A 60,948-nucleotide genomic window follows, 5' to 3' on the forward strand; every position below is an offset into this window, starting at 1 on the left:
AAAACATACTGTATAATCTGTCACTATTACTTGAGCTTCTATTGAAAAAGGGGACATACACACTTACACATATGCAAAAATGTTTCACTTTTTACTGTATTGAGGTTTTTTGAACAAGTGATTTGTTTCCCAGTATGGCTTGTGCTGATCATAATTTTTCATATTGATTTAAAAATATCTTTGGCTTTCCTAATACAAGAAAATAAAATCTGCTTTGCTCAGCATGATGAAGCTCAGATTCAATTAAATTTCTCAATGGTTCCCCTTTAAGGGAAGATTTTTTTAGGCTTGTTAATTATATTGTGTTTAATGTTATAGGTTAAGTTCTAAATATATACAGGGTATAAAAAACTGAACACTATGAAGAGAAATATTTAGTAAAAAAAAAAAAGTAATTGACATCCCTTTAACATTTTAAATGCTGGTAAACTTTTTTCACTATCTACAATGCTAATTGCCACAACATACACAATGTGGCAGATCAAATGGAAATCCAGAAAAGCAGAATCTACAGCACTTTATATTAATTCTCTGTTTGTGTTTTAAAGTTGTAAAGGACCAGTAAAACCAAAAATGAAATTAATTTAAGTTTATATCCTATGTATGTTAAAAACTTTAGTTTTAAGTGGTTTTTCAGGTTTTATTTTATTAAGCCAGCAGATGAGGAATGGCTGCCTACATTAAAGGGGGAAGATTGCTTAAATGACTAAAAAACAATAGTGGGGGTGCAATGTCAGAAGTAAATAACAGTATTGTTGTTTTTTTCTTGCTTTTTGTGCAATCTAATATAATATCTCTTCTACCGCAGTTTTTCAGTTTTCATATACTGCAGTGTTTGGGGCCTATACAGCATTTATCTTCATAAGAACTGGTGAGTTTTTTGCTATTCATACATTATAGTAGCACTGAATTCGTCCCTAGGCTCCTGTTATAGGCATAATGCTTCCAGGTTTATTTATGATTTTGTATGAATGGCAAACCTATATTCCATTTCAAGCAATAAATTCCAGTGTGAGTTGCCCATTTATTGTATATATTACTACAGGTATGGGATCTATTATTTGGACACCTATTAGGGCAGTGACCCTTCACATAGCGTCACTTATTCTGTGCCAATTGGCCTGCAGGCCGAATGGACTATATTGTATCAGCTGTACATTACCCCACTCAGCCTCAGTCGAATGAATAACACCAATAAACCCTGCTGCCCCAAATATGGAGAGCAAAAATCTTATTTAACTGATTATGTCCATTGGGAGGCCAAGTTTTAGAAGACAGTGTTGAATTATATACAAGATAAGGTAGACGCCCAAAATTCTCACCTGATACATGTTTATTGGGAGTGATTGACAAGGTTGTGAAAACCAACCCACAGAGAGATCTCTGGAAGATTCCTTTTATCTAGCCAGGAAGTCTATAGTTCAATGATCTCCAACCAGTGTGTCACGAGCAACATGTTGCTCACCACGCCCTTTGATGTTGCTCCCAGTGACCTCAAAGTAGGCGCCCATTTTTAAATTCCTTGCTTGGAGGCAAGTTTTGGAAGCACAGAGACACATTTTTACTCCAAGCAGGCTAGCAATCCACATGGGGCTACTAAATAGCCAACCATGGCCCTTATTTGGCATCCCCAAAGAACTTTTTTAATGCTTGTGTGGCTCACCAAGACTTTTTACATCCTTAATTTGGTTTTAGAGCTTCCTTCTCAATATTCACTATATATAATATCCTATTTTTACTATTCATTTTATATATTGAATATACTAAGTGGTAAGGTGTTGAAGGTATCTCACATAGTGACACTGAAAACTAGGGTTGCACTGAATCCAGAATTCGGTTAGGTATTCAGGCTTTTTCAGCAGGATTCGGCTGAATCGAATAAAAAAAAAATCACATGACTTTTTGTCATGTTAATTCGGAAGCGGAAATTTTTTTGCAGAACGCGGCAACATATTAAACCCTTCCATGTGCTAATTAGCATATGCTAATTAGGATTTGGTTCGGTATTCACCCAAATCCCTTACGGTGGATTCGGGGGTTTGGCCAAACACAAAAAACTGGGTTCATTGCATCCCTACTGAAAACACTCTGTGCATGGTTGCTACAATTGTCTGAGAAGCACCAGTACCGGCACTTTTAGGTATTTATCATTCAACGGAAGGAAGGCATATTCATCTACTTTTGCGCAGTGGCAAAAAGCATGGTAGGTAAAATACCCACCCCCTCTTTCTGACAGCGCTGAATTGTTTTTAAGCATAGTTATATGGATAATGTTGGAGGGGAGCTAAACCTGGTGAGAAGTTATGGAAATGAAAACATTTAAACATTTGTACATTAAATAATTTTTCTGTTTTTATTCAGTATGTTTGCAGTGTCATGTTTTTGCATTGTACTCATAGTTAATGCATGTAATGTAACTGAATGTAACTTGATACGATATGTGCATTTGATGATGCATCATATTTTTATCTTCCATGAAACAAAACTGTCCTGCCTATCCTACACTTAATGGCAGTGATGGAATATGTCATCCTTGACTTGTTTTTTTTTACTGATTTAAAAAGTGGGTGACAACTGTTAGATGCTTTAGCATGTTAATCTTTGTCTCTACATAACTCCCCTGGGGAATTGCATTCTCTCTCCTAATGATTTTATTTTATTTTTTTCTTATAGGGCACCTTATAGGTCCTGTTCTGTGCCATTCCTTCTGCAACTACATTGGTTTCCCAGCTATATTTGGTGCTTTAGAACACCCTCAACGTTATACTATAATTCTTTTCTATTTTCTTGGTGTAGTGCTATTCATACTGCTGTTATATCCTATGACTGAGCCTACATTATATGGAGACATACCCATCTGTAAATTGCTGGATGCACAGTCCACAGAATACAGATCCCTTTGCTCTTGACAGCACCAGCAAAATTATCATTGCCTGCTCTAAACGTGAAAAAAAGAGTTTATCATCCAGTCTACCAGATGTGCTGCAAAATGCTATTGTGTAAGTCTAAAAGAGTTCATGTTCCTCTCTGGACCACTGAAACTTCACCTTTCACAATAAGGGATTGAGAAGAATGACTTGGTATAGGTCTGGGCTTGCTGAGCATCTTCAAGATCTTTAAGATCAGTATCCTCATGAATGTAAATAAGAGCATTTTTTTCTGGTCAGTATCTTGAGAGATCATTTATAACATGGTACTTTTACTAAAATTCTTCTAGGTGGTTGGTTCTCATACTGAGCTTTCATATTCAGCCGTGTTTTAAATACTATTTTTCTTTTGGCACCAAGTTGCATATATTTTTGGATGCAAAAATTATTCCATAGTTGTATATTTTTCTATTCTTGGTGTGGACCCAAAATTAAATTATTTTCATCCTAGCTGGAAATAATGAATATTTTCTTGCATAGTTTCATTTTGTAACAATGAACAGCTTTTTTTTTTTCTTTGGAGTATTTTGGAAGAATATTTATATGAAGAGTTTAGATTAAAAATACTATAAACTTTTATGCAAGGCAGACAAGCTGTTATCCAATATGGGTCGCCAAGGAGGAAATAATACTGCCTTTCTTGGGAGGATAAACTTTTAGTTTTTTGTTTTTTTTTACCTTGTTAACATTGTAGGAATGTTATTGTTGTTAAGCTATTTTTTTAACCATGCAATCGACCCTTCTCAAGCTAAATGAACAGATTGCACAGGAACTGGTGAGAAGTATGGTCCTTCATAATCTGCTTTCTCTTTTAGCCAACTTTATCTGTTATCTGCCAAAAGTTTATTTTTTTTATCTATCTGAACAGGCCATACAAAGCAGTTATCACTTAATTGAGTTAAACTGACCAACCAAATTATACCATGCAGCCAGCTTTGATTTTTAGGGCTCTGGCACACGGGGAGATTAGTCGCCCGCGACAAATCTCCCTGTTCGCAGGCGACTAAACTCCCCGAAAAGCAAAAATGTAAATCGCCGGTAGGATGGCATACGCAGCGGCGCGAATTCCCTGAAATCGTGGAAGTTGCCTCGAGAGGAAACTAATCTCCCCGTGTGCCAGAGCCCTTAGGCTAGAACATGTGCTGTGGCTGATTAGTTAACTAGCATAATGCAATTGTCCTCTTTTGTAAACTGAAAAAGAAGTATGTTTTTACAAATGGAAATGTTGTGTTTATTTTACTTTCCTTTTTTGAAATTGCAGCTAAAATACTCTGATTTTTAAGACTGTAAAATATATCTTGCCCCATAATTAGTGTAACGGATTAAAAATACAGTTTTGTTTATTTAATGTTTTCTTAGATCCCTCATCCTGACTTTTAATATTCATTTATTGGGGAATGCAAACAAATTGGATACCCCCAGTGAATACACTTGTCCTTTAATCTCATTCTATTTCACTTTCCGGTAAATACAGTAAATACATTTTCATCCCAAAAATTAGCCTAACTATTTAATCAAGTCAGAGCTTTCCTAAAGGGGTCATTCACATGGACTAGGTTAATATGGTCTGGGTTGAGCTAGTATAATTGATTTACTTATAAACTTGATTTTAGCCCAAGTAAGTAACTGAGTATGCAAAGCAGTAAGCTCTAAAGCAGGGAATATGTTGAGCAAACTGAAAATCTCTAAAGTATTATTGATTTTTTAAAGTTAAGGTAAAATTCGCAATTGATTTGGTGACTTTTATAGTTGAAAGTATGATTGAAATACAGATTTGTTCCATCCTTTGTAAAAGTAAATTATTTGTTCCACTGCAAAACCAGACTTTATTAGTGTATAATATACGTATTTAAAAGCACTATGATATTTAATTTTTCTCACAATAGCTTGGGGGACACAGGGACAGTGGGGTATAGCTCCACCTGCAGGAGGCAGGACACTAGGGAAGTAAAAATAAAAAAGCTTCTCCCTCTCTGGCTATACCTCACGGCGCAGCCAACTAGAGTCAGTTTTTTTTCGTAGTGTCAGGAGGTAGGACCAGGCTTAGTCTGCCTGCATGTAGGATGAATAGTCCAGGATTAGCCTCGGACACCTGGGGGCTGATCTGAAACCTCAATGTGTAGGTCCTCTACAGACTCCCTCCCCCACCGCTGGATCCACCTTGGGGCCACTAAGTCGCCTTAGCGCGGGCCACTTAGCACCTTCCTGACCTCTTTGAGGGACAGATGGCTAGCCAAGGGAGCGCTCAGCCCGTGTTCCGGGCCGCTTGGTGAGTAGCTGCGCCCAGTCCCTCCTCTCCTCTGCCAGGATCGGAGCAGCGCTGGGGGGGATTCCCTGCCCCCCCCCCTTAACCGACCGACCGGGTACCGCTGACCCGAAGCGCCAGAGGCCCCTACTTCCTTTTTCAAAATGGGTGCGCACAAGCCCTGCTTTCCCTCTCACGCACAATAAGATAATATTGTGCAATCTGAATGGGATAACCCTGAGAGGCGCTCCCAGGCCAACAAGCATTTCCAACGTCTCTATCTCTTCCTACAGGAAACTGTGGACACTTGGTCCTCCCCCCTAGTCGTGGATGCCCCGGTGTCACGTCTTTCCAAAAACATGGCCCTCCCTGTCCCTGATGCATCCTCCTTTAAAGATGCTATGGACAAAAAATTGGAGGGGTTCCTGCGCTCTGCCTTCTCGGCCTCTGGGACAGTACTGCGCTCCACCTTCGCGGCTGCCTGGGTTAGCAGGGCGATCCAGTCCTGGTCTCAAACACTTCTGGACAGCATTCTTTCTGGGGTCCCTCAACAAGAACTGGTCTCTATGGCGTCCCAGATCAAAGAGGCTTTATCTGCGAAGCAACTCTTGATGCCGCCCAACTAACCTGCAGGGCTTCTGCCCTTACAGTGGCCACTTGCCGATCACTCTGGCTTAAGCTTTGGTCTGCGGTCCTTTCTTCCAAAAAATCTCTAACTTCCCTCCCCTTCAAGGGCAAGTTACCATTCGGCCCGGATTTGGACAAAATCAAAAGTCAGGCCACAGGTGGGAAGAGTACCCTCCTCCCACAGAGCAAGTCCCGGCCTTCCTTTCACAGGGGGCGATTTTTTCATGGCTCCGGGTACAGATCTTCCAAGCCATCTTCCCGTGGGAAATTCACCAACAAGCCCCGCTCCGCCTGGCAATCTCACAAACCCACACACAAACAGACGGACAAGTCTGCCACTGCATGACTATCCACCCATCCATCAACTGCACGCACCTGTGGGGGGGAGGTTGCAGCTCTTCCGCGCACAGTGGCAAGCTCATGCCCAGGACTCCTGGGTCTGCAAAGTCATAACCCGAGGCTACCACCTCGAGTTCACAGACCACCCCCCTCACCGCAATCCAAGATCTGCGGGCCGCCACAGTCATAACCCCAGTACCCCCAGCAGAGAGGTTTCAGGGATACTATTCCAATCTGTTCCTTGTCCCCAAGAAGGACGGGTCCTTCCGACCAATCCTCGACCTCAAAGGTCTAAACAAATTAATCCGCCCAACCAAATTCAAAATGGAATCACTGCAATCAGTCATCGCCGCCATGGGCCCACAGGAATTCCTCATGGCACTGGACGTAAAAGATGCTTACCTTCACGTACCTATCTCGCCACCAGAGATACTTGCGTTTTACCTAACACAATCTCCACTTCCAATTCACAGCACTACCGTTCGGCCTCTCCTCCGCCCCACGTGTCTTCACGAAGATCATGGCAGTCACTGCAGCAGTCATCAGGTCCAAGGGGGTCTCGATCCCCCCCTACCTGGACGACTTGCTTATCAAAGCTCCGTCCTTCCAGACAGCGTAGAAACACCTCCGACTCTCCATGAGCATCCTGCAGGACTTCGGCTGGAAGCTAAATCTTGCCAAATCTTCCCTCCATCCGAACCAGGTAATGACCTTACTGGGACTAACATTCGATACCAGAACTCAAAAACTCTTCCTTACCCAAGAGAAGGTGCATCACATCCAGTCCTTGATTCGGCTGTTTCTTTCACTACCTCGTCCATCCCTTCGATTCTGCATGCAGGTGCTCGGATCGATGGTGTCCTCCATTGAGGCCGTGCCGTTCACCCAATTCCACCTTCGGATCCTGCAGTGAAACTTTCGGTATGGCACAGCAACAGGAGCCTCTCCCAACAGACCCTGCTCTCCCCAAAGACCAGGGCATCTGTGGCATCTGCCTCAGGATCCGGACCTCCTCTCCCAGGGTCCCTTCCACCACCCAAACCTAACGCCTCTGCATTTGACGGCATGGCTACTGAATCCCTGATCCTTTGGAGAAAGGGGTTTTCGGAAACCCATAATCAAAACTCTTCTGGTGGCGCGGAAACCTGTCTCCTCTCAAGCCTATCACAGGGTTTGGAGAATCTACCGGGACTGGTGTTCTCAGGAACAAGTTCCCTTCCTTGTTTTTTCTGTCCCAACTATTTTGAACTTCCTTCAAGCCGGCCTTGACAAAGGAGTATCCCTAGGCTCCCTCAATGCACAAGTTTCTGCGCTTTCGGCCCTCTTCCAGGAGCGCCTTGCCCTCCTCCCAGACATCAGGACATTCATGCAAGGCGCCACACACATCAGACCTCCCTTCCGGTATCCTTGCTCCCCCTGGGACCTCAACCTGGTCCTGAAGGCACTGCAGGAGCCCCCCTTCGAGCCTCTCTGCTCCATTCCCATTGTCTGGCTCACTCAGAAGGTGGTATTCCTCCTGCCGATTTCATCAGCTTTACGCGTCTCCGAGCTGAGCGCACTCTCTTGCAAATCACCCTTCCTCATCTTCCACCTGGACAAGGCAGTATTGCGTACCGTGCCATCCTTCCTCCCCAAGGTGGTGACCAAGTTTCACATTAACCAGGAGCTGACCATTCCCTCCTTCTGTTCTAATCCTGTCACCGAATGAAGTTGCTCTCCACTCATTGGATGCAGTACGTGCTCTCAAATGCTGTGTCCACCGTACGGAGGAAATCCGCAAGTCTGATGCCCTCCTGGTCATTCCCACGGGCACCTGTCTCGGGCAACCTGCCTCTAAGACCACCATCTCTCGGTGGCTCAGAGAAACAATTCGGAGAGCATACATATCCAGGGGAAGCAAGGCCCCCCAACTGATAAAAGCTCATTCCACCAGATCAGTCAGCACATCCTGGGCGTTCATAAATCAGGCCTCAGCTGAGCAGCTGTGCAAAGCTGCCACTTGGTCCTCCATTCACTCCTTCGTGAAGTTCTACAAATTTGACGCCTTTGCTGCATCTGACGCACACTTTGGACGCAAGGTGCTGCAAGCAGCGGCAGTCTAATTCCGACTCTGCTTCCTGTCCACCACTCATTGAATTCAGGGGACTGTTTTTGTATGTCCCCACTGTCCCTGTGTCCCCCAAGCTATTGTGAGAGAAATGGAGATCTTGGGTTACTCACCGTTAAATCTCTTTCTCCTCAATGGCTTGGGGGACACAGGGCTTCCCTCCCCCGGAAGCGGAATCCTCATTGCGCCTTCTGCCACATGTTATTGTTATAGTTGGTTATATTCTGGTTACCTCCTTTGTTAGACAAAACTGACTCTAGTTGGCTGCGCCGTGGGGTATAGCCAGAGAGGGAGGAGCTTTTTTATTTTTACTTCCCTAGTGTCCTGCCTCCTGCAGGTGAAGGTATACTCCACTGTCCCTGTGTCCCCCAAGCCATTGAGAAGAAAGAGATTTAAAGGAACAGTAACACCAAAAAATGAAAGTGTATAAAAATAATTAATATATTATGTACTATTGCTCTGCACTGGTAAAAGTTGTGTGTTTGCTTCATAAACACTACTACAGTTTATATAAATACCCTGCTGTGTAGCCATGGGGGCAGCCATTTAAATTGAAAAAAGGAGAAAAGGCACAGGTTACTAAGCAGATAACAGATAAGTAGCATAGATTCCCATTGTATTCTACACAGTTTATCTGTTATCTTCTTATATAACCTGTGCCTTTTCTCCTTTTTTCAATTTAAATGGCTGCCCCCATGGCTACACAACAGCTATTTCTATTAACTACAGTAGTCTTTCTGAAGCAAACACACAACTTTTACCAGTGCAGGGCAACAGTACATTATATTTTAATTATTTTAAAACATTTACATTTTTTTGTGTTACTGTTCCTTTAACGGTGAGTAACACAATCTCCTTTTTGGTGAGGTTCTTTTGGTGACTTTTACTTTAGGTTGAATGTTTTAGGTTCTTTTTGGTGACTTTTACTTTAGGTTGAATGTTAAATGGGAAGGCAACTTTTAGTATGTTGTAGATGGGCCTATTTTATACAACCTGCATATGCACCTGGATTCCTACTTTACCTTTATGTCTATTTAGAGTCCTTTCCTACTCATATTCCAAACTGCGTTGTGATTTAATTTAAAGCACTAAAAGTTGTAAAACAAATTATGTAAATAACTTTAAAACTATAGAAAATAACTTCAAGCCTGTGAGCAAATATTCCTTAGGATATCCGATTGATCAGCCCACGGACTGAATAGACAGATACTGTATGACTATCCATATATGTAAATGGCAGATTTCTACTTTATTACACGTTCAGCCTGACAGCTCAAGTGATCAGAACCTGCATAGTTAAGTTGGGTTGATAAAAGACCAAACTCCATCCAGTTCAACCCTTCCAAGTGAACCCACAAACCTATACTGACTTATCTATAAACTCACATACATAAACTATAAATACCAACATCGATACTAATTTTAGATTTTACTACTACAATAGCCTTGAAGCCAGTAACAGAATCTACCATTTCAACATCACTAGGAAGGGCATTCCCCAACCTCACCGCCCTCACCGTGAAAAACCACCTACGCTGCTTCAAATGAAAGTTCCGTTCCCTTAAGGGAATCTTTAGCTGCACTTCTGCAGGAAGTGAAGAGGGGCAACTTTCCAATATATGTTAACATTTTTAAACCTATTTAAGGTTGTATGTAAATATAATTAAAAACATTTTTTTTCTTTCCTTTCTGCACTCCTGGTTTTGGTTCTAAAAACAATGTTACAAAAGTCTAAACTGCAAAATAGAAAAGGACAGATGCTGCTTTCAGAAACCTTTACAGTTACAAATACATGTAAAACCAGTAAAATTTTGTAATGTATATTAGAAAGTTGCTTATAATTAGTTTCATTGCAAAATTTAATTTACTGTTTCTTTAAGGTGTCCATGTTGTGGTCAATGCTGTTCGGTATCTGACTCACCAGCCCACAGATTTATACATTATAAGTTCCCATTTATTGTATGGCCACTTTTTCATTGTTTTGTTTGTTCAGACAAAAGCTGCAACTCTTCTTTACTTCATCTGATTGCCACACACACACACACACACACTAGCTGACAGGGTGCATCATCAGATGAGTTTCCAAAATGTCTGACCAATGAACCATGGACAACTTTTAGGAACAGTGTTTATTGTCTGCTGTCAAAGTTAAAGGGATACTGTCATGATTTTTATGGGGTACTTTTTATTTCTAAATTACACTGTTTACATAGCAAATAATTCACTCTACCATTTAAAATTTTATTCTCAGGACAACAAATGTATTTTTTGTTAGTTGCAATATTGGTGTGTAGGCGCAATCTCAGTGCATGGTGTCTGAGTATGATCTTTTAGAAGGAGCCAGCGATACACATTAGAACTACTTTCAGATCACCTCCTCCCATCTCCTGCTCCCATGTAACTGGTGCTATTCTAATATCTACTGGGAGCTGCTAGCTTGCTCCCTTCCCATTGTTCTGCTGATTGGCTTCTGGGAGGGGGTGATATCACTCCAACTTGCAGCTCAGCAGTAAAGTGTGACTGAAGTTTATCAGAGCACAGGTCACATGGCTGTGGCACCCTGGAAATGTAGAATATGGCTGGCCCCGTGTGAAATTTCAAAATTAATTAGAAATAAAAAAGTGTTTTTGAAAAACAGATTTCAATGCAGGATTCTGCTGAAGAAGTTCTATTAACTGATGCATTTTGAAGAAAAAACATGTTGTCCCATGGCAGCATTCCTGTGTTAGACAAAGCTACATGTATCCAAGGTTAGACAGCTTGGCAGAAGATACCCCCAGGGCATTATTTATCTGTACTTGTACAGGTTAAACTTCTCTTCTGGCCAACTGTCTGTGCTTCAGTGACTTCCCTGTGCACTAGTAAGCAGTTTTAGCTTTCAAATAAATAGTATTTAATCCTGCTGTGTATTTTGGGGAAAGTGTGTATATATAGAAAGAAATAAGTATAATTGCATAGAACCACTAAGTGCCTTTCTAATACAAGCACAAAGTGTGACTGTAAATCCTATGAGATACACCTGGAGTATTGATTGCTGTGTTGTAATGGTCAAAAAAACCCTTTCTCACCAGTTACAGCTTTCCATTGAAAACCCATCTGCCATTGACAGGTGGATCCTACACAGGGCTGCCATTAGCATCTGTCATATGCAGGCCATTCTCAGGAGGTAAATAGACATTTTACCTCATTGGTTCATTGATCAGTTTTCTCTACCTGGTTCACTAATGTGGGGATGTCAGACCTTAGAGCAAGTATAGTTAACGCATAATTTAAAAGCGCTTTACTTTGTTTTACCTGTTTCTTGGACAGCTTAAAAAGAGAGGAGTTAGGCCCATGCACAGAGCATCGCGTATATTTTCGGCAAGGGGAAGAACGCTTGCCGAAAATATTTCCATACGCTCCTACCTGTGCCTGCACCCGAATGAATGAAATACGCTCAGGTGCAGGCACATGTAGCCGATATCCGCTGAAAATACAAAGTCTTGCGTTTTTTGGCGGATATTGGCTATATGTGCCTGCACCTGAGCGTATTTCTTTCATTTGGGTGCAGGCACAAGGTAGGGGAAGTGAACAGTAGCGGACCGTATTCTTGGCAAGCATTTTTCAGCTTGCTGAGAATACGCTCGGCCTTAAAGAATAAGTAAACCTTTTTTTTTTCCTATCAGTAAAATTACTCTAAACAGCCTCCAGAATTACCTACCTTTGTCCCAGCATTCTGTCTGACCTGGTTCCTCAGAAGTTAATCCTTTCGTTTGCTTCCTTGTGCAGAGTGAAGCCCCATCCCCACTTCCTGTTTAGTTCTCTCTTCAATTTGACTACTCTAGTCCACCTGGAGAGCCTTCTGCGCATGCCTAGAGGCAGCAGGAGCCAGTCTGTGCATTAGCATGGTTTTTTTTTTGATGAGAAGCAAAGAAAAGGATTCACTTCTGACTGAGGAACCAGGTTAGACAGAATGCTGGGACAAAGGTAGGTAATTCTGGAGGCTGTTTAGAGTAATTTTACTGATAGGAAAAAAAAAGGTTTACTTATTCTTTAATTGTAAACTTTCAATCAGATCTTAAGGAGCCTCTCAATAAATCTTCCGAAGAAGCCACATAACCACTGTTTGTTATGCTTGGGTTCCCAAATGTTACTGGACTGAATCCTTGTATTCTACAGTGAACTTAAATCATACACTATATTATATTTATATGTTTTTGCTTGTGTTTTGCATGGGTAGGTAGAAGAGGTGGAAAGTTATGGAAACAGGATTTGTTGCTTCTGCTTTTTTTATTTGTGCTTATAGATCAGCCTTTAGTGCTTATTCAAACCATTGTTTTGAAAATGACTGCAGTCAGGTCACTTATTACTGTGTGTTGTGTATGACTGCATTGAATGGTACAATCTCAAACCCATTAACTCTTCTATAAAGTTGCATGTAAGGGAATGTGATCACAGGGAATTTGACAGACATATGGAACAAAAGTGCAGCAGTCATGGGAAACTTCAGATCAGAGTCTAAGGACAATTACATGTTTGTATTATATCAGGGTGGTCTGAGTGAACGCCTGTGGTACAGAGATAGCCTTACAGGGTATTTTTATAGGCCCATGCCTAGCTTTGGACACTGTAGACTGGTAGATATTACCAGGGCCGTGCAGTCATTTGACTGGTTGCATATAAAGTCACATGGCTGAGAGCACCAGGTAAAGTAAGGAAATGGCTACCGTATCTCAAATTTCAAAATTAAAAATAAAAAAAATTGTGCTTTTGAAATATGGATTTCTATGCAGAATTTCCCTGGAGCAGCTCTATTAACTGATGCTTTTTTAAAAAGGGATTCTGTGGCGGAATCCCTTTAAGGTATTGTGATGCAAGTTCCAAAAAAGGTCTTGATCTAGAAAACTCCAGACAGTCACATAAATTAGGAGCAATTTACAACGTTAGGGGGCATCTAGAAACTATACAATGCAACCCTTGGCAAAAGTCATTTACATTGCAGCACTCTGTAAGGGCTCTGGCACACGGGGAGATTAGTCGCCCGCGACAAATCTCCCTTGTCACGGGCGACTAATCTCCCCGAGTTGCCATGACCCGCCATCCCACCGGCGAACATGTAAGTCGCCGGCGACTTACATGTTCGCAGGTGGGATGGCGGGTCATGGCAACTCGGGGAGATTAGTCGCCCACGAACATGGAGTTTTGTCGTGGGCGACTAATCTCCCCGTGTGCCAGAGCCCTAATGCAACATAGAAATACATTAAACTTCTACATAATACTATACATATTAAAATAATTGCAAACGTGCATAATTAACCCTTAATAAACATTCCTTATTTGTTTGGAACTCAGTTTTTCTTTAGAGGCTTTAGGGGACCTGAAAAACTAACTCCATGGAGTTCTTATCAGGGGATAGTTAAACATGGCTAATGGCAGAAAAGGACAGAGTGGTTACAGACGGGCTGGTTAAAACATTTTTAAACAGTTATATATTTCACAGAACAATGTGCAGAATGTAATGAAAATGATAGAAAAGCTGAAATTTCTGCAATTATAGCACACGGCCTTTTTTTAAAAATATGGAATATTTAAAGTGAAAATCCATTCTGTATTTTAAATACATGGTTGTTGCATTAACTCTCAATAAAGGGTTGATAGACCCATTTTCAAGATATGTTTGTAAATTTATGAGTAAGAAGCTATTTTTCTTTGTATATTTTGCCAATTAAACATCTATTTTTGTCTGCTACCTCAAAAGCATTGTATGATTATTTTCTGTGTTTATTCAACAGGGCATAAGTATACGGCCATTTGTGCTACAGAACATGACTCACAGGGTGTGCGCAGTAACACTGGAAACACTGACACACAAGTTGTCGCTCGTGATTAAGACCAGCTAGCTTAAATTAACAAAATATTTGTACACTACAAATGTACAAACGAATCTCCTATTCCCAAGTCCAGTCACTCCCTGGATGATTTACTGTATATACTCGAGTATAAGCTGAAAAAGTCACCCTCGGCTTATACTCGAGTCGGGTGCCATGGGTCCCTCCAGACTAGCACCTTCTGTCATTTGTGTGCAAATTAGGCCAACCGCAACCAGACCCTCCAGTGCCCTGGCCCACTCCCAAATTCATCTACCATCCTCACCTGTCCCATTCTGCACTATACATTGCACTTTATATTCTATATAAACCATAGTTTTGAAGGATTTTAACTCTTTGTGTTTTAGCTTGGTTGCTGATTGAGCTAAGGGGGTAGTACTATTAAGGCATCATTGTTGATACCATATTGTTTTTGTTGACCGTCTCCACTTACAGAGCTAGTTTACTGTTTTTCTTTGTAAAAAATATTTAGAAACATATGCCCCACTGTACTTTTATTGGTATTTATTTTGATTACTGAAATTTAGCAGTGGCTGCTGCATTTCCCACCCTAGGCTTATACTCGAGTCAATAAGTTTCTCCAGTTTTCTTAGGTAAAATTAGGTACCTTGGCATATATTCAGATCGGCTTATACTCGAGTATATACGGTACTAAGATATTGTTTAGCAAATTTTAATTGCATTATAGTACAAGCCCTTTCTTGCATCCAAACCATTTTGATTGCCTCCAATCCACCTGTCCATTATATCACTATTCTTTCCCATGGTAGCTTTTACAGTTTAAGAAACTTTATCTGTGAAAACTCCTTTCCTCCACTCGCTGTGGTGGACTTCATCAATCACTTGTATTTTTTTAGGGAAAATGTTAATCAGAGATATTATACTTTAATCTTTAAGGGGTAGGCCACCTTAAAATTAACTTTTAAAGTGCTATTCTATAATTCAAATATTCAGCAGAGGGAAAGAGACTCTTTATATATACCTAAATACATCAGACTAATTCAAAAGAAATTTCCGTTAAGCGCTATCACACATTCATACACAGTGGAAGCAGGGTTTGATCCCAAACACCCTTGCCCCTCCTCTCCCTTCCACTCCCTGATAAGAAGGTTCTGCAGGCTGTAAACTTTACCTAAGAACCTCACCAACTCTGATCTTTTGCTGCAGATTTCATCCCACTCGCACAGGTACTATACTGTATCCTCATCCCACTCGCACAGGTACTATACTGTATCCTCATCCCACTCCCACAGGTACTATACTGTATCCTCATCCCACTCCCACAGGTACTATACTGTATCCTCATCCCACTCCCACAGGTACTATACTGTATCCTCATCCCACTCCCACAGGTACTATACTGTATCCTCATCCCACTCGCACAGGTACTATACTGTATCCTCATCCCACTCGCACAGGTACTATACTGTATCCTCATCCCACTCGCACAGGTACTATACTGTATCCTCATCCCACTCCCACAGGTACTATACTGTATCCTCATCCCACTCGCACAGGTACTATACTGTATCCTCATCCCACTCCCACAGGTACTATACTGTATTCTCATCCCACTCCCACAGGTACTATACTGTATCCTCATCCCACTCCCCCAGGTACTATACTGTATCGTCCCACTCCCCCAGGTACTATACTGTATCGTCCCACTCCCACAGGTACTACACTGTATCCTCCTCCCACTCCCCCAGGTACTATACTGTATCCTCATCCCACTCCCCCAGGTACTATACTGTATCGTCCCACTCCCCCAGGTACTACACTGTATCCTCCTCCCACTCCCCCAGGTACTATACTGTATCCTCATCCCACTCCCACAGGTACTATACTGTATCCTCATCCCACTCCCACAGGTACTATACTGTATCCTCCTCCCACTCCCCCAGGTACTATACTGTATCCTCATCCCACTCCCACAGGTACTATACTGTATCCTCCTCCCACTCCCCCAGGTACTATACTGTATCGTCCCACTCCCCCAGGTACTATACTGTATCCTCCTCCCACTCCCCCAGGCACTATACTGTATCCTCATCCCACTCCCCCAGGTACTATACTGTATCGTCCCACTCCCCCAGGTACTATACTGTATCCTCATCCCACTTCCACAGGTACTATACTGTATCCTCATCCCACTCCCACAGGTACTATACTGTATCCTCCTCCCACTCCCCCAGGTACTATACTGTATCCTCATCCCACTCCCACAGGTACTATACTGTATCCTCCTCCCACTCCCCCAGGTACTATACTGTATCGTCCCACTCCCCCAGGTACTATACTGTATCCTCATCCCACTCCCACAGGTACTATACTGTATCCTCATCCCACTCCCACAGGTACTATACTGTATCCTCATCCCACTCGCACAGGTACTATACTGTATCGTCCCACTCCCCCAGGTACTATACTGTATCATCCTCCCACAGGCACTATACTGTATCCTCATCCCACTCCCACAGGTACTATACTGTATCCTCATCCCACTCCCACAGGTACTATACTGTATCCTCATCCCACTCGCACAGGTACTATACTGTATCCTCATCCCACTCGCACAGGTACTATACTGTATCCTCATCCCACTCCCACAGGTACTATACTGTATCCTCATCCCACTTCCACAGGTACTATACTGTATCATCATCATCCCACTCCCACAGGTACTATACTGTATCATCCCCCCACTCCCTCAGCTACTATACTGTATCATCCCACTCCCACAAGTACTATACTGTATCCTCATCCCACTCACACAGGCACTATACTGTATCCTCATCCCACTCACACAGGCACTATACTGTATCCTCATCCCACTCACACTGGCACTATACTGTATCCTCATCCCACTCACACTGGCACTATACTGTATCATCATCCTATTCCTACAGGTACTATACTGTATCATCATCCTATTCCTACAGGTACTATACTGTATCATCATCCCATTCCTACAGGTACTATGCTGTATCATCCCATTCCTACAGGTACTATACTGTATCATCCCATTCCTACAGGTACTATACTGTATCGTCCTCCCAGTGTTATAGTGCGAGGGCCTGAATGTATGCCATCAGTACCCACTGCATCTCACTGCATATAATGTGCTGGTTTTGTAAATACAGACTGCATCTCAGTGTATATAATGTGCCTGGGATGTCCGTACTCATTGCCTTTCTTGCTATAAGTGAGGCAGTTTTATTTAAAAGTGGAGTCAAAGAAAGAAAAATAAAATAAAGGTTATAGCAGGACTGAAAGGTCTCAGAGAAGCCCACATTATGTGGACAAATCGAGTGTACAAGGCGATATGATGTATGAACTGGGAAAGAACAAGAGAGAAGTGACAGGGAGAGGCTAGCAGAGAAAATTACAATTTGCTCTACAATCTGCACTGGTTGATTTTTAGACAAATTCTGCCCATTATCTTAGCAGGGAAAAAACTCCAATGTTAGTGGAAAAAGACACCAACAAGCGGATGAACTGGGAAGGGGAAAGGAGACATAATACAGAAACGCTGCACTGACTTCTCTTTCAAAAGATACAGGATTTCTTGTCTGTTTGTTTTCCTGTGCCAGAGACACGCAGCTCTCTCCTGCTCCCCCCTCCCTCAAGAATGCTAAGAACTCTCTCCCCCCCCCTTAGGAATGTGGATCTGAGCCAATCAGCAGGAAGCTTCCTCATAGTCTTACAAACTGAGCATGTACACCGGTCTTGGTCTTGCTGCATGAGTGAGGCATTATGGGAACCTTCTTTACAGAGCTCAGTGCTTTTTCTTCCTGTTTGGCTTCTGATCTTCTGAACAGGTGAAATATGGGGAGACTTAAGGGCACTATTGAGACAGCTGAAGGTATGCCTGCAGCTTGAGATTAAGAAGTGAGGCATTATGGGAACCTTCTTTACAGAGCTCAGTGTTCTGATCATCTGAATGGGAGAAATATAGGGAGACTTAAAGGAACAGTAACACCAAAAAATAAAAGAACTTTAAAGTAATAAAAATATAATGCACTGTTGCCCTGCACTGGTAAAACTGGTGTGTTTGCTACAGTAACACTACTATAATTTATATAATAAGCTGCTGTGTAGCCACGGGGGCAGCCATTCAAGCTGGAAAAAAGGAGAAAAGGCACAGGTTACATAGCAAATAACAGATAAGTTCTGTAGAATACAATAGTGTTTTATCCGTTATCTGCTTTGTGCCTGTGCCTTTTCTCCTTTGAATGGCTTCCCCCATACTACACAGCAGCTTATTTATATAAATTATAGTAGACTTTCTGAAGTAAACACACAACTTTTACCAGTGCAGGGCAGCAGCACATTATATTTTAGTTACTTTTATACACTTTCATTTTTTGGAGTTACTGTTCCTTTAAGGGCACTATTGAAAGAACTGAAGGTATGCCTGCAGCTAGAGATTAACTCTTTATTAGCCTTTCCTTCTCCTTTAAATGGGTAGAGAGCAAATATCAATTGAGAAAATATAACCTTTATATTTAGGCAGAGTTACTGAGGGGCAACAAGCCCTACATGCCCTCAGTCCCTGGGAAATTTGCTACAGGTTCTCAAGATTTTGGGCACTAATAAGGCTGCTCAGCCAATATGCACAATGTTTTCTGCTAAATCACAGAGGTTAGTACTGTTCCAGAGAGGAGGAGCCGAAATACAATTAGTGCAGTGCTGTCAGTGCCATGTGTATATCTTACTAAATCTATGTATGTGCCAATGGTTGAACCTGTGCTTACATGAGTAAGTCTGTATGTCTGATTTATAAGCTCCACCAACACTACTTTCCCCCCTAGCAGGAATTAGGCTCCACATTTTCATTTTCTTAGAATCCTGGTGAGTGGATTGTGCTTTGACATGGTATCTAATTATAAAAAATCTTTTTTTCCACTGTTAGTAAAACTAGAAAGTTTTGATATTTCTAAATATGTATAGCGATTTTTTTAATACAGGTCATGTAACTCCAAGGTGATATATATTACAACAGGGGGTGCATTATTTATTATAATACATAAGTTCCAGTAACTCATGAGATTACATCACTGAGCGCTGATTATATCTGATTCATCACTAAGTACTGTTTATAAGGATATCATTTACAGGATATTTGCAGCTCTTGGCTCACACAGGAGTTCTGCGTTTCCTGCATGTTCACCTCCATCCAGTCAATGAATATATACTTTTAATGGGACACCATTAAATAGTTTGCCCTTGGCAGCTTCCACCACTGCAAAACACAACTGAAGTATCATTTACCCATCAGATATAGAAGACATTAGCATTGCTATGCCACTTTTACTAAGTGTACTTCAGCTACCAAAATAAATGTTAGTTCCCACTTTTTTGGGGAATCGCAATTACAATAACTACATTCATCATTTCCTTATTGTATTTATTTATACTTCTCCTTATCTATAGTTATATGGGGGCGTCAAACACTTCCGGATAACCGTATCGTTTGTCAAAACAAAATGTAATGGTGAGCAATTTGAATTCTTTTCCGCATTATTTCAGACAACAGAAAAAACCCAACAACATTTAGAACATAGTCTGAGCCAACCTCCGGATCTGTAGGAATCGGACCGTCGCATATAAGCGCGGTGAGAGGGTAGGGCGTATGACGTATTAAAGAATGCGACGGACAAATATTGTTACGTAACAACTGCGACGGTGGTGGCAGACATTTTGGGAAACGATACATACACGGCAACTAAAGTAAGAATAATAATTTGCACTGCTGAATGTTGACACAATGTAATAGGATGCGTAAAAGAAATTTTTCAGTTTGGTTGAATGCGTTGTATAGTTTAGGGAGTGAGAGGAGGCGGGAATATTTGCATTCGATCCACGGGGATTGCACAGGTACCCTTTCAACCAAAAACTCCTTGCTTCCAGTTACTTATCGCCTTCATGCTTTGTAAGCATGTCTTGTACGTACCTGCCTTTTTTATTCTAAGAGCTCGAATGATAACTCTGGCCCTGTTATGAATTCATCAGCCCTATGCTGAACATCATAATGCAGAATTTGCCATTTATCCTTGGATTCTCTCAAGAAAAACAAGGTTGTTATTAGATTTTAATGCTCAGGAAGGGTCTTGTTTAAAGGAGAAGGAAAGTTAAAATCTCTGGGGGATGGCACAGTATTGTAACAGAGCTTACCCCATTTATTGTGACCACCTAGATCAATGTTTCGGGGGCTACACCCTCCTTGTGCCTGGATGGGACGTATGTCCTGAACCCCCTCCCCAAAAAAACCATTGATCTAGGTGGGCACAATAAATGGGGTAAGCTCCCCAACGGCATATATCGTTGTGTGTGAGCGGCTCCCTTACAATACTATTTGCTGGAGACAGGGACCTGCCAGTCCTATGGAAGGCTTGCACCACCAGAGCAGTGGATGTGATATTTATACAGGTGTGTGGTGAAAATGATTGTGTTTGTATCCCGAGCGGCAAAATGTTAGGCACACCCCAGATATTAATGCCATCCCACCTGCTAGAATGTAAATCACCGGTGGGATGGCATAAGCGGTGCTGCGATTTGCCGAAGTTGCCTTGAGAGGAAACGTCCACGACTTCGGCAAATTGCGGTGCCGCGTATGCCATCCCATCGGCGATTTACATTCTAGCCGGTGGGATGGCATTTCGGGGAGATTAGTCGTCCATGACAAGGGAGATTTGTCTCGCGGCAACTAATCTCCCTGTCTGTCACAGCCCTTGGAGTAAAAAATAAAGAGCTTTTTGCTTTAAGTTTGGCATTTCATTCTGTTGCACATGTGCACCTGCCAAAGAAAGAAGAGAGTGGTGACATGATGCTTGCTTTTTTGTAACAATGTAGCAGAAGCCAACTGATAAACAGTTGAGAAGAGCTGAGTAGTTGCAATTGGAACAGACAAAGGCTACATTTTGTGAAATGATTTTTATGTTATAAAAGTAATAATTGCGTCTTGGAAAGTTCCTTAGAACATCAGTTTCTTTCATTAAGAAGATTTTTTTATTTTTGTGTTTATATCCCCTTTACAGTTGGAGATTGTATATTTTAATTTTAAGGAAGTGTTGTTTGATCACCAGAGGTGTGTGTTTTTTTTTTTTTAATATATAAATTACTAGGCATTTATTAAAAGTTATTCCTAATGAAAACACATTTTTTTGTATGAAGGTACTTACAGCATCAGTACCATATTCTCACGGGTGTTATTTATTTTCTAACTCTCTTTTGGGATTTTTGATCCCTTAACTAGCACCTACCTATCTGCCCTGTGTTGTCTGTCCACTAGCTATTTTCATCTTTTACACAGTTGCTTATGCTTGTACCTCACTGTCTTGTGTTTCCAGAACAAAATATTTATACAGAATATACCACTAAATAGCAAACCTCAAAGGTAATACGTCTGTTTTAGCTTTTATAATTAGCCAAGTCTGCATATTTTCTGGGCTGTATTTTGTTAAAGGTAAACTGCTGCATTACTACATTCATTCAGGGAGGATTGCATTATAATGTATATGACATTGTGTACAAGGCTGAGACTGAAAATGAAAATAGGCCCTGGCATTACAATTGAAATTGTACAAATTACTAACCGTGCCCCCACAGGCCTAGTAATTGTCTGTGGCATCTTACAGCAGCCACTCTGGCATTTGGCAGAATCTACAGATTGTCAGTCAGGGCCTACTGTCTACATAACTAATACATTACAGTGGCTCTTAACTGACATTGAAATAGACATTAAAGCTTATATCTATCCTGTACAAATGCTAGGCAAGGATTTACAACTTCCCTAACATGGGAAACAACATGCCTAGATGCCTAATATTGCACATTTCCTTTTACTAATATTCTTTATATATACATTATCATCTTAATGCCATCTCTGTGGGGCATCTTTATTGGCACTGCTTCCTAACTTAAATTATTTAAACTCTCAGGGCACAGGACCTTACATAAAGGTGCCTTTTAATCCACATTTTGGTGCCTCTCATAAATCCTCATTATCTACAGAAATTCATAACATCCAATATCATACGGTATCTTGGCAAAACTTTTTGTGGTTATTCAGATCTCTTAATTAATAATGCTTTTATCTCTAAATACGTGGTAAAAATTTTTTATTCTTGCTTCTATTAAAGCCTTTTTGTGAAACATTTTTTAATCTTGCCGCAATGTGTACTTTGTTGGTAATCAAATAATAAAATATTTCTTATAGAAAATGCAATAAAGGTTTGTCATAAATATATTCACACTTATTTAACCAAACACAGCAGTGGATTAAAATAAGACATACATGCAAGCATCTTGATGAGAAGCTCATATGTATATTCTCTTTGCAGCCATGGGGTCTTCTAAAAAACATAAAGAGAAAGATCGTGATGTTTCCACTGCAAGTGGAGGTGATGAACGTCACAGGGAGCACAAGAAGCATAAGCATAAAGAACGAGAGCGTGAGAGACGCAAGAGGTCAAGGGAAAGAGAAAGAGAACGGCCACGAGAAAGGGAAGGCAGGTCCAAGTCAAGCAAAGAATCTGAATCACGAAAGATAAAGAAGGAAAAACTAGATTCTGTGTATGAGCATAGTAAGCAAAATTTTCATTCTTACTTTTGATGTTTTTTTAGAACATTGCATTCTAATCAAAATAGTTTGTGCAACAATTGTAAAGTCCGTTCATAAATTAAAGGAAAGCCCACCTCTGCAGGAAAGGTTATTTTCAGTATTGGGCAACTGACCTTTTATCATCAGTAGCCATTCCTAAATCTTTTTCCAGTTACCTAAACTACATGGTCGTCTGGATTAAAAATAAGAACGCTGGAGATATGGAGGGTATTTTTATATGCACAATAATGCATAGCCTGTGAAAATGGTTACTTATAACTTTGAGTTATACTTATTCAAAAAGGTTATGCGATTAGCCCAGTTAAGTGTTTTTCTTTCTCCTCCTTTTCAGCTATTGCTCCCAAATCTGCTGCTGGAGATTCATCATTGAGTATTGAGGAGACCAAGTAAGTACACGTCAAGGAACAGCATATCTTTCTTTACTGCTGCAGTTTAAAGTAAATGTAAAGGCTCAGTAAGCCATATTAGAAAATTCATTTCTTAATTCATTGTTTCCTGTGGTACGCAGGACCACACACACAATACATACTCCTTTATTTTAAAAAAGTATACTTTTGACCTGCAGCATCAAGATTTTTTTGATTTTTTTTTTTTTTTTTTGTGGGACATACACAGCAAAATCTGCTCTCCGTAAGTTAGGCACACAACAAGACAAGTTTTCTAACAGCCCTCTTGTGGGGGGGATTCTGTGTTGGATCCTGGGGGCAAGCAGTTCCACTTGAGGCTGAAAAAAACCTCAACATCACTTTTTCGATATTTGCTTTTTTTATTATGTAGTGTGTCTAGATTGTGGCTTTCAAAACATCTTCTAGTGTCCCTGTCCAGAACTGTATTAGTGTCACATTTCTAAAAGGCACTCTGTGCCTAGCAAAAATGGCCCCTTTATTGGAGGTCCCTATAGATCCTATCACTTCTCCGTCCAGTGTGAAATGAAGAGTGGGCGTGTCCTAACGGTCCCTGCCAGAAGCACAGTAGGAGGGGGAGAGCCAATCACAGCCCTGCACTCACACAAGCAAAGACAGGCTTCAGTTCCCTATCCGGTCGCCTAGCTGCTGATTGGTTCCTATCCTACAGTGCAGTGTACGGAGGGCCGCCGGCTCCCCTGCACATCCAGAGAATTCAGCCAGCAGGAAGTGGAACAGATGGGCGGGGCTAGTGGGGTTTTGGGGGAATTTTTCAATAAATCAGTCTGAAACACAACTTTTTAAGCACAATCCTTCTATATCTAGAGGAGTATAATTCACTGGTACATTCATAATTTTTATAGGATATGTCTCCTTTAAGGTAGCTGTTGAGCCTGAAACCACCCATGCACTCAGCAAGTACAGGTGGTTCTTTTCACCAAAACACAAATTAGAATATTGTAATAACCACTTGTAATAGCAGTTTCCATTAGGAATATGTCAGCAGCAGCTAAAATGCCTTTTTGTTACGCCTGATAATACATAATTTTATATACAGACGCTGTGACAGGAATATAGAAGTGTTTTAGCCTCTGCTTATTTTTCCTCACAGCAGCAGTCAAACCCACCCCACCCCTAAGTTCTGTAGATCTTGCTATAAGCATACATGGGGGGGGGTCACATGGGTGCAGTGTGATTTCCCACAGGTGACAAACACAAGCATCTTACTTGTGCCATTTGAATCATGCAATTGTTTAAAAACACAGAAAAAAGGCATTTTATCTTTAATGATTCAAATTGTTTAGATTTAGGTTTCAGGGAAATGTGGAATATGGAATATAAATGTTAACAGTGTAGCATATTTTCCTATGTGCTTAGAGAAGTGCATTTGGTGTTGATTACATTGTTTTTTACTTGGCATGTTTACAATTTTTTTTTCTTTTGATAGTAAACTTCGTGCTAAACTTGGTCTAAAACCTCTGGAAGTAAATACAGTTAAAACTGGTGAGTTAATAGTACTTCATGTCAGCACAAGTGAAATGTACTTGTCTTACTGCAGACTGTTTAGTATTCTCCCCTGACAAAATTAAACACTTTTTACAGAAGCCAGTAGGACTCATCACCATCATTCTTCTTTGTATATATCACCAGCAAGTTACACAGCGCTTTACATTAATTTATAGCAATAATTTAACAAACCAGGGTTACACAAGAGCTTGCAATTTAAAGGACAGGGTGCATCTGCATGCACAGTCTTTCCGACTTCTGCAAAAAAAATATAAAGGTGTGCAAGGTTTGGGCAGATTTTGAGGCCGAAGCAGGGATATGCACTCGGCTAAAAGGGGTTGGGGAGAACACTGCTCTTGCAGACATCATTACTTTATAAATTAGTCTCCGCTGCAACATGCGTTAATAATGTAATGAACAAATCCTTTAACGGAGACCAGAGGCACAGCAACATAATCTTATTTGAATCAGTCTCAAGTTTTATGTGACTATAGGCTCTAAAATTATATTCTCTGGGGTGAATGTGCCCTGTTCTCAAAACATTAATTTTATGTGGATTTTTATTTTGTAAAAATCTATAACTTGTACAGATGGCATCAACACTGGCATTATTATTTTTGTTTAGCGCTAATTTACAAAGTTAACAAATGTCGGTATCTTACTTTACCATTTTTTATTTATATAATGCTTTTTTTCTTTATTGTGAAAATGTGCAAACATTTATTCTGTTTAACATGTGCAGAGAGCGGCACTAAAGAAGATCCTGTAGCTGCTTCTGTCATTAATCCTATTGCACTAAAACAGCAACAAGAACTTAGAGAGAAGTTAGCTGCTGCAAAAGAGAAGAGATTGCTGAATCAGAAATTAGGGTAAGAGGAGAGTGGTGCGGACCTAAAGTGATAAAAATAAGTCAAAACCTCAAAAGAATGGGTATGTGCTAGCTGTGGTAAAATACATGTTGGGAATGCTTTTCTGCCTCTCTGAATGCATTGTAGTGATCATACTGCCAAGTTTGCTTCAGGCTCCTGTTCAGGTTTTCATTTGGCTACAGGGCGTGTGGGTACATAACCAGCTATCAGTGCAACTGTAAATCATATTTTGGGGACTGTGGGAAATGTAACAGTACATTATACAGAGCAGTTCATACTCTTCACTTGTAATTTCTATAGTAAAATCAAATCTCTGGGAGATGATGAGCTATGGTTAGATGACACAGCTGCCTGGATTGAAAAAAGCCGTAAGCTTCAGATGGAAAAGGAAATAGCTGAGAAGAGGGTGAGTACTGTTAATATTCTTATCATGATGAGTTGACTGACTTTAAATCTAAAAAGTTCCGTTGCAGTTTAACATTGTTTAATTATTTTAAGTTTGATTGCCATTCTTAATATTTGAAATACTGTGCTTTTCAGTTACATTTTTTTTCGTCTCAGGCAAAACTTCTTGCTGAAATGGACGAAGAGTTTGGCGTTTCTAATCTTGTGGAAGAAGAATTTGGTCAAAAGAAGGTAGGTGATGTAAAATCAATTTATGTTTTTGTCTGCACTTTTTTGTTGAACTTTTTGTGTAGCTTTTATTTTCATACGTGCTACATGTTAATTTTTGTGTATTACAGCATTACAGTTCCCGTGATCTTCAGGGACTCACTGTGGAACACAAAATTAATGCTTTCAAAGAAGGACAGACTGTCATTCTCACTTTAAAGGACAAAGGTGCGTTTGTTTTTCCAAATCTTGTTCTTAATGAAAAAGCAGTAATGGAGTATAGTTTTGCTTTCATGCTCAATACCTCTCCTGTAATTAGTTTAGTAAGGCCAATGCACATGTGGCATTTTATCAGACACAGGAAACTCCAGTCTGCTCCTTACCGTCCCATGCTTAGTAGCACGGATATCAGTTTCATCAAATCTGCCAGCAAATGGGAAATACTAGGACTTTGGGCCACCGGACAAGAACCACATCAGTGTGCCAGGGTGGTGTGTATTGGGATTTTCAAAGCTTTCTGATGGATATCTGGATGATTTTTCAGGCTCACTCACTTTTTGGAGGCAGCTGGTGTACGATACTCTTAAACTAACATAAGACCGGGGGGCAAGGGAAATTTGACAGGGTCTTGGGGACCCTTATGTGGACTGAATATGCTGGATTGCTATTTGCTGATAAACAGCTGGGAGACCCTGTTGAGATCATTGTTGCCTGGTACACAGCCATTAATGCCTAATTGACAGTCCACCCAACCTACTATCACTTTTCATACAGATGTATATTGGTTTGTTTTATTCTAAATGCCCAGCAGTATATAAAAATATTTCTTTTACAGGTGTCTTAGATGAAGATGACGCAGATGTTCTAGTTAATGTAAACTTAGTGGATAAAGAGAAGGCTGAGAAAAATGTGGAGTTGAAGAAGAAAAAGCCTGAATACAAACCATATGAAGAGGAGGAAAATGTGGAGGACATGGCAGTTGTAAGTGCATTATCTTACAAGCCTGATTCTAAAGGGCACTAAGACTGCATACAGTAATTTTTATGTTTAACAGAATTTTTATTAGCAGCATTGATGAAGATACAGACTATGGTTTATGGACATCAACATAGAAACTGTTCATGCTTACAGTATGAGGCACAAGTAGCCAGTGGATGTCTAGATTTACTGTGGTATAAGGAAATAATAAGTCCATATAAGTTAGATATAACTAGTGCAGACCCTAGTCAAATCTTTCTCTTGTAGGATGTGTTTATTTTGTTTTTTAAATAATTTAACTTTTATCTGACTCTTAAAACCCATGAAGCTTTCCTGAGTGAACAACCAGTATCTGCTACTAAATGATTTGAGAATAAGGTTGTCTGTGCGAACAGAGAAGCTTAATTAATCAGACATATTTTTCACTTTGGCTTAGTAGTTCTTAGCCTGTACTGAACAACATTGCAGCAAATATGTTTGTTTCATAAATTAGTTTTTAGTATGGTAAAGACAAAATAATTGTAGAGTAAATGAAAATAAATTGTAAATCGAATTTTTATTTTACCCACTTGTTTACTTTAGTGTCCTTTAATTGTTTTTGCTTAGAATTTAAAGTAATAGAAAATAAAAACCATAAAATCCCACAGTCCATCTGTTATTTCTTGCTGGGATCAGTAATCCTATCAACCAGACAGCATTTTTAGCGACAGGATGTGAAAAACCAGAACAGGAAAATGATACTAAATAAATATAATGAAGTAAATCTACCCTCAGTGGTGTTATTCTTGCTATAGAAAACTGTGGAATAGTCATGATTGACAAAACCTTTTTGTATTTGATTTCTAGAATTATTTTTTAGATTTATGAGGACTTTTGGTGCAATTAACTTTTTTTTTGGCTTAAATGTCTCTTCTCTAGTTCCGCCCCAAATCAGTTCTTTCCAAGTATGATGAGGAGATAGAGGGAGAGAAGAAAAAGTCATTTCAACTGGAGTCTGGAGGAGTTGCTGATGGGTCCTGGGAGAAGGAACTACAGAATATTCGGGAATCTTTGCACAGCCAAGCTCATACTCTGGAACTTCCACAATCTAAACTTGCTTCGGAGTACTACACTCCCGAGGAGATGGTATGTTTGTCTTAGAAGAGCTAGATGGATCGATATGTTAGTTATGACTTAAGCGTCTTTATGAAAAAAATTATAAATGTTTATTTAAGTGGGCATTTTTATTCTCTGATTATTCAGTGACTTAAGTTACTTAAACTCCCTTATATGTTTCTTTTGTTCACAGGTCTCCTTTAAAAAAACAAAGCGACGAGTGAAAAAGATTCGTAAGAGAGAGAAGGTTGTTCGGGCTGATGACCTTCTAAACATTAATCATGATACCAGAGAAACTGACTTTGGATCAAGGTGACGGGCACAATTGCTATATCTTTTGTTAATAGTAATAAAATAGTAAGTGTAGCCTCAGAGTAAAACATGTATTCATCACTGTTTTTTTAATTATAAAAATTCAGTTAACAGTCAAACTGAGGCTACCCAATATGGAGGTAATTTCACACCATGGTTTGACACACTAAGCTAGATGGTTTAGATGAAGGTGCATCTTATGGTCATAGGGTTCTAGACCTGTGTTAAAGTAAATTATAACTAAAACCTAAAAAAGCTTGCTAGAAATGCTGTATTTTATATACTGAATTCGCTATAACAAAAATGTATTACACTTTCTACATGACATATGCTTTCTAACATCTTCAGCTCTTCTAAAAGACACAGAAAGAGGGTGAAAAAAGTAGCACTCTAAGAATGGAAGTCTTAGGGTGTACCCACTGTCCCACAAAAAATTAGCTGTATGGTTTTTAACAAAACAAAAAGCTTAGTTTATCCTGTAGTGGATTATTTTTGTCCCTGCAGGTACAACAGATAGTTTGGTCCAGTTATTACTGACCTCTGTATCCTTCTCTAATTAACTTGTCAGATCAAGGGGGCGTGGGCGTAGGCGTGTAGAGGATTCAGACGAGGAGAACGGGATAGAAGAAATAGATGAAATACTGCAGTCTGATGATATTCGAGTGGAAAGCATGGTTATGAGTGACCAGGGTAAGAAAATATTTACATTCTCCGTTTATTTCTTTTCTAAGTGTGCCTTTTCATTCACCCGTTGTTCTTCGTTCTTTACCTGCCTATCATGCTTTAATTATAAAGGGCTTGCTAATGACTTTTTCCTTTTAAAGAAGACAATGATGACTCTGCAGCAGTTATAGAGGAAGATGAACTTGAAAGTGAATTACAAAAACAGTTGGAGAAAAGCAGAAGATTAAAACAAATTCAGCAACAAAAAGACAGCAGTGATAAGGTGTAGTGGGGAATACAATTCCCATTTCAGTATTTCAGTCTTACTTTGATCAAAAGTTAAATCTCTTGTTTTTTTAATCTAATTTTTGCTTTTCAGGTTGTTGCATTGGTCAAAAGGGTGGAGTCTCAGAAAGGTCAGGACGAAGAAGATGACGATGATAAGAAAGGTTCAATTGTATTCAATGCAACTTCTGAATTCTGCAGGACCCTTGGGGAAATCCCAACATATGGACTTGCAGGAAACAGGGAGGATCAGGAGGATCTCATGGTATGTGCATCCTGTATGTTGGTCAAGTTTTCTACTTTATTTATACTATTATATGTGTAGCATTTTTTTTTTTTTTTTTTTCTGCTACTAGGACTTTGAAAAGGATGAAGCAGATTCTGAAAATGAGAATGGAGAGTCTGATGGGGAAGAGAACATTGGTTGGAGCATGGTGAACCTTGATGAAGAGAAGAATCAGCACGATGTAAGTTCCTTGGCTATAAGTTTTTGTTTATACACTTGTAAGTATCGGACTCCTTGACAGTGTCTGTCTTTCCAGTATTCTGCCTCTTCCACTACCATTTTGGATGAAGAACCTATTGTGAACCGAGGTTTGGGTGCTGCTCTACTTTTGTGTAAGAATAAAGGTAAGGTTTTTTTTGTTTTTTTTTTTTTTACTTTTATTGCTGATGTTCAAGGGAAATTTGGGTTGGGATTGTTAAAAAAAAAAAAAAAAAAAAAATTTGAAAAATTTGCATCAGTGTGATTGTGGATTCCAAAATGGGAGCATTTGGATTTTTTTTTTTTTTTTTTTAATATTTTATCAATTTTGTTTGTATTGATGGTTTCACATTGAGCATTAACTTCAGCATCTGTTTCCTCCTAACAGGATTGCTGGAGACAACTGTACAAAAAGTGGCTCGTGTAAAGACTCCTAATAAGTCCCTCCCATCTGCTGTATACTGTATAGAGGATAAAATGTAAGCAATATGGCTTTCAAAGGGCTAACAGATCAATAAAGGAATACTTATTTTCAAAACACATCAGTTAATAGAGCTTCTCCAGCAGAATCCTGAATTGAAATCTGTTTTTCAAAAACGCAAACAGATTTCAGATATCAGAATAGCACTCAATAGTAAGAAATACATTTGTTGATTCTAGAATAAAATTTTAAGTGGTAGAGTGAATTATGGTATAAAAATATACCATAAAAATCATAGCAGTAGCCCTTTAAATAAAGTGCAACAAAGTCACCATGGCTGGGTCAGCATAATTTTGGTGAGCTGTGTAAATCAAATTCAGCGGTTAATTTGTTACCTGGGTTTCATATACATGTGATCTTGTCACTGAACAACTTTCTTTTGACCTTTTATGGTTCCTTTCTTAATCTCACTCCAAAGGGCAATAGATGATAAATACAGCAGAAGAGAAGAGTACCGGGGCTTCACACAAGATTTCAAAGAGAAGGAAGGCTATAGACCCGATGTTAAGATCGAGTATGTTGATGAGACTGGACGCAAACTCTGTCCCAAGGAGGTGAGCTGTCATGGTGCTCTCTACATTTTCTGTTCTGCTTGTCTTCAATTTATGCTTATTTTCTAAATTCCCCTTTCCACACAGGCCTTCCGGCAGCTGTCTCATCGTTTCCACGGAAAGGGATCTGGCAAGATGAAAACCGAAAGGCGCATGAAGAAGTTGGATGAAGAAGCTGTAAGTTATACTTGGTCTTCAAAGATAGACACACTATTTGTATCCTCTTGTAAGGGGCATTAGTATCTTTGCAAAGAGCATAACATATGGGAAGTATTAAAATGCACGTGAAAGGGTATGCCTTATGTTTTAAATTAAAAATGTTTTAATTTCCTAAAGTATAAATGTATACGAGTATGTCTATACAAGTCTGAGCCAGTGAGAACAAGGTGCCATGTTTTGATACTTTAGTTGGTCAGTACCAAAGCGATGAATTATACTCAGGGTTGTGGTTTATATAATAATTATGCTTTTCAGTTAAGCCAAATCTCAGGCAGCATTTGCGGTAGTTCACCTTTTTTTGAGAATCTACAAGTGGTTTTCATTTTTTTTTTTTTTTTGCATTTTTTGAAATATTTACCTTTTTGTTCAACAACCTGGTATATAAATAGTAGGGGGACTGAATAGAATGTAAGAAAAAGTAGCAATGTTAATAACGTTGAAGCCTCGGAGCAATTGTTTTTTTTGGCTGCCGGGGTCATTTGAGTGCTGTAAAGAAGAAGAATGGGACAAATAATTCAAAAACCATAACAAACAAAAATAAAGAATAATAAGAATAAGACATTCTATGGCATACTGAAAATTAACTTGAAGGTGAACCACCCCTTTAAATCTCACAAAATTAAGGGTAATGGCAAACGAGTTGATTTGTGTTTTTGAGTTTTTTCACTTCAGTGCAGTCGTTCCTAGAGAGGGGGACAAAATGCTGCAAGTCTCCTTTCGCCCTGTGATACCTCCCCATTTCTCCTTTTACTTTGGAACTCCCCATGTGCTGTTACGCTAGGGGATTGGATTCCAATCAGCTGAACAGAAAACATTTGACTAAATTTGAATCCTGCAAAAAAAGCCTGGGATGTGGCTAAAAGTTGGATTTAGTGCACCCTTGAGAATTTGAGTAAGGTGGAAGCATAAGGTTATACATTAATACACTGGTAATTTTTACTTTCTCTCCAGCTCCTGAAAAAGATGAGCTCAAGTGACACTCCGTTAGGTACTGTCGCCCTGCTTCAGGAGAAGCAAAAGGCCCAGAAGACTCCTTACATTGTACTTAGTGGGAGTGGGAAAAGCATGACAGCGTAAGTACCATCCAATTAATTTGGAAGGACACTGCCTTTTAAATGCTATCAAAGAAAAAATTACAGAGCTAATAGTAACATCATAGCAATTAAAGTGTATAAAAGGATAGTGTTACTGAAACGGATGTTTTGGAAGGGGATGGTTGGACAGAGCTGCAGTACTGGCTACACTGGCCTTCCATGCTTTTATTTTGAATAGTGCCTCACCTTCCTGCAGTGTTTAGGTACTTTGTCTCTATGAAGCAAACAAGGAACCATTTAGTGATTGCATGAAGCCTAGTGTGACCCACTAGATACATTTGTATCCCTGCACTGATGTGAATTAAATTTGGTCTGGTCTACCTACATTTTTATAATAGAACAAATTGCAGCTTATATACGAAAAGTGGGCTCAGTGTGGTAACTCTGCAGTAGTAATGTGTGTGTTAGGCACCTACATCCGACCGTAGGCTGGGAAATGTTGCCATTGGAGGACACACACCCCACCTGTAACTACGTCTTTCCACTCTGTATGCTACTTCTTTGCATTGTGCAAAGTTCCAAGACAGGGAAACTTCAATCACAGAGAGAGCGTACTGTCCCAGTCTGACCGGCACCCAACCTGCAGGTTGAGGGTCAATCTGCACATCACTGTTCTGCAGCTAGTAAGAGACTTGCTTTCATTATTGTATGGCAATAATGAGCCAGTTACTAATTTATGGGAAAATTGTGCCCAGTGTTTGTAAATAAACACCAATGATCCTACTTTTTCTAGCAATGATAGTGAATGTATGTTGATTGATTGAATGCATGCAAGCTTGTAAGAAAAGAACACTGATTTTATTGGATGGATGCCAAGTTAAAGAAATCATGCTTTCGTTTTTTTTGTACAGACAGTGACTGCCCGTCTATCTTTTGCAATCTGCTTTTTGAGTACATTGTGGCCCACAGTACTGATGACTGGCCATTGGCATTAGTGTGCATCAGTGGCTTAAATATCATAACAGGGTGAAATGTATTGTATTTTACTAAATCCATTTTATATTTTTCCACTATTTCAGGAATACGCTCATCAAGTAAACAAAGCTGCAAAATTCAGGCACAATGAAAGACAAAAGGACATTGCACGATCAATTACTATTTTACATTTCCATATACAACGGAACCTATTGTGCTGCAACACTACTTTTTTTTCTGCATTGTGGTAAGTCAATTTGGCTGAAGAGAGGGAAGGAGACTACTTAAAATATCAAGCCATTCTGTTAGTCATGATCTTTCTAAGACCGCGCTGTATGGTTGGCAGCTGCCATACAGAAGAAGATATGTGGCCTGAATCCATAAATAGGATTTTTTTAAAAGGACAAATGGGTTTTCTGTATAATTGGGGAGTGCTGGAATCCAGAAACGCTCCAGTTATTTCTTCTCAAAATACAACCAACAAAATATGTAATAAAAGAGGTTTCAGAGAAATCTGTGGCCAGTTTTACTTCAATATCTGCTGTTATGCATTCCATTTTGTTTTTTGTTTCCTCTCTCTGCATTTTCATTTTTGCTGGTAGATTGAAATTTCTTTGTTTGCAGTGATCAATCTAATTGTATCCTATCAAACACATTCTTGTATGTATTGCACTCGGGTTAACCATATAAAGGTGTTTTGGTGCCTTTAAGTGCATAATTTGCCAAGGGCTTCTACACAAATATATGTAACGAAAATTAGCTTAGCATTACCCATGGTATGTGTTGTAATATTGTTTTGTTTTCGGGCAATTCAAATTCAAAGCATCATTGCCTAATTTCCATCTCAGTAGGCAGCAAAATGCTCAGATTCACCTGCTATTGATTTCATCCGTAGGTGATTCCTTTTACATTTTGTATATTTCTTTTGAATGCATCGGTTTGCTTTTAAGGTATATTTGCTTCTCCTAATTGTCACTTGAACCACAACTACAAACTATATAACATTTTCAGGTGTATGCTGCTGCCTAGGGGCCCCCATCACACCTAATGGCCTGTTCGTTTTCCGCTTTAAAAACAGGTTTTCCAATCCCCTGCCTAAAAGGTACTTGAGAATAGTGATGTGTGGGTTGAGTTTTTCTCAACCCTAACCCTAAGCTGCCTGAACTGGCTAGTCCCCTCTATAGACCCACACTGATGTCAAAAGGGGCGGGGTGCCTAAAATAAGAGAGCCAGAACCAGGAAACCGTTGGTGTAAGGTTGCTGGCGTGGAGGGCAAGAACAAGAGACCGACCCAAACCCGCCTGCAACTTTAATGCAGAGGTCGGCCTGAACCAGCCCACCCGCGGGTATTGGGCCGGCTCACACATCACTACTGCAGAATGTAGATGCTAGGTGCTGGGGCACTTAAAGGTTAAACCCTACTGTGCTACACTTATGGAAATCTACTGACCATCATATGAAATTAAGGTAGGTGCAGTCGGCATCAGTACAAATTATCTTCTGTATGAAAATGTACCCCAAACTTTTCACTTCAAGAAAGTGGCTGCTTCTACACTATTCATTGGTCTGTGTGAAAAGCTATATTTGCAAGTGTGTGTTAAAGTGTATATTATTTTTGCACCCTTTCATACCCCTAAAATTCCTATACAAGTAGAGAGAGCAATGGAGCTCTGAGTCTGGTGAACTTCATCCTTTAATAAATATGCCCCCAAATGCAAGTGATGCAGTGTTTACCATTCTTCTCTGCAGAAAAGGAGGGGAATCACACTAGTCATGCATAAAGAAAACATTTTATTCAGTACAAGCAAATTTTACATCCTCAAAAGAACAAAATACAAATATTTGACATTTTATTAGTCCTTACTGGTTTTAGAGACCAGTAGTTTTCCAGTTATTATGATAACTGCGTCATTTATCCCCCAAAGTTTAAGCCTTCTGCACTCAGTTTTCTTCATCTTCTTCACTCTCTGACTCTTCTTCGCTTTCCGACTCCTCCTCACTGTCTTCATAATGTACACGATTAGTATTAACAAACAGGCCGCTGTCGTCATCTGTTTCGCTATCCTCCCCTTGTTCCTTTGCTTGTGCTGTGCTCAGTGCCTCTGTGCTCTGGATTCCATTGCTACAACAGAAGTCAGGGTTTAATATTTGAAGCCAAATGCAAGTTATATTACTCGGACACATACTATTCACTAATAACATTTAAGAAAAGGTGCCAATATCTGAATCTTCTAGAAATCTGCTTTGCTGACTATATATAATTTGTTCTACCTGCAGTACACCTGGCTGCCGCTGCATTGCTGGGAGATGTGCCCTTCAAAGGTTACAAAGTTAGCACCACATCTAGTCCCCACTTTAATCAGATGTTTGCTTTAAATGCTACCTAGTGATTGGATACTAGACATAAAGCAACATTAATAGTGAGATGTAGCCTAATTCACACCTACAATTGCTGACAGGAGTACCAGCATTTAAGATCTTATTAAACTGATGCTACATAAAAGATCTTTGGGAAATTTTCATACTTTTCATTCTCCTTGGTAACAACTCCTGTTTTGTCTTGCGTGAAGCCTTCTGGCCTGAAAAGGAGTAAAAATAAATAAGGTGAACAAATGCCATTAGAGAGAAGCAACTCACAAATTGTACATTTTAGCACTCAAAATCGTGTACACATTATTGTAATTTATAAAATGTAAAAAAATCCGTGAATGTTTTCATTTGTAAATACACAATTTTTACGAATATGAGAATTAAGGATTTCGGATTCTTTTGTGCTTTTTATATTAGGCTGTTCTAAGAATGGTTAATAGTTGTGAATAGTAGTGAAAATTGGCTTTTTTTCATGGTTTCCAAACTCATAAACCAGAATGTTGATGAATGGGCCTTTATATGTCAGTGTATGTTTTGTACAGAGAAACTAGGTAATATAAAAGCTCACATTTAAATCACTATTTAGAATGTCCATTATTTCTAATACAGAAGTTCCAATGAGCACCAATATTCACTCATTTATTATGATTTTGCGTGTGAATTACATTTAATTAATGTAAGGAAATATAGAGTAATGCAGCTAATGCACCACAAAGATTATATAAAATGAGCCCTAATCTAAGTCAGGAGCGCCCCAGATGCCAATATTCCCAGCAGATTTCCTACACACAAAGTGGACATGCCCCTAAATTCAATCATTCTGGAAGCAGGGAGTGCAACTGGTTTGGGTCAAAACACACCAAACTTCCATTGGATCCCAGGGTGCTGTTGTTTAATCGGTGAAGAAACTATCACCCAGACGAGAACAGCATAATCTACTCTCCCTATTATGCATGTACACCAAAATGGTGGTTGCAATACACTAGAAATGCAGGGGAGAAAAAACAAAAGATTATTCTTTAAATGTACTTATATGAGAAGAGGCTATACTGAAAAACGTAAGTTTGGGAGGTATGAATTGACTATGTGGGCTTATCCTAAAATGAGTTTTTCTGCTGTTTAATTTGGGCTAAATGGATGTATACTGTATAGCCACTATCTCTGAGGGTCATGTGAAGAAGATACCACAGTGTACTCCACGGTTATATCTCCGTGTCAGTTTATACATAGCATTGTACTCGTGGCAACTGTAGAAATTAGCACCATGTACAAATTATGTTTCAGTATGTACATATCATATACTTCTTTGCAGTTGCTTAATTAAAAAAAACAAAACATTCCTGACTGGGAAGTCCATAGACCCTGAAGGTGCCTGTGGTCTTGTAACCGAGCTAAAAACTGCTACAGCCCACTCTCTTCTAGGTACATGGCTGAGAACTGTGGGCACTTGAAAACTAGTTATGGGGCTACAATTTTGCATATTTAATGAAGGTTACTGGGGAGTTTGAATCCACATTGGCTTGTTTTTGCCCATATGAAAGCACCACTTTACCAATGAGGAAGAAATTATCCCAATAAAAATACATTATACAAAGGCTTTGCAAAAGGGTATGCTTAGAACACTGGCACTACTAGGGACAAGCCTGCCATCAGCTACAAAAATAAACTACCAAAAACAGGAAAGGGAGGGTGGCGGTGAATGAGAGTATTCATTACTGAGGTCTGATTATAGCACAGTGAGACTACAACAAATTTAATAAATAACATGAGAAAAACACTACAGCTATGCAAAACCTTTACTAGAAAAGCCTTGTGTTGGACTCCAGACTGTCTTACTGTAAGAGCCAGTCCTGTGTATAGAAATGGCCTGGCAGCCTGCACTTTAAATAAACAGTCCCTCTTATAATGGCTAAGTTAGCATCTGAGCACAGAAACACAGCTCTACTGTTTCCTTTTACTAATGGGCCGCTCAACTGCATTTTTATTTCCTCTTTATGTGTCTGAAAGGGTACTTGTCATGCAAACATTGTTTCCCTTACCACCAGCTAATAGAGCCCACACTCCAGTTGGTGGAAGAGATAGTATTTTGTGAAGAAAACTCCCTTCGCAAGCGCCACCCTCAAATTAATTTCGTTTGGAAATTCTGTCTGTCATGTTCTCTCTCTCTACACACACCCCCCAGTAAGACCACTCAGAATGAACTAAGAGAATTGCATTCATCTCAGACATGCCAATACACAACTGCAACTAAGAAATTAATCTTGAGCACTGCATTACCTCCAGATGAGCCACTATGTACCCTGTACATACAGCATTTTACATATATATTTACAGCATTTCAGGAAAAAACTGACCAAGCTGACTCCAGAAACAAACCAGTCCAACACAGTGTAGATAATTATGGCCAAATTATATATGTCTTGTGCAAACAAAAATAGGGTTTGTTTGTTTGTTTTTTTAATTTAGTTTACAAACCCGATGTTTTGGTCACTGACTGTGAACTTTCTTAAAGGGAATATAACAAACAGTGAATTAAGCCCCTCCCCCATATGGGTGAAAAATGGCACCAGACAATAGTCTTTTTGGCAACCTATCAACAATACACAGTGTATTGTTGATAGATTGCCATAGTGACTTGTTTCTCTAGGTTTCCATAGAGACTGTTGTTTTCATGCAGACAATATATTTTTTTAGTGCGAGTGCTTCTCCATTATATACATACAACACACTCAAGTAACCTATCAATTACTGTATAGTATAAATAATCATGATTTACAAATTAGGCCTTCTACAGATTATAAGGAGTCTTACCAGAGCCCCTCCTTTTGTAGAAGTCTTTGGTGATCCTTGTACAGGATGAAAGCTATTTCTGCTTTGACCTTTTCTCCTTCGGCTATTGGATCAACAATAAGAAAATCACCTGAAGGAAAAGAAAAAGATTAAAAACGTTATCCTTGTGGCGCTTTGGGTCCACTTCACTGCGATCTTCACCACTAAGAACATGCACTGTTGCAGCTGATCCAGACCTGGATTTAACTGTGCGTCTTTATGTCGGTGATCTTAGTGAAGAGACCCAAAGTGATGCCAACCCTGCTGTTATGCTTTACATTTTTTTAGCCAGGAAAATTGATATATTGAGTTTGCTGAATGCCTGGAAGTGCAGTTCGGGAGGTTGAGAGACCCGTGGTGTGCTGGTAAGGAGTGCTGGCATTCTTCTTACCTATGTATTATTATGATATGTTTTACATAGGAATAAGAACAGAAAAAAAGCAGATTTGCCTCCACATTTACCTCTTTTTATCCAAATGTTCTTCCTGAATTTTGTTGGCATGCTAGCCAGAAATCGTTCCCCTTCAGATGTTTCAACCTCATGGAGATTGTTACCCGGGCTTCCTAAAACCTGGAAAAATTAAGGATTTGGTTACAAAATGAAAATTACGCCACAAGGATACCTAATTTACTGGACTATTCCTGCTGGAAAAGACAATACTTTTATTATGATTATAAAATAACATTTAACTGTGTTTCCTGTTTAATGTACACTCACAGACTAAAATATTTTGAGAGTTCAGTCTAGGAATTGACAGGCAGATTAAAGGCAGTGACAGGGTGGGAAAAATCCAAGATGGAAATTGTGATGGAAGAAGGGGATGGCTATAGAAGTGGGGTAAGCTCTAGCAAAGTGTGTGTATGTTACATGAGGTAAATGAATAGATCATATGAACAGTGGTATAAACAGTTTAGTAAGAAGAAGGACATTAGTTCAGAGATTTAGGGTGGGCATGAGTTGTGATCTGCTTTTTGTTAGTAGTTTGAATTTTAATCCTGAGCGGTAGTTTAAGCCATTGTACGGAATTATCCTCATCTCTATATCAGGTAATGCAAAGTAATTTCACTTATCAGCAAAAGATATTGTATATCATGACCAGGGTGAATGAAAACCTATATGCCTATGGCTGTGCAGAATGCAGTTTACATTAAATTTGGAAAAATAAAAGACATGCAATTCCATGTTACAAATTCTGTTACATTCCAGGCCAGCCATATAATATATAAAAACAAAATTCCGACGACATTATTTCAGAAGATGAACAACTATCCCTTTAAAAACAATTATTTCTACAAAGATTCCTGCAGTGACCCATAATTAGCCATACATAATACTGGAGAACCTCAAGAGAGACGGTGCCTTTTTTAATTACTTTGCCCACCACGTGATAATTGCAACATTTTTATGTGAATTTAAAGTGATACTGACACGAAAAAACTACTTTTTAAAATATGAATCTACATAAAAAGTTACCTATGGGTCATGTTGATCATTTTTCACTGTTAGGGCTGCTTTTGTGAGTAATTGTTACTTGAAGTTCCTAAACCCGACTGTTTTGCCAACCTGACTGTCCCTTCTCATCCTGTCAGTTATAGCTTCTAATGCTAACGGACTCCTGCTGCACAAATATGGCCGCCCCCTCACAGAGAAACATGGGGGATCAGATAGGAAATGTAAAAGCCTCAGGAAATACATTTATGGCAAAATTATAAAGCTCATGCAAGGATAATGTTATGAAAGATGTAAAAAAGGTTTTATTTCTGGTGTCCGTATCACTTTAAGGATATTGTATGTAGCAGCATGCAAACATTAAGGCAAAGAGTCACCTCTACAAGGAATACAAGCGTTGCCAGCAGTATATATGTTAACCAATAGTAATGGTCTTGAACCATACCAGACAGAGCCCTGCAGCTTCTAGTAACTTTAAGAGCGAAAAAGCCAATTAATTAATCAGAAATTTCTTTCTCTTTCATCTGCACTAGCAATGAAGCCCTCCCCTACCCTGCTCTGCAGTTAAAAGGGGTGGGAACAGCACAAAAGCTAGAATTGCCACTGAACAGGCGCAACAATTTTTTGTTATTCTTTACATAGTTACATTATTTCTTCATACCGGAGATTTTGATTGACAGTTGTGGTCAAATACATCTTTTTTTGGGGGGGGGGGGTCCCTTGCCTAGCAGATGTATTAGAGCTCACTCAAATAACTGACTCCGCACAAATCTTGCATGTAGAGAGACAGGATTTGTCACTGGGTTTCTCAGGAATAGTAATCTCTAATACATCTTCTTGGCAAATGGAGCACCCCCATATGATGTATTAGACCCAAGTGTCAATCAGAATCTGAACCAGACTCCTGTATTAAGAAAGGCAGATGCTGAGAGAGGGGATAGTTCATTATTTCAGACACCATATAGAATGTTTAAATGGTTGAATTTAGGAAGTTTGTAATTTTAGTCAGAAGAAGCTTATATTAAATGTAACTAATCCCAATAGTTTCCCTTAAGACGGTGGCCCCAATGCAATTTGACTACCACTGAGTAAAGGATTCACTCACCTTAACTATACGCTGGTGCTCAGTGGGCTGCACATAATCACCAAGAACCTCCTTAACCACATGTTTACGCTTTGTGGCTTTTGACATTGTTGTGATTATTTTATCTCAGTGATACAAAGCCATAAAAAGATGCCTGTGTATGTAAGCCTGGTAAAACTGAGACTCTTCAGCATCTATGCCATGTGTAATTGCACTACTACCACAGCGTCACAGGTCGGAGCGCTTTTATAACCCAATTAACTAATATAAAGAAAACTGCGAAAAGATATAAAGTACTCCAATAGCTGGAACAAACAATACAATTTAGAAATATCTAAACTAGTTTATGCTAAAGTTCCTCTGATGAAACCAGTTTTCACTAATGATCTAGCTCGCTCAAATCAACGTGAGGCGACCATAGGTCTTTCACTTCCGGGTTCAACAGGTCACAGAAGCAGGAGTCCCAAGATGGCGAATGCTGCTCTTCCGTCGCAATTGCCTTTTTTTTTTACTTGGGTGTACAAATATGGCCGAATCCTGCACAGGGGGTGTACCGCGTAACATACTTCCGGCGGGTTCTAGAATCACATTTTCTGTTGTAAGGTGTGTCCTGCATAAGCACTTCCGGTGGGTGTGGGGGAGAAGATTTTGAGCTTTCGGGTCAGTTGGCGGGAAGACGTGAAAAGAGTGAGTAATGTTTCACACTGGGTTTAATTTCATTTTTTATCGGTTGGGGCTATATTTTGAATAAAGTGAATAGCAGAGTTGGTTAAACGATAAAATGAGTGCTTAGCTACTTGGCATGAACTAGGTGCTAAAGAAGTGGCAAACGTACCTGCCGTGAGATCAATACGCGGCGTAGCAGCGCTGCATTCTATTAGGGTAGGGAACGGTAATAATGACTTGTTAATACTGAGTGTTAGTGATAGGAGAATTGTAATAAAATAACTCAGGTTCGGCAGTGCGCCCATTCCTCCTTCCCCACAACTAAAACCGAAAGCGAACTGGTATTTGTGTTGCACACGTTGCAGCTATAGGAGCCGACACCGTCAAATGTTTTGCATTGCAATTCCTCGCTGGGTGTCTGTATCTTGCTAGAAGTGCCATCACTACATGGGATCAATGAAACTCCTCTGTGTAATCAGATTTAACTCCTAACACTCCCAGGAGCAGAAAAACCAAACGAGGGACTGCCAGTGGAAATTAGGCACAGGCACTATGCATTTAGGGGTACCATTGCATAAGCAATAATATACCAACTATAGTGGTAACACTGTTTGTTAATAAACCAGACAAAGATAAACTATAAAATAAAAGGTTAAGGAAACAGTAACACCAAAAAAGTGTTTAAAGTAATTTAACAATAATGTGCTATTGCCCTGCAATAGCTGCTCAGATTGTAATAGGGATAAATGGCACAGGTTACATAGTAGATAAGAGATAAGCTCTGTAAAACACCATTGTGCTCTACAGAGCCTATTTGTTATCTGTTATGTAACCTGTGCCTTTTCTCCTTGAATGGTTGTTCCCATGGTTACACTGCAGCTTATTTATATAAACTGTAGCAGTGTTACAAAAATAAACAAACCAGGCATCAATACATTTTATTTTAATTATGTTAAAACACTTTCATTTTGGTGGGTTACTTTGCCATAAGGGCCGTGACACACTGGGAGATTAGTCGCGCCGAGACAAAATTCTGTTGTCGTGTGCGACTAATGTCCCCGCATTGCCATCCCACCAGCGATTTACATTCTAGCAGGTGGGATGGCATTGCAGGGAGATTTGTTGCGGCGCGACTAATCTCCCCGTGTGTCACGGCCCTTAAGCAAAATATAATTTACACCTTAATAAGGAATTTATCAAATAATCTTTTCAAATCAGCTTAAACATAGAGATGCACTGAATACAATATTTTGGGGAATTTATTCAAATACCGCATTCTCCAAAAATATCTGCCTGGATATCAAATCCAAATTCTAATTTAAATATAAAATTCAAGTAGAAAATTTGCATAGTCTGTAGACAAAAAAAAAAAATTTACATTTACCATCCTATGTAAAGTGGAGTGAAACATTAGCGGTGATGTTGCTCATAGCAGCCAATCAGATGATTTGCTTTGGTTTTCTAACTGTTGAAATCTGATTGCTGATTGGTTATGCTTCACTCCACTTTTTACACAGCATGATAAATATACTTCATATTCTCCAAAAAGTGCTGCTATTTGGCCAAATCCTGAATTTGGCACATCCTTGTTTATACATGATTCTGTCTTATGTCCTTTGCCTCAGGCCACCACTTGTTATATCCTGTGTCACTCACTGATCAACTGACAGCAATAAGCAAACGAAAAAAAAAAAAAAACAGACTCCTGTACTGTGCAGGGTGCTTCTCCATGGTTCCCTCATTGTGCAAGATCTTCTTACAACAGAAAATAGCATTGAAAACAAGGTGAATTGTAGGTTCTAGAAGAATGTTTAGGATGAAGACACACGGGGCAATTAACCGCCGCAATATTATAGGATAGGATATTATAAAAGTCGCTGTGGCTGAATGCGCTGTACAAATTAGTCGCTGCAGCTTTTTAAAAAGTCACAGCTACTAATTGCTGCATGTGTCTTCGCCCTCAAGTCAATTCTGCAATTCGGCCCTACCCTGTATGTCTCATTGCAAAATTTTTTCCCTGGTGGGTGCTCCTTTTGTGAAATAAAAAAATGCACAAGCCAAGGAAAATAACATGGATGGTGTTCAAATACTGTAAGATGGCATGGGGCACCGTAAGTTTTCCCCCAGTCTGGAACTTAATCTTAAAAGGAGCACCACTGGCCCAAGGTAAATGTGTTTATTATTTATGTCCCTGGGAGAGTGCCTAACAATTTGGGTCCCCTGGGTTGTTTTATATGATATGAACCTTGCAGGGCTCTATACAGATACAAATTTAGTTTCCCTTTAAAGAGATATGTAAATATTTTTTACCATCTGCTGTGTGGACTTTTAGCAGTATCTAGAAACATACAGCCAAAATCTCACATGGATCCTCCAGTTCAACCCCCTGGACACCAAAATGAATGTAGTGCATGTAGATTTACATGTGTAATACTTTGGCCCCTGCAGATACAACATTCTGCAGTGTACCATGTTGTAGATGTGTAAATAGACTGTCATCTAAGTTAAACCCAGAAAACTATATTCTTGGAAAGAATACATTCTGTCTACTGCAGAATGTATAACTGCCTTTGTAATTCATACTACAGAGATAAAACATAAATATGAATGCTGGGGATGTGCTGAAGTACAGCTTTGTAGTAGCATTATATAAATTAATGTTTAATTAATGTTCATGTTGTTTTTCTGCTATATAAATACCCCAAAATATTTCTTTGTACAAAAAATCACCTATATTGTAATTTAAGGTACTATATTTAAAATCTTGCTCCTATTTCATATTAAAAGTGGAAATCTTAGCTATACTCCCAAAAAATACAGACAGGTTAAATGTCTCCTGATAAAAATTGACCCTGGTTTGTTAATGTGATAGGCACCTTAGATTGTAAGCTCCACTGGGACAGGGACTGATATATATGTGCACTATTTATCCATTTTCTTTGTTTATATGGCACCCACACATTTCTGCAGGGCTTTACAGAAATAATTCATCATTCGTATCAGTCCCTCCGCAGTGGGGTTTACGATCTAAGTTCCCTAGCACATTTATACACACTAGGGTGTGTGTTGGAGGAAACGCATGCAGTCACTTATTTTCTTTGCACACAGGGTGGTGAAAGTTGAGGTCAGACAGTAACAGGTAGTATTTATTGGTTACTTGTTTTAAAAAAACACATTATTGGTTGCTATGGGTTATGTCCTGCCCAAACCTTGTGCCTTTTTTACATTAAAGAGGATAGAGAGATACTGTGTAAATTTGCATGTTATGTCCATATATACAGTGGCTTGCAAAAATATTCGGCCCCCTTGAACTTTTCCACATTTTGTCACATTACAGCCACAAACATGAATCAATTTTATTGGAATTCCACGTGAAAGACCAATACAAAGTTGTGTACATGTGAGAAGTGGAACGAAAATCATACATGATTACAAACATTTTTTACAAATAAATAACTGCAAAGTGGAGTGTGCGTAATAATTCAGCCCCCTTTGGTCTGAGTGCAGTCAGTTGCCCATAGACATTGCCTGATGAGTGCTAATGACTAAATAGAGTGCACCTGTGTGTAATCTAATGTCAGTACAAATACAGCTCCTCTGTGACGGCCTCAGAGGTTGTCTAAGAGAATATTGGGAGCAACAACACCATGAAGTCCAAAGAACACACCAGACAGGTCAGGGATAAAGTTATTCAGAAATTTAAAGCAGGCTTAGGCTACAAAAAGATTGCCAAAGCCTTGAACATCCCACGGAGCACTGTTCAAGCGATCATTCAGAAATGGAAGGAGTATGGCACAACTGTAAACCTACCAAGACAAGGCCGTCCACCTAAACTCACAGGCCGAACAAGGAGAGCGCTGATCAGAAATGCAGCCAAGAGGCCCATGGTGACTCTGGACGAGCTGCAGAGATCTACAGCTCAGGTGGGGGAATCTGTCCATAGGGCAACTATTAGTCATGCACTGCACAAAGTTGGCCTTTATGGAAGAGTGGCAAGAAGAAAGCCATTGTTAACAGAAAACCATAAGAAGTCCCGTTTGCAGTTTGCCACAAGCCATGTGGGGGGACACAGCAAACATGTGGAAGAAGGTGCTCTGGTCAGATGAGACCAAAATGGAACTTTTTGGCCAAAATGCAAAACGCTATGTGTGGCGGAAAACTAACACTGCACATCACTCTGAACACACCATCCCCACTGTCAAATATGGTGGTGGCAGCATCATGCTCTGGGGGTGCTTCTCTTCAGCAGGGACAGGGAAGCTGGTCAGAGTTGATGGGAAGATGGATGGAGCCAAATACAGGGCAATCTTGGAAGAAAACCTCTTGGAGTCTGCAAAAGACTCGAGACTGGGGCGGAGGTTCACCTTCCAGCAGGACAACGACCCTAAACATAAAGCCAGGGCAACAATGGAATGGTTTAAAACAAAACATATCCATGTGTTAGAATGGCCTAGTCAAAGTCCAGATCTAAATCCAATCGAGAATCTGTGGCAAGATCTGAAAACTGCTGTTCACAAACGCTGTCCATCTAATCTGACTGAGCTGGAGCTGTTTTGCAAAGAAGAATGGGCAAGGATTTCAGTCTCTAGATGTGCAAAGCTGGTAGAGACATACCCTAAAAGCCTGGCAGTTGTAATTGCAACATAAGGTGGTTCTACAGTATTGACTCAGGGGGCTAAATAATTACGCACACCCCACTTTGCAGTTATTTATTTGTAAAAAGATTTTGGAATCATGTATGATTTTCGTTCCACTTCTCACGTGTACACCACTTTGTGTTGGTCTTTTACGTGGAATTCCAATAAAATTGATTCATGTTTGTGGCTGTAATGTGACAAAATGTGGAAAATTTCAAGGGGGCCGAATACTTTTGCAAGCCACTGTATATATATATATATATATATATATATATATATATATATATATATATATATATATATATATATATATATATATATATATATATATTGCTACAGTTCAACCAAACAAATCAAGCCAAAGTAAATCTTTATAGTCATAGGAACATTGTAAGTTAGACGGGTTTCAGATATGTCTTTTTAAAAACCTACCTTACTGCTAGTTGATCCCAGAGAAAAGCAAAAAACCTTGTCTGAAGCCTCACGAAGCGTCCTTGAAAGGCATGTAGGCCATATTAATATGCGGGTGCATATGAACACCTGTATAAGCTTGATGATTTTGTTTATTCCATATCTCAGGTGAAAATGTCATCAACATCACAGAAGCACAGAGACTTTGTGGCAGAGCCAATGGGAGAAAAGCCGGTCCAATGTCTGGCGGGTATTGGCGAAACACTGGGGCATAGGCTTGAAGAAAAAGGGTTTGATAAGGTAACAGATATGTAAAGATAAGAATTTACTGTCATGTAAATGAAAACATAAAAGGAAAGTTTTTCATTATGTCTGTATTTAATTTCCATTGCTACTTCAGCTGAGGTTAGACCTTTTCACATCACCCCCAGTGTGATAGCAAAACAATTTATTTCTACTCTGAAAAAAACCCATTGGTTTCCTTATACTTTGTGGAAGGGGAGGATTTGAGGATATCACTGTACATGTCCTGACATCTCTGTTGGGAGTAGCTGCTTTAAAGGAGACATTTTATATAAAGTTCATATTCAGTTATAATATTCATCCCCCCTTAAAATGTGAAATGATGCAGAAAAAAAAGATGTTTTGAAAGCTTTTTACCTCCTAAAACTGTCATTATATGAGGGCTGCAGAGACAACCTCTCAGGTCAGAAGCCAGAGTGAAATGAAAGGTGGGAGTGTCGCTTCAGTCTCCCACAGGAAGTGATCACAACACTGATTGACAGACTTAACTCAATAGTAGCAGGGAGAACCCCTCCCAGTTTCCTGTGTCTCTCTGCTCCCTGCCTGCATATATTTGCTTGTGCTGCTGCCAGATCAATAAGCTAGTTATTAATTAATAAGCTTAGTTGTAAAATGTAAAAAAAAATATAATAGTAACATTTTCCTTTGTTTATAGTGGAATGGTATTTTTCAAAGCAAATGTGCATGATTCACAAATGAACGTGGGGGGACCGATCTGAGCACAGAGAGGGAGACAGAGGGAATTGATCAGTTGGGGGGTGAACAATCAGAGCACGGAGAGAGAGAGGAGCGATCATAGCAGGCAGTGAAAGGGAGGGGCCTGAGCAGAGCAGGAACTGGCTGCCTGTGATATCAAAAAGCCCCACCCACCTATGCATATTCACTGCACTTTAAGTAGCTGCAGCTCTGTTACTGAAGTAGATTAGGGCCAGGGGCTCCCAGCCATGTACTGAAGAGTCCTAAACTGGAAGCTTGCAAAATGGCAGGGTAGAGCACAGTTTTCAAGCAGTTATGGACATATTTGGATCTAAAGGTATTAAAATAAAAGCACTTCTATTTACATGGTTTAGTGCATTGTAAAAATTTATGGTATATATCCCTTTTTAAAAGCAGTAGTAACTCAGTGACAGGCTTAGTAAGTGCATCTTTATTGGTGCAAAGGGAAAAGGTTTTCGTGCTGTTGACAGAACACCTGCAAGATAGTCTTGGGTAGGAAATATTAAAGAAGAACTAAACCCTAAAAAGAACATGGCTAGTAGTGCCATTAACTTATTGCACCCTCATAAAGGTTCTCCATCTCTATAGCAGTAATGAGCCAGGTGTTCAAAGCTGTGCACAGGAGCTCCCACATGCTCAGTGTGCTCTGGGCATCTGTTGTGAAGCTGAGCTTAGGGGTTGTCAGAAATCATGAAGTTTATAAAGTATTGTGTAATACCAGTTTGTTTGGAGTACTATATGTGCCACAGTCTAATAAATATCCAAAGTAGTTAACTGGATCAGGACAATGGGGTTGCTATTTATTTGTTTATCATTTCACTTAATTTATTTAGGTTGCTGCAACTAATGTAAAAGTCTGTACTTTGGTTGAAAGCAGAGAACATATTCCTCTTGGTCATAATTGAAGAATAGCACAAGGACTGGCACTGAACCCAATTTATTTTTTGTAATAAACTCCACAAATGGATGGCCAGATGACGATACATGCTCAGAGCTGGTTGGGTAATTTAGCCATTTTTGACCATATTGCACACCTATGTGGCCATACATGGTGCGTTTGGGCAGTTTTGTGAACTCTGCAGATTACAGTTAGTTGATCGTGGGAAGCAAAGCATAATTAGGATTATGTATAATTTATTGGCTAGACCACACCTTGAATATTTAGTACATTTTGGGTATCTTCAAAGGCTAAAATAGGAATTTGAAAGAATGCAATGACTGCCACCCATATTCATGCACAGTATGTATGCTGTAAAGTATGTGTATACATGTATTTTTTCAATTTTTAACATGATAAAATATTTTATTTACATAAGAGTTCTTTATACTAATGGCCAGCTCCTTTATTTCTAGGCTTATGTCGTGTTGGGTCAGTTTCTCGTTTTGAAGAAGGATGAAGAGCTTTTCAAGGATTGGCTGAAGGATACTTGTTCCGCCAATGCCAAGCAGTCTAGAGATTGCTTTGGCTGCCTAAAAGAATGGTGCGATGCCTTTTTGTAAAGTAGTATCTCTCCTCTTTGTGATGCCTTTGCAAAGCCAGCTCCAGAGAGAACCCCCAAGTCACAGCTAAAGCCACAGAAATTTGCCAGATGCATCATTATCCTGAAGGCCAAGAAACTTGCCCACTTTTGAGAGAATTCCATTGGACTAAAAAAAAGAAACCTATGGGCATATGAAGAATTTTAAAAATAACAAAACAGACAATCCATGATTAACCACAAATAAAATAATCCACATATTGATCCCACAAGATGATTCGTTTTGATGCATAATAGCCACGGCCGCAATATTTGCTATTGTGTACGTTTAGTTTTATGGGAATTTCAGTGGCATGTTTTTATTTATTTTAAATACACTAAAATGCAACATGTTCTGTTTTTATCTTTAACATCTGCTTTCCTTCCCTATATGATTATATAAAATAGGAAATTGCTTTGTGAGATCTGGCCCTTATTATATAGGTTGTAGCAAAACCATTGCTACCTCGCTCACTGTGTTCCTACCCAGCTGCAGGAAATGCTGTAGTCCTCAGTAGCTCTTAAGTGCATAGACATTTGTACAATTGTTGCATGTGGATGTACAGTGTTACTGCTTAGTAGTATCTGTAAGAATTTACTAGGGAATTATTCAGATAATATTGTGGGTTTGGCAACCACTGTTACAGGCTATGCAGCAGTGCGCTGGTTTCTCATGTTGTTTTTTATGTAATTCTCAAATACTTTCATGTTGAAATACTTCCTTTATACCTGTCCATTTGTCCAAGTATTTTCAGGCTTTGTTTTTTTTTTTTTTTTCAAAAATAAATTTTTGCATCTGTTTTCAGGTTTGCTCATTTCTAAAAATGAATTTGATAGATGTTATGTCTTTTAAAATATGCCCAATGCCATAAGAGCACCCCGGACCCAAATGACCTTGCAAACCTTACGTCAAGACCTAACTTCTTTCCTATATCAAAAAGCTGAGAAGTCACTTTGGTGAATGCAACATAAATTTTTCAGACTTAAGGACAAACCAGACCACCTATTAGCTTTGTCAAGTACAAGGATTTCAGCCCATTTTAGCTCTCAAGAAAACATTGTTTAAAAATCCCCCAGATATCCTAAATACATTCCATGAATTTTATGCTCAACTATATGACTTTGTACCTCAAGAATAGTGTAGACAAAGATTCCCTTTTAGCACAAGTCTCATTCTCCAAATTAACCTCCAAGGAAAACTCCTGTCTTAACTCTCCTACTACTACAGAAGAAATAGAAGTAGCAATTCGTCAGATGAAAAATACCTCATCCCCAGGCCCAGATGGCTTTCCCCCTTCCTGTTATAAAAAGTATAGGACCCTACTACTACCCAATATGTATATTGTTTAATGAAATGCTACACCGCAGGTTATTTGCAGATCTCTCAATATTCCCCAAACCTTATAGAGACTTAACATGCATGCAGAATTATCGCCCAATCTCAGTTCTTAATGTAGACATTTGCATTTTCTCTAAGATCCTAGCTGCCCGCCTTAACTCATTCCTGCCCTGTCTAATTTACTCTGACCAGACAGGTTTCATCCGTGGTAGACAAACTACAGATGCTACTCGTAGGCTAATTAACATAATAGCAGATGCTAACAGTACTAAATCCCCTTTACTGCTTCTTTTATTAGATATACATAAGGCATTTCATTCATTATCCTGTCCATACCTCTTTCACGTGCTCCCTAAATATAATATAGCTTTGCTTAACACAGGGTTTGGCAGCTGCACATCATTTAAGTCACAACACACAGTGGTTATTTTGGTAAACATTCAAAATCAATGCTTTCCATCTCTTCTACTGAGGAAGACATAGAGGAATGTTCCAGGCAACACCATGGCAGAAGGAATGTGGGATGCCACCTGTATTCATTTGGTTGTGTGGGACCCTGCAGATTTAGGACATTTGGGGTCTTTGTGGGTAAAGTGATCATCTCTCTAATGGTTACCTGGGTGTGTTAAATTCTGCAATTCCATTTTGGTGCTGTGTTTGCATAGTAAAAGATAGTGTTAAAGCACAAACCACATTTATTTGGATGATTTATGAACAAAAAAACAATGTATTCAACACCCTGGGATTTAGCTATGAGAGACAAAGTGAGAGACAAATAGACAAAAGTGTAAAAAAGTAATCTTTTCTTTTTTCCATGATAGATGCTCATGAATAGAAACAATTGGACAGAGTGGCTGTAATTATTACACACTATTCAACGTTGAGTCCATTCCCTACAGCTTTTGTTCATGACCATAGGCTCAAATGTTGGGATTGGCTCATAGATCTGAATTTGGCATTCTTCCCCCTGAAAATGAAATGAAGCAAGTGAATGAATGGTTTTACTGGAACAAGACAGCATGGCAACTGTCAAAAGACAGTAAGGTAAAATTGATATAATCTGGGACATATGAATTAAAACACACTTTTATTTGTGGGAATGTTGCTCATGTTTATTTCTTCTCCTACTTCTAAAGCAACAAAGTAATTGTGAATGGTTATTTATGCAAGCAAATATCCATCTAGCTGCTAATTCTCATTGTTGTGAGCGAGCCTTGGTAGAAGTCACTAGGGATCATTTACAAAAGCAGCCAAACATGTGGTTTCACTAAAATGGGCACTGATGTGCTAGTTATTGAGGCTATTTAAAGGTACACTGGATATAAAAAGTCTACACACCCCTGCAAAATGGCAGATTTTGTAATAAAAAAAAAGATAAATCTTGTCAGACCTTATTCCACCTTTATGCAATCTATACAAAGACATTGAAAACAAATCAGAAGCAATTTAGTGAAAAAGGTAAAATATATCATACAAAAATCTGGCCAAACATACCTTTCAGAATTATGGCCAAACAAACCTTTGTCTCGTCAGACCATAATACTTTTTTTCTACATGGTTGTGAGAGACTGGGTATACAATACCTTTTTGCAAAGTTTGGGCCTGGATGTTTCTGTTTGTGAGTAAGGGCTTTCATCTTGCTACCCTACCCAACAACCCAGACATATAAAGAACATACAGTATGTACAACAACCAGTACATGCCAAGAAATCCTGCAGCTCCTTTAATGTTGCTGTAGACCTATTGGTTGCCTGTCTGTTTTCTCCCTGTCTTCTCATCAATCTCAGGGGACATCCTGATTATGGTACAGTCACTGTTGAGCCATATTTTCTCCACTTGTTGATGACTGTTTTCACAGTGCTCCATGGTATGTTTAATGATTTGGATACATTTGTTGTAACCCTGTCCTGACTGATACCTTTCAGTCGTGAGATTCCTTTCATGTTTTGAAAGTTCTTTGGGGACTATGGTTTTTGGAGTATGAGACCAAGAGGAATAATCCTACAGGAACAGCCAAACCTTATCTGAGGTCAATCAGAGCTGTTTTAATTGATGTCAGGTTTATACTAACTGCTAGTACTATTTGAGATGAGGCTGAATGTGATTGGTTGATTCTGAATGCAGCCACATCTATTAAAGGGTGTGCACAGTAATGCAGTCATGGTTTTGTATGCTTTTCCTCTTTTAATAAAATGTTTTTGTTTTGCTTTCAACTTCTTATGGATCTTATAGATGGCAAATTTGTAACCAGAATGGGAACTTTGAAAACAAACTTGTTGGTTGTCACTTAATGAAATCTGGCTATTGTTGGTGCCAGCCAGTTTTTCCAGACTTGGATCACAGTTATATAGTAAAAACCACTGTGCAAAGTTTAGGGACCCTGGTTTTAATAGTGTCTGAATGGCAGCAATTTAAATCTCCCCACTGAAAGTCAATTAGTGACATCTGATTGGTGGTTGGTGGCTCTGCCCACTTTTTTTAACCTTGAGTCGAAGTCACTCGGTGACAAACAGCAAAGTTTGGGCACCCTGGCATAAATAGTGTAAGGATGACAGCATTTTATATTTAAGCCAATGAGATTCAATATATGAAATATGATTCGCTGTTAGTGGCCCAACCCACTTTTCCTATTTTTGAACTGCAGTCCCCCAGTGACCAACTCTGCAAAGTTTGGGGACCCAGGCATAAAAATTGTGGGACAGACAGCATTTTACATTTCACCTGCAAAGTTTGGGGACTCAGGCATAAAAATTGTGGGACTGACAGCATTTTACATTTCACCATTGAAAGTAAATAGGTCAAAAGGTGAAATGTGATTGGCTGTTGGTGGCTCTGCCCACTATTTCTAATTTTGAACCACAAATACCCAGTGACTAACTTTGCAAAATGTAACATTAGAATTAATACTTAAATAATGGCATCAGTTTAAATATAAACCAATGAAATTTAATCGGTGGAAATGGATTGGCTGCTGACTTTTCCTAACCTTTGTCCCCCAGTGACCAGATGTGAAAAGTATGGGGACACTGGCATTAAACGTGTGAAATCTATTAACACTGAAATCAATTAAAGAAATGAGATTGGCTTTTGGTAGCTCTGCTCACTTTTTTTTAACCCTGAATACGTAGTCAGCCAGTGTGAGAAAGGCAGCATTTTAAATTTAAACCAAAACAAAAATCAATAGGTGAAGTCTGATTGGCTGTTGGTGGCTCCACCCACTTTTTAAAACCTAAAAATGTGATTCAAGTTTGGTGAGTGTAGCCTCAAAGCTGTAAGATTGGCAGCAGTTTCAGTTTCCCCATTAAAGTCAATGGGTGAAATTGGGCTGAATCGTGTGCTAGTGCACTTATGGATACTGTGGAACCTGGAGCAACATGGTGTTCAGGGAGGCATTCATTCCAGGATTCCCCCTTGATAATTTTATTTTAAAGCTGCCAGAAAATGTTAGCAAATCGAAAGCAAGTTGTGGCTACCAAATGCACCTGCAGTTCTGTTTGTTTTGACACTGTGTGCACAATTAGGGGGGGGGGGCCCTAACTCTGTGCAGCTGCAATTACGATGGAATTATTTTTTTTTAAAAAACTGCATTGTGGGTAAAAACATGCCAATTTGAAGCATTTGCATTTTATACATTTGTATATACTCTGTATGTTTTTTTGCGCTAAACTATTGGCTAAATACAATATTGGTATGGCCTTTGCAATGTCACTGACATCAACCTGCTCTGCTCAGGGATTAATAATCGATTGGGTGCCAAAATGCCTAAAATGTGCCATTGCCCTTAGGACCCGTTTGTGAAAGGATTTCTTTAGTTTCTTACAAATGGATTTACACCAGTGTTTCCTCCACTGACAGCCCCTGAACCTTAAATGGGAGTCACCAAGAGTGGCACTTTTATAAATGGTTGTCATTTGAAAACACACCAGTTTCAATACCAGTAAAAGCCAATGCTGAGTGAATCATGGACTTTCTTAACCAATTTCCAGAGTGGCAGGGAAATTAAAAATGCTATTTGTATTTAAATGGTGTTTGGCATTTCATTGCAACAAATACATACATATTAGTGGGATGTTTTCCTGCTTTGGTGAAGTGACTAATATTTGTGTTACAAACCCTTGGAGGTCACAGGGATACAGCTACACTTATCTATGTATGTGTTAATAGCAGTGGTGTAACCACTGGCCCTCAGGCACAGGTACAAAAACTGGACCTGCCCGCCCAGTCTGGCCCCCTGCTGGCTGGAAGATGTGCTGCACTCTTGCTCTGACTTTTGGGCCTCATCAGGAGCATGTGGTGACTCTGATAGGGACGTGCAGTCCCTACAAGTTAGTAGTCTTGTTGGTTCTCTAGTTAAAGGAGGAATACAGTGTTGCCAATATTTCAGGGATAAAATCAAACTCAACATTCATATCCATTATCAGAATACTGTACCTTTTGGCCAGCTAAGCCCATAAGAAGACAATTCTTGTCACTGTTCATATCTTTTTTCAAACATTCAGTTGGTTCCAGAATCAGACTTATGTCATAATTGAATCCATTCACAACCTTTAGAGAAAATCATTGATTATTAAATTATTCTCACTTCAGCACAGTAACTGTTTTCATCTATAAGCAGTATAGTTTTATATCACAGCAGTAATCTTTTCTCTTGGGCCCCAAGCTGAGGGCTATCACAGATCCAATGTGGTGTAAAAAATGTCAAGTTAGCATTACTATAGAAATCACTGTAATTTGCTTGTAAAACATACACATTTTACAGGATGATATCCACCAGAAAAACAAAATCTTATAAAACAAATGAATACGTCTGTGTCATGCAAGAGCAGGAGTGCTCTAGAATAGTAAGAGTTAACTGACACAGCAAGCTATTTAAAATATATTCCGCTGGTAAAGGAAACACCAGAAACCTACTTGCCTATAGAAATCTGTTAGCTATGGTCTTGAATGCTGCTGGTTGTGTATGGGGGTCACAACCTGCAATGCCTTGTCGTGGCTGTAACATATTGATAACAGCCATACTATGTGTGGGAGTGAAAGCCCACAAAAGGAGTTACTTATGGGCTTTTTTATTAATTTTCAGGTTTGTGAATTCAAGATTGTTTTTCTAATTTGAATAAACTCACATTTCAAATGCTTGCTTATTTATTAATAAGGAAACCTTGTTCAATAAAAAAACTGTAGTTTACAAACTAGAAAAAAAACTCGAAATACTTGAAAAACTTGAATTGAAAATATGGCTTGACTTTTTCTAGGACAACTCCTATTGACTTCTACATGAACTCGCAAGCTTTAAGATGCCTACGTTTTACATTCATTTTTTTCTGATTTTTTTTCCCCTTAATAAATATCAGAGATTCAAGTTTTTGAATTATGGTTCAAATTGTACAAGTTTTAGCACTAAAAAACTTGAATCGGAAAAAATCCCCAAAATCAAACGTTGATAAATCATTCCCATAGAGTCCATATCAAGAAACCTAGATAACATGGAGGTCAGGTGAAAATATAAATGCAAACAAAATATTCATCCCAGAATCCATATCAATGGTATCAAAGACTAGGTATGGGCTGAATCCATTAATTACCTTTCAAACAAGTCCAAACATGACTACCTTTGGTACAGAGGCAGGTAACACTGCACTGATGTTCGGTGCATTGCGTGACTAGAAGTCACAGTGCCTCCCCCCCCAGATGTGCATCTCAAATATTGTATATGAGATCTATCCGAAAGTCAGATGACAGCTATTTTAGGAAAAACATTAGAAACCTTAGCCCTACTCCTGACCCGATGGTGACGTTTTTTACATGAAACAGGGTTATGCACCGAGTCAGGGAAAGTCTGGTATGATAAGAAGCTGCTGCATTTTATTCTTTACCTTTATTTCTACATATGTAACTCTCCCCTGGGAGTCTGGGGCCAATCAAGCAATATAAAAGAAGCCTGGAAGAGTAGAAGCCTGGGGTGCCAAGGCCCTCTAATGATGGGGAGGTCTAAACAGTGACAAATTGTGCCTGGAATGCTCAGGGCTGTAAGAGATGATATGTGTGTACCTGCCCCTCCACCTTTGCTTATCTTGCCCCAGTAGCTCAGACCCCAGAAACAGTAACTCTTAAAGTTTGTAGATTGTTAGATCTTTTGGGCAGGGCTCTCTTCACCTCTTGTATCGGTTATTGATTGCTTTATATGTTACTCTGTATGTCCTATGTCTGAAACCCACTTATTGTACAACACTGCGGAATATGTTGGCGCTTTATAAATAAATGTTAATAATAATAATAATGTCAGTGACAGTAATAAGTCCATTAAGACACAAGGAACACAGCACTTGTAGCATCTTTTCCGCCCCCCCCCCCCTGCAGCCACAGGGTCTGCTTCCTCTGTAGTTACAGTACATCACTGGTTTGGTGCATTTGGAACCAGTAGGAAAAACCATAACCAATAATGTCCTTTTCTAAAAATCTTTTTGCATTCCTGCACCAGGTACAACTGAAGAACAATTGAACTGCTGGTAGGAAGGGTGTATTTTTCAGTTGCATTAACCCTTTTGTTACTGGAGTGCTTGGCATCTGTCATCACCAGTGTGAAAAGTATGAGAGTGGTGGCAATGAGTTTTGGGTGGCTTTTGTGGGTGTTGGTTGGACCTAGGTGTGCTGTTACACTAGTCTAATCTGTGTGCAAGGTGGGTAAGAGACTTATGTAACCCCTAATAGTCTCACATAAAGTCACATGTGGTTGGAAGAGCCATTATTGTTACAGCCTGTGTGAAATCACTCTTAGAATTTAGGGGCCATTTCTGAAAACACCTGCAAGTGCAGTAGTTATAAAATAGATGCAATGAGGAACACGTAGTAATGCAATTCATTGAGGTACTTGAGTGCAAACACATTTCTGCACTTCCACTTGGTTGCCAATGCGTCCATCCTTGTGATGCATGGTGCTCAACTGTTCCTACTGACACTAGTTCTAGTATCCCAGCAGTGGGTTGTGTCAATAGGCGCACCACATTCCCAGTTAACCCCAGTGCCAATGTTGTTTTCAGAGGACAGTATGGATGTGATATAACCCCACTCTGAAAATTAAATGGTAGACGCAACGTGTAGGGCACACATTTTGATGCACACAAATATAGTGGATGCAGCTTGGACCACATGGCCAAAATAACCCTGAAATTATGGAATAAAGCATGATGTAAGTGCAAAACTGAACTTTAAACATTGTACTTGTGTTTGTAAATAACCCCTTTTGTTTAGTTCTCTGATTTATATGTTAGTGCAGTTGGAATGATGGCACGCATATAAAACTGAATCTAAGGCTAATGCCTTGCGTATGGCGTATATTTTTGGCAAGCCAAAAAGTGCTTGCTGAAAATATGTACCATACGCTCCTACCTGTGCCTGCACCCAAATGAATGGAATGCAGGCACATGTAGCCGATATCCGCATGAAAACATGAGACTTATACACTATATGCATGGTGTGGCATTAGCCTACCAACTGATATCTGGTGCAATTTCTGACAGTGTGATTGGCTGACTGAGTTTTTCCACCTTGCTTTTCTTGAACTGCAGGAAAAAAACATGGTCTTGAATTTTAATAAATTGGCTCCCATGTGTTCCTGCATTTAATCATTGAAACATTCATCAAGACCCAAAAAGGATCATCCATGACATTAAAACAAACCTGACCAAGAAAATAAGGACATGATGTTTTTCAGTAGCAGGGTCTGTTGAGCATGAATTGTGAAAATAAATTGTTGTATAAAAAGCAATAGAGCACTCATTCACAAAAGCAATGAAAGGCAGTGCATTGTGGGTAATAGGTATAGAATAGGTATTCTATTTAATGCACATTACCTGCATGCTGGCACTGAGAACTCTCTTGATCTTGTACCAGTACTCACTGTTACTCTCATGATTGTATGACTCCTCCACAAACCTCTGCAATCTCATTACATTCTTGGAATCCACTGGCATTTTTACCCAGCCTCCCAAACTTGGTGCTGTATGGGGAATCACTTCATCATCTACTTCCTGGGACATACTGTGAAGAAACTGTGCTGCCAAGACACAGAGGACTATAGGGTAAATCATACTGATGTTCTTGGTAGAAGCTGATCTGGAAGAAAAAGTTTTCACACAGTGAATATTCATTACTCAGAAAGACACACCTTATGGACTAAAGGCGTTACGTGGCAAATCCATGTAATGAATATGAAATCAAACTGAGCTTCCCTAAAGGCAAATATCACAAAGGGCATGCAATAAATATCTATAATTTTTTTGCTAACTAACTGCATTTAGCTTTCATCCAGTTGTTTGCAGTTATTTAAACAATTCATGTAGTTAGTGTAGTATTACACTGCTTACACATGTGATAAACTGCTTGGATAACAATGGGTTTGTTGATTCTGCTGTGTTAGTACAAGTAAAGCAGTGAGAGAGGCACAGTAAATTCTGGTATAATTATTATAACATGGCAGGTAAGACTGGCCTGCTCCATACTTGCTCTCAGCTTAGACAGGAAGTGAAGTACTATAGGAAACAAATGGCAAAACAGTAGGAATGCCCTTAACCTAAATGTCCACACAAGCAGAGGTTACTACGATACCAGTGTTGCGAAGTAGCAGCAGTTTCCCTGTTCTACTTTTTTAAATTTTGTTATTGGGGTGGAGGAGAATATGTTTGCAAAAACAGGGGAAAGGAAAGTAGGGAAATAGTGTGGGCATTAGAGAATGCCAGTCCCTGGCAGCAATATGGTTGGAAGCAGTTACAGTAACAAGCACTATCCCTGAAACAGGTTCCTTTGAAACAGGTTTGGTGGCTTAAAAGGAAATGTGAAAATCCAGGATTTCTCTGGGTGTGTAATACCCTACCATGTGATTGTGTGGCTCTACATAGACAACATCCGTTTGAATGAGAAAAAATGCTTTGTATGGTTGTAAGGGCAAATATAATTACATAAATAACTGAATTGGAAAGCCAGCTTGGTTCATAGTATAGTCATTTATTTACTAGAATCACCACTCTGGCCCCTTTGCAGAGCTATCAACATGGGAAGAGCTTTATCCGGGGGAACAGTAGGATTCTGAAACCCGGATGTGAGGTCACGGCCCATGTGCAGAAGTGATTCTGAAGCTGCTGGACCCCATTGCACATGCGCACATTGAATATTTTATTCTGCACATGGGGACACTGGGTATTTTTAGATAGAAAGATAGAAAACAGGAAAACAGGAGGAAAAGGGTAGAATGACAGGAGACCAGGGGAGGGAGTCAGAAATTGGGTAACTCCTGTGAAAACAGGGGCAGTTGACAGGTCTGCCTTATTCACAGTTTTAGATTGATTAGTGGGAAAACACCCACAGCCAGCTATATTCTTTATACCCTCACATTTACAATAGGGTAATATAAAAAGTGAATTTTTATCCAAAAGTATACATATATTTCTACCCCTTTGTTTTGTAAGTTATATTTTTACCCTAGTACCCTGCTCCCCTGCACAGCACATCTGCCTCCCTCTGACTGACCCCCCACCAGAGAAATAAGGAAGGCTTGTTCTGCTAAGTGGGGGCTTCAAAGGAAATGTAAAAACTAAGAAAGTCTATGTAAATACAGCCATAAGTACTCACAGAAACGCTGCACTTTGATAGTCCTCTATCAAAAGAAATACATGATTTCTTGTCTCCTTCCTTGTCTCCTTAATTCCTGTCAATCCACACTCACCAGCACACCCTAGCCTTTCCACTCTGTTCCACCTGGTGCACAGTATTTAGAGAGACGTCGGCACTCTCCACCACGATCCAAATAGCACAATATACCGGCACAACAGGACATGTCTGACGAAGGGGCGTGCCCCCGAAACGTTACATGGTTTGCTACTATTAAAATCAGCAGAGTTTATCCCCCCAAACAAATCCTGTTGTGCCGGTATTTTGTGCTATTTGGATCCTTAATTCCTGTGCCAGAGTCTACACAGCTCTCTCCCCTCTCCTGCTCCCCCTTCCCTCAAGAATGCTAAGAACTCCCTTCCCCCCCTTAAGCCGGCCTAGCGGTGCCCCATTCTCAAATCCGGCCCTGTGTATAATTATTATCCATAAATCATTCATAAACATACACTAATAACCGACTTACTACTCAATCATAGCTTAGATCCGTGCGCAAAATTTGCACTGAAGCCAACAATTTTTGCCCATGCATGTGCAATTTGCTTAGGACACATTACTGATGCGCACCAGAATTCACCTTGAGACTTAAGGGAATTTGCTTAAAATCAGGAGAACATTACTGGGGGGGACAGGAGACTGTGGGGGGAACCAAAATTGGGTAACTCTCGATAAAATAGTCGGGGTTGACAGCTCTGCATCTCAAACAAACGATCTGCAGTGAAACAGAAGAAGGGAGAGGGCAGTTTAAGCTAGTTTAAA

The 60,948-nt window shown here is 39.6% G+C and overlaps 5 protein-coding genes across 8 annotated transcripts in view; 3 read left to right on the top strand and 2 right to left on the bottom strand.

The window, feature by feature from the left end:
- Positions 1-4,270, top strand: part of rce1 (Ras converting CAAX endopeptidase 1) — a 15,022-nt gene extending 10,752 nt beyond the window's left edge. For 2 of the 3 annotated variants that reach the window (XM_012961076.3, XM_018093043.2), the window contains exons 8-9: positions 809-871; positions 2,674-4,270. In XM_012961076.3, coding sequence (XP_012816530.1) covers positions 809-871; positions 2,674-2,909 — 299 coding nt within the window. In that variant the 3' untranslated portion in view covers positions 2,910-4,270. The remainder of the gene's footprint in view (positions 1-808; positions 872-2,673) is intronic. The other variant, NM_001016246.2, reaches the window with a different exon arrangement.
- Positions 4,271-18,771: 14,501 nt separating this feature from the next.
- Positions 18,772-33,741, top strand: sart1 (SART1, U4/U6.U5 tri-snRNP-associated protein 1). Of its 2 annotated transcripts, XM_012962406.3 has the most exons (22): positions 18,772-18,839; positions 19,645-19,845; positions 22,458-22,700; positions 23,070-23,124; positions 24,590-24,645; positions 25,391-25,517; positions 25,818-25,923; positions 26,079-26,153; positions 26,261-26,357; positions 26,965-27,110; positions 28,026-28,232; positions 28,396-28,514; positions 29,083-29,204; positions 29,339-29,460; positions 29,557-29,727; positions 29,819-29,929; positions 30,005-30,092; positions 30,335-30,425; positions 30,846-30,981; positions 31,066-31,155; positions 32,149-32,270; positions 33,311-33,741. In XM_012962406.3, the coding sequence occupies exons 3-22, from the start codon at positions 22,460-22,462 to the stop codon at positions 33,327-33,329; spliced, it is 2,301 nt and encodes a 766-aa protein (XP_012817860.1). In that variant the 5' UTR covers positions 18,772-18,839; positions 19,645-19,845; positions 22,458-22,459; the 3' UTR covers positions 33,330-33,741. The 2 variants fall into 2 exon arrangements, with proteins under 2 accessions (XP_012817860.1, XP_004913756.1); XM_004913699.4 differs by lacking the exons at positions 18,772-18,839; positions 19,645-19,845 and adding an exon at positions 19,906-19,992.
- Positions 33,742-34,980: 1,239 nt separating this feature from the next.
- Positions 34,981-41,251, bottom strand: eif1ad (eukaryotic translation initiation factor 1A domain containing). The gene is given in 5 exon segments (NM_001016696.3): positions 34,981-35,328; positions 35,732-35,785; positions 38,388-38,496; positions 38,868-38,976; positions 40,961-41,251. Coding segments are annotated over 5 exon segments (540 nt in total). The 5' UTR covers positions 41,048-41,251; the 3' UTR covers positions 34,981-35,147.
- Positions 41,252-41,515: 264 nt separating this feature from the next.
- banf1 (BAF nuclear assembly factor 1) lies at positions 41,516-49,991 on the top strand. The gene is made up of 3 exons (XM_002940500.5): positions 41,516-41,626; positions 46,822-46,953; positions 49,027-49,991. Exons 2-3 carry the CDS (start codon positions 46,828-46,830, stop codon positions 49,171-49,173), a joined length of 273 nt encoding a protein of 90 aa, XP_002940546.1. The 5' UTR covers positions 41,516-41,626; positions 46,822-46,827; the 3' UTR covers positions 49,174-49,991.
- A 1,215-nt stretch (positions 49,992-51,206) lies between these two features.
- Positions 51,207-58,669, bottom strand: LOC105947283 (cystatin-like 1). Its single transcript, XM_018093399.2, has 3 exons — positions 58,380-58,669; positions 54,961-55,074; positions 51,207-51,496 (listed from the first exon to the last, which is right to left on the bottom strand). The coding sequence occupies exons 1-3, from the start codon at positions 58,614-58,616 to the stop codon at positions 51,404-51,406; spliced, it is 444 nt and encodes a 147-aa protein (XP_017948888.2). The 5' UTR covers positions 58,617-58,669; the 3' UTR covers positions 51,207-51,403.
- Positions 58,670-60,948: the final 2,279 nt, after the last annotated feature.

The sequence above is a fragment of the Xenopus tropicalis genome, chromosome 4 (assembly GCF_000004195.4).
Source record: "Xenopus tropicalis strain Nigerian chromosome 4, UCB_Xtro_10.0, whole genome shotgun sequence".
In the NCBI taxonomy this organism is placed as follows: domain Eukaryota; kingdom Metazoa; phylum Chordata; class Amphibia; order Anura; family Pipidae; genus Xenopus; species Xenopus tropicalis.

Coding starts and splice junctions, on each gene's coding strand:
- LOC105947283 (XM_018093399.2), bottom strand. CDS start 58,616: ATGATTTACCCTATAGTCCTCTGTGTCTTGGCAGCACAGTTTCTTCAC. Junction 55,075..58,379: donor TTCTCAGTGCCAGCATGCAG/GTAATGTGCATT, acceptor TTTTCTCTAAAG/GTTGTGAATGGATTCAATTA. Junction 51,497..54,960: donor TGGGCTTAGCTGGCCAAAAG/GTACAGTATTCT, acceptor TTTCATTTTCAG/GGGGAAGAATGCCAAATTCA.
- sart1 (XM_012962406.3), top strand. CDS start 22,460: ATGGGGTCTTCTAAAAAACATAAAGAGAAAGATCGTGATGTTTCCACT. Junction 24,646..25,390: donor AGTAAATACAGTTAAAACTG/GTGAGTTAATAG, acceptor TAACATGTGCAG/AGAGCGGCACTAAAGAAGAT. Junction 25,518..25,817: donor TTGCTGAATCAGAAATTAGG/GTAAGAGGAGAG, acceptor TAATTTCTATAG/TAAAATCAAATCTCTGGGAG.
- banf1 (XM_002940500.5), top strand. CDS start 46,828: ATGTCATCAACATCACAGAAGCACAGAGACTTTGTGGCAGAGCCAATG. Junction 46,954..49,026: donor AAGAAAAAGGGTTTGATAAG/GTAACAGATATG, acceptor CTTTATTTCTAG/GCTTATGTCGTGTTGGGTCA.